The 55,543-nt window shown below is 32.8% G+C and overlaps 1 long non-coding RNA gene across 3 annotated transcripts; it reads left to right on the forward strand.

Annotated features, from left to right (window-relative positions):
* The first annotated feature begins 25,678 nt into the window (after positions 1–25,678).
* LOC110096073 lies at positions 25,679–33,285 on the forward strand. Of its 3 annotated transcripts, none has more exons than XR_003700779.1 (4): positions 25,679–25,786; positions 30,739–30,821; positions 31,184–31,281; positions 33,082–33,285. It is a non-coding gene; the product is annotated as an uncharacterized LOC110096073 (long non-coding RNA). The 3 variants fall into 3 exon arrangements; XR_003700780.1 differs by lacking the exon at positions 33,082–33,285 and adding an exon at positions 30,441–30,546 and having other exon boundaries at positions 25,682–25,786; positions 31,184–32,230; XR_002303051.2 differs by lacking the exon at positions 33,082–33,285 and having other exon boundaries at positions 31,184–32,230.
* Positions 33,286–55,543: the final 22,258 nt, after the last annotated feature.

Here is a 55,543-nt window from a genome sequence, read left to right on the forward strand (position 1 = left end):
TCCTATTCTCTAATATTTGGAGGATATACTCACAACTAAGGGTCTTTTTAAGGGTTTTGTTAAAGGGAATGTAGCTTGAAAGAATTAAGCAGAAAATTGAAAAGATGTAGATTTGAAATATATTTCTATACAAAAGTGTATCAAAAATCAAGATGCTCAAAGAGCCAATTCAAATATAAAAGAGACATAAAATAAGCCCACTAAATTCAAGCTACTATCTCTTCTCTAAACTCTTAAAACTTAGAGAACTCATTGATTATTTGATGATTTCAAAGGCTTGATTTCAAATTCCTTGATTGAGACAAATTACTTTGTTTTATTATTTATGAGATTTTTTCTTTGTAAACAAGTTTTGATTGGATCTTCTTTTTGCTCAATTAGGTTTATTCTGAGTTAAGCATTTTTGTTTTTCAAAAGAAAATTTGTACCATAAAGAACGTCTGATCTAGGGTTAACAGAATCGGATATTTTACCTTTATCTGATTAGGATTGGCTAAACTCCTTGATCTTGTGGAACTCTAAAGTTTAATTATTTGAGAACTTCTCATACGATGCCTTGATAAAAAAAAATAGAAAAATTAAAATTCAAAAATATTTGTTTTTTTTCGTTATTTTTAGCTTTCTATTACTGGGTTTTTGTCTGCTTTTATTTTATTTTATTTTTGAGGGCCTGATCATCACCATATTTTCCTTGGGTTCAAATTCCTTGTCACATCGTCCTGGCTGATACCTGTATCGTCCTGGATGATTAGACAAAATCTCTTCAAATTCCATCTGCTGATCTTTTATGTGCTTGCTGTAACTCATTGTCCTGGACGATACGATATCGTCCTGGACGATCTGATCGAACTCTGTTGCAATAATGATGATAGTCCTGGCCGATATAATATTTTGTCTAGCCGATGCATTTTATGTGCATCGTCCTGGCCGATACATTGGATCATACTGGACAATCCACGTGTCAGCACGTTTAAATCCTTAAAATGGCCCCGGACGATCCATTATTGGACAATCGGCCTGGCCGATCCACTGTTCATCCTGGAAGATACACGTGGGAGAGATTTAAAATGTTTTAACTTCGGCCGGTACGATCAATTATTGTGCATCATCTTTGATGATACACCTAATCAGCCCGGACGATCTGCTTTTTCAACGGTTGTCCGGATTGCCTTCTCGGGACGATCGCCTGTGTCTAATCGTCCTGGCTGATATCTGATCGGCCCGGACGATCGGACCGCCTTTTTGACCAATCGGCCTGTACGCAATTATTGTGCCATATCATCCTGGACGATTCTGTGATCGGCCTGGCCGATATGGCCGTTTCTTTAAATTTTGGCCGTTCAAGCCATGATTTTCACTTCATCCCTTCTCCTCTTGTATTTTCTTGCTAACTCCTTTCTATGGCTGGTGGGAAACATGTTCGACAAACTTCTGGGAGTTCTTCAGAGGGCTAGGATTGACCCTCGTTTCAGGGAGGTAGAAGATGAAGCTGCTTACCATCGATACAAAGAATGTGGGAAACTGTCTCCATAATCATCAATCCTACCCACATTTCGTATCTGGTAATGGATCTTTTCGCTCACACCTCCCTTTGTTTCATTCTGTCTCTTGCTTTCCCCTTTAATACCGAGCTTCTTCAAGAATTCTTCGCAAACCTTCGCATAAATCCTACTTTCACAGCCCTGACCTCCTATGTGAATCGACGCCCCATCAAAATCACATATCAGGACCGTGTTGAACTTTTACAGCTATCCACCAACATCGCTTGGTTCAATGCTCAGTTTACTACGCTTGCCAGCTACATTCAGCAGCCACCACCACCACCACCATCTGATGATCAGGGTCCCTCGTTTTTTCTAGTCTGTGTTTTTTGTTGTATGTTTTCTATTTCTGTAGTTTGTCTTGTAGTTTGTTTTAGTTTCCGTTGGGTTGTTCTCTTTTTCCTTTGTGTGTCTAGGACCCTCTTTTGTGATGACAAAAGGGGGAGTAGGTTGTGGTAGGAAAAGTTGATTTGCTTGTAATTTTGAAATTTTAATGAACTGCTATTTTTTTTTCTAAGTTTTTCCTACTCGTGTTTGCCATCATCAAAAAGGGGGAGATTGTTGTAAATTTATTTTCATGACTTATGTTTTGATGATTGACAAACACTATTGATTCTCTTGGACTGCCTGTTACTTCTAACTTTTCAGGAATCGAAGATCGGACGAACAAACGAAGCCAGTTCAAGATTGCATAGGTTTAGGGTTGAGACAGTCTGTACTTGGTTTTTCTCTTCTTGAGTCTATTTGTAATATTCAAAGAGACTGATGCTAAGTAACCCTACGCACACACACTTGAGAGACTTAGAATTTCTATTTTTACTCATATCGGATATTTACATCGTCCTGGATGATCGGGCTTAAAATAGAAATCTAAACAAGGATTCTAAATTAAGGCAGCCGTCGTTAACAGATCATCCTGGATGATACGTGTATGGGCCAGGACGATAAGCTCAAAGCGAAAATAAGTTGCCGCCATAGACAACTAAGTATTCTATATTTTTTAATTATCGGCGAGGACGATCATTGATCGGCCTAGACGATATTCTCTAATTATGCCTTAATTGATCAGGAAATCAAGGGAGTAATTAAGGATGATTGATACGATCATATCATCTTGGATGATCGCAGGATCGGACAGGATGATCTATTCAAAAACCTTAGTTACTTCTGGACGATAAATATTGGCCAGCTCAAATTCAGGGCGATGATCTGGACGATTTTTCTCTGATTTGAACTGATCGGCCGGGACGATCATGAGATCGGCCCGGATGATCAAGCCAATTTTTAATCGTCCAATTTGCATTCAGGGCGATACTCTGGCCGATCTTCTGAGATTTGTACTGATCGGCCAGGATGATGTCTATATCGGCCTGGACGATATTATCGGCAACTTGCAATTAAAGAGCTCCTTTAAAGCTCTTCTATTTAAGAGCTCTTGTTCAACATTTTGAACAATCTTTTTTGCTGCTGCCTTGACTTGAGAAGGCCTTGAGGAGAGAAAGAGAGAGAGGGAGAGAGAGAGGATCTTGTGAGGGGGAGTTTTTGAGGGGATTCACAAGGGTGCTTCAAGGATCGCTCTGCTTCTTCTTCGTCTAGAGTTTCTTGTCCGTGGAAGGGTCGGTAGAGGTTAGGTTTTCAACACTGGATTGTGGTTCTCTGCCAGCTTCAGAAGGAAGCAAAAGGAGATAGGTTCTCTGCCGTACCGGGGTGGCAAAAAGGACTTTTTTGTGATGGCTTCTCCGCCTAGCCGTGGGGGCTAAAGGAGACATGTTTTGTAGTGCAATACTTGGAGGGTGCCTCCAAGGAGTGGACGTAGGTCAAGTTGATCGAACCACTATAAATTTCTGTGTTATTGTATTTTTGATTCCGGACTTTAAATTCCACATTATTTTTGTCTTGTGGTGTGATTTGGTTTAGGTTTGTGATCTTATTGCTTTTGTTGAAAAGAATTTTTTAAATTACCAATTCACCCCCCCCCCTCTTGGTTAGCTTGGGCCAGTTCTATAGGGCTTAACATCCCTAACAAACTTTGACTTAGTTACTACTAAAAAAAAAAAAAAAAAAAAAACATCCCATTCTTTCACAAAGTATTCAAATATAAGGAGGCTTCTCTCTTATTTGCCCCCCTATAGTTCCAAAAAGCTAAGGAACTTATCTATCCCCAAGAGGGGGGAGGACCCCTGCTTCTCTTCTTATTCAACCACTTCTTCAGTCTAAAAGATGCATTCATAGGTCCTAAAGACTTTATCTCCTTAAGTAATTTTAGTTTATTACTATCAGTAGCCTGATCAGATCCTCCTTGATCTTTCAATATAACATTTTCATCAGCTAGCTTCTTCCCAATATGCTCTGGACATATTGTCATACCTTCAGTCTCCACAACCTGAACTTCAATCAGCTCCCCTTCCTCAACTTCTAACTCAGTATCTGCTCCACCAAGTTTGATAACCATATTATTCTCTTCATCTTCCAGAGATGCCAGGATATTAAAACTATTATCAATCTTCATAGCAGTATCACTGGATTTAACAGAGTTATTATTCTCAACTGAAATAATATGAACAGAATTAACCTCCACCAACATTTGATCCTGTACAACTTGATCAAACTTTCTGTTAGTTTTGGCTACAGGATCCTTAAACAATGCTTCATTAACTTCCTCCTAAGGTGGAATCACCACTACATGTTCTTTTTTCCTGAAAACCTATTTTGAATTTGGAACAAACCCATGCATTTGAGACTTCACCACCTTCTAAGCACCCCTGTTAAAAAAATTTGCGCTTCTTCTATTAACCAACATCCAGTGACCATAATTTACCTCTTTTGAGTTAGAGTTTAACTGAACCTCCACCTGCACATTTGTAGAAGAATTATTCCTCTCCTTCATATTGATATTTCCCACTACCTTCTTAAGATCACAAGCTTTGTTAAGATGGCCCAACTTTCCACATTCAAAATAAAGAGAAGAGACTTTCTCATACTCCACTTTTTGAAAGAAATTACCATATAATCCTTCGACCCATACTCCCAATGGTAATTGCTTACCAAGTTCAATTCTCACACACACCCTTTCAAACTCCCTTCTCCCCCATTGAAACATGTCACCATCAATGAGTAAGGGAACTCCAATCAATGAAGAAATCCTTTCCATGTTTATTTCATCCCAACAGTAAAGTGGTAGATTGGGTAATCTCACCCAAATGGGAGAAGACAAACCATTCATAGAATCAGCTGAGAATTTAGGGCTCCATTTGTCAATACCCACAATGTGTCCCTTCACGAACCAAGGCCCTCCTGAAAGCACATTCTCAACTGCTTCATTGGACTATAAAGAACACAGAAACCAATCAGATCCCAGTACTGTAAGATGAAATTTACCAAACTTATCCCATTGCCGATGTAATTCATCAACCACCACTTGAATTGAATTGAATTTGCCAAAAACCTTGACCATCACCGATAATTGAACCTTTTTTGAATTGATATCTACATTTGGTTCAAATAATTTTACCGCCATACCATCTTCAGAAAAGAATTATTCTTCTTTTGACAAATCGACCTTAATATAAGGTCGCTTGCTCCATGGATTCTTTTGGACTATATCTCCCCTTCTCGGATCTTTAATTGCAATGTTTGCCAGAGCATTCCCACCATTCACATTATTTGGAGCATTAATACAAACATCTGAGTGACTCACCTCCTTAGATTGGACTGAAGTAGCTCCCTCCAAATTGACATCAGGTTTAGAAATGTTGCCAAATCTTTTGACCAGTAATTTCATATTCGATGATGAAGATCCAATTTCATTTGACTTCAGCACCTCGCTCTTCATTGGAGAAACATTCTGAATTAGTTTCTCCTTACCCAAACCCAGAATAGGAGAGGGGGGTTTAAAAGCAAATTCATTTGGTTCCCTTATGACATAAGGAATGTTAACACAGCTGAGCCTTGGAAAGTCCTCATCCCACGATGAAGCAGACAAGTTAGAACAGATACAGGATGACTTAGGTTGAGCTGTCGAATCTTTTCAGCCATCAGATCTAGCCGGCGGCCTGCCATCCATCCCGTGCAGAAATCCCGTCAATGGGTTGAATACATAAAATTTTGAAAATTAGTTGTTACCAAACGGGAGTCTCTCTCTCTAGATTTCTCTTTTTATTTAAATAATTATGATGTTATATTTGTAAGGGAGTTCAATCACATGTATAAAATTTAATACTTTTAGAGTACTTCTCAAGCTTCCACTTAGAGTAAATTTTAAGGGAGGCTATGAAGTATAAGATACAATCATTTGGAGTGTTTAGCTTATGTCTCTTGAAGAACCTCTATAAGTTAATGGAAAGAGTGTAGAGGAGATACATTGATCCTTCATGGTGATATCACTCTTGTATATTTTCACTTTTTCATGAAAATGAGTTTGCTTGTGATTTGTTCTATGTCTGACTAATTCTCTTATTTTTGGTTGATGATGTAAAGTGCATGTTAAGTACCTATGAAGACTCTTATTCTATAACTCTTAAAATATATTTTAAATATTATCCTGCACTTTATTTAATGCACATAGTGGTCATATGTGTAATTAAAATATAGTGTTATGTATAACCTTGATGGAAAGATGAAAGAATAACTATGAATATTTAGATATGATATTTGCATGCTTATATATATGATGAAAAATATTCTAGATTTTTTAGAATATATTATAATTATAGGAGGTCAACAAATATTTTTTTTATCCTCCACAAGCTACATAGAGGTCAACAAATATTCTTTTATCCCCCACAAGCTAGTTTGTTGTAGGTAAGTATCTTTCATCGTGGGTTCGACACTTTACTATATCACTTTATTAATTGATTTAGCATGTAAACTTGTATATATTAAGTGTGGTTTTATTATTTTTATATCAAAGTAAACATAAGCATTTTTAGGGGTTATAGAACCTTAGATTTTAAAATAATGAAAAGTTCATTCCATATTCCTCATCAATCTCAAAATTATATCATTAATATAAAATTGACTTATGAGTATGTCATCTCTAGATTTCATACCAAATAAGGTGGTGCTGCTTTACCCATAACAAATGATTTTTCTAAAAGAAGTTGCTAAGTCGTTTTCACTAAAATATAGTGCTCTATCACTCCTAAATAATGCTTAGATTTTCTTTAATAAAAATAATAACAAACCCCACTTAATATATGCAAGTATATGTGTCAAGTCAAGTAATGAAGTGATAGAGTAGAGTGTCAAACCCACAAGGAAGTATACTTTACTTACAACAAATGACTATTATTTACTCTAATTATAGTATTTATCTTACTAAAATAAAACTTATACTTTTAGAGATTCTATCACTATATAAAATAGCATAAATATTTGATATAATATTTAATTAAAGTATTTTGTATTGATGATTATAATTTGTATATCTTACCAAATTAGACTATTCAAGAAAATGTGATTCAGATCATATGCATCCTTAGATCTCGGATGAGCTTACAGGGGTAAAAAATGATATCCATTGCCCTAATATTGTTATAACATCACCATAAGAACTTAAAATATTTTACATCCTATGTCTAGGCATGCAAAATATCCTATCCCATTATCCCTGGTTGTTGTTGCATTTCTCTATCGAGGCTATACATCACATTAAGTTTTCAGTACATATATAGCCATTATGTGCTTAAATAAATAGCAAGATAATATTGAAAAGAACTTTTAACAATTTATAAAATAAGAGTCTTCATTATTACTCAACATCCATTTTATATCATCAATCTAAAATAAATTAAGTAGTTAGATTTAGAATGAATAACAAGCAAACTCATTTTCATTAAACTCATAGAAGAAAAAAAATACAAGTGACATATCACCAGGAAGGGGCAAAGTATCTACTCTACACTTCTTCTCCCTTCAACATATAGAGTTACTACAAGAAACACAGGCTAAACACTGCAAATGATTATATATTGTACTTCCTATCCTCCCTTAGATTTTACTCTAAGAGGGAACTAGAGAAGTAATAAAAATGTACTAAAATTACATAAGTGACTAAACTCTATTACAAGTATAACAACAACAACAACAACAAAGAGCATTTATCCCACTACGTGGGGTCGGCAACATGAATCTTTTTTCTCCATTGTGTCCTATTAAAAGTCAAATTTTTGTCTAAATCTAAAAAAGAAAGATCATTCATAATATTTTTTAACCAAGTCATTTTAGTTTTGCCTCTACCATTCTTAACATAAGTCAAATCTAATACCTCTACTTTCCTAACTAAGTCATCAGAAGGTCGTCGTTCTATGTAACCAAACAATCTAAGGCGACTCTCTCTAATCTTAACTACTACTAGAGCAACTCCAACTATTTCATGTATATGCTCATTTTGTATCCTATCTCTAAGGGTAAATCCATTCATACACCTGAGCATCCTCATCTCTACCACACTTAACTTATTATTATGGTTCTCTTTTAATGGCAAACATTCAGCACCATAAAGCATTCCAGGCCTTACCACCATCTTATAGAATGTTCCCTTAAGTTTGAGGGGTACTTTTATATCACACAACAAGACCTATGTTTTCCTCCACTTCAGCCATCCAACTTTAATTATGTTGATAATATCCCCATCTATTTCACCATCACTCTAAACAATAGATCCAAGGTATCTAAAATGTGTACTCTTATTACTGACTTGATCATCCAAAGTCACAATCCCATCACTAGGTCTATTACTACTAAAATTACACTTCATATATTTAATTTTAGATCTACTAAAGTGAAAACCTTTAGGCTCTAATCCTCCATAATTCAAGTTTACCTTCAAATCCCTCTCTAGTCTTGTGAACAAGAAGAATATCATCAATAAAAAGCATACACCAAGGTGCATCCTCTTACAAACATAACATAATATGTATATATATATATATATATATATATATATATTCGATTGTTTGACGATTGAAATAATGTTGCCTGAGAGCTCCTAAAGTGAAATAATGCCTCGATGCTGACACTTTTGCACTGCCACCATGCTTGCTAATATGGATCGATTACATAGTGAAAATTCATATCTTTTCCCTGATAGAACATGTCTTAATTTATAACTGCAACGTTGTGGCACTGTAAGTACTGGAGAACAACTGCACCTAAAGTGGAAAATTGGCACCATATTGTAAGAAATTATGGTTCTATGACATTTAAAACTAGAATCCAGTTCTACTAAGTAGACTTTCTGACTTCACGGTGATTCTAATGCCAGAGAATTGTTTGTGTCACCATCACAATGCTTATAAACATAGAACTTTTCATCACCATGTATGAAGTTGAGCACCCTGATGAAATTGATGGTAGCACTATGCCATTGTATTGTTAAATGCAGTGTGCTCAGAGCTCCATAGAATTACTGGAGAACAACTGCACCTAAAGTGGAAAATTGGCACCATATTGTAAGAAATTATGGTTCTATGACATTTAAAACTAGAATCCAGTTCTACTAAGTAGACTTTCTGACTTCACGGTGATTCTAATGCCGGGGAATTGTTTGTGTCACCATCACAATGCTTATAAACATAGAACTTTTCATCACCATGTAAGAAGTTGAGCACCCTGATGAAATTGATGGTAGCACTATGCCATTGTATTGTTAAATGCCAGTGTGCTCAGAGCTCCATAGAATTTTTACTAATTTTTTTAGTTTTACTTACACATAAATAACTAAAATAACATATTTTTTACTTTAAACCCTTTAAGTAATATGTATTTTACACTAATTTTGTAATAAACCTTTGGTGCTTGTTTTAACCCATACAATGCTTTCTTATGTTTATAAATATGAAGTGAAAATAAAGAATTTTCAAAGCATGTGGTTGTTGACCTCATTATTCGAGGTTAATTTCCCCGGATTCAATTCTAGCACCTAGGTATTTGTAACCTAATATAGATGTCGCCTTTAGGATTCCCTTAGGTGGACACCTAATGACATAGCACGGACTCGACCTTTTATTCAACCTAAATCAAAATCAATTCAATATAAATTTTATTAAACTCAAAACTGAACTCAAACCAAACTCCTCCTCCCATGACCTCATACGCATGAAGCCCTCACTTACGAAATCCTCAAGGAAGAAACGAACCCCCCAACCGCCCCTCTCAGTTTATACGCACAGAGAGAATCGTCTCTCTCCCAGTTCAGAAACTGCACGGCAATTCTCCTCCCTCTGCCGCAAGAAGTCCAGGTCTCCACGGCTCCAGCCCGCCGTTTTCCTCTGTTTCACATGATCCCAAGCCTAGCCACTGTCCGATCAAACCCAGGGAAACCAAAACAGAAGTCTTCGCCTCTCACTTGCTGAATTGATCTAACCACCGATTTACTATAGGTATATCTCCTCTATGTCTACTTTATCTTTATTTTCATCTTCTTCTTCCTTACTTTCGTTTAGGTAAAATTTTCATTAGAATGGCTATTTGGAGATTTTATTTGAACTCAAAATAAGTTTTTTTTTTTTTTTGAATTTGAGAAATTTCTTAATAGATGCATCTTACATTTTAAATCTAAAAATGATTAGAAATCTTCATTCATCTTATTGAGATAAAGTAAAATCACTAACAGTTTTGATTTTCTTTCTTGGAGGAACCAAAATGGGTATTATTTGTCTCTTGCTAATATTTTGAGATAATGAGTTAATGAGTAAGAATTCATTGTTTTCTTTCACTAAATTGAGATGCAGAAACTCCCCATTTGAATTTCTTTGTCAAGCTTAATAGTGAGATAAGCAAGGTATTTCAAAATACCTTATTGGTTGAATTTCAGTATCTTTCAAATTATTTTTGATGAAACTTGGAATTTGAAAGTATATATACATGGGCATTTAATGGGGCATGATGGGTAAGGATTTATATATATATATATATTGTGCTTTGTTTTAATTCATATGTATTTTCCTTCTTATGGTTTGGAAAGGTGAAAGGTTTATATTTTGAAGGGTGATTTGTGAATGTAAGTGTTAAGAGTAAAAATGTGAGATCTTTGAATGGTGAGGAATGTATGTTGAATAGTGAAATATATTAACTTTGAATAATGAAAAATATGATTTTGAAAAGTCTGTGTTGGAAAATATATGTGTCGAATAGTGGATTATATATATATGTTGAAGGGTTTTAGATGGCAAAGATAAAGAGTGGATTATGGTGTTTTGAAAGGAAAAGAGTGGTTTTGAAGAAATTGTAGAAATTTTAGGAAATGAGTGTTCATGCGAATATTAAAATGTTTGGGTGTGGAAGGAAAAGTGACTTGTGTGTTTTAGAAGGGATAATATAATGACTTACGTGTATAGAAGGAAAAATAAATTGTATGTTTGGAGGTGAGATATTTTGAAAATGTGTACTATAAAATATATAGATTTTAAAATATTGAGATTTGTAAAAGTTGAAAGGTAGAATTTATATGTTTGAAAGAGGGGATTGTATGAATTTTAGAAAATGAAAAAGTATTTTTTTTTAAAGGTGAAATGTATATGTTTTGAAGGGTGGTACTTGTGAAAGATGAAGTGAAAATTGTATAATTTGAGAAGTGAAATTTGTATGTTGAAATGTGAATTAAATATTGAAGTGTTTAAAAGTATTTTTGATAATGAAAAGTGTTGAATAGTTCTAAAAGTGCAATCAATCAACTGGTGTTCAAGCCCGAAGAAAGGTACGTCTTTTATTTTCAGTAAATTTCAATTATTTTATTATTATTTGTTAAAAGTGCTTCTAATCCCTATTTTCCCTATTTTCCTTGTTTTCTTTTCTTTATTTGCATGAACTGCGAGGAATGGTACGGGTCGAGGGAACAAAAGTACAAGGAGCTAAAGGCATCAGTCGTCTCTATCCAACCGGGTAGAGGTGCTACGGGCGGAACCACCGGGTTGTAGCCCCCGGTGATTGTGAGTATTCTAAACTTAGAAAACCTTTAAGGGCCCCTTGATGTGGTTTGTGCGAACCATTATCCTTTAGGTCCCTGTAGTAACTTCAATTTAATTAGGATTACTTTTTATTTTATTTTAGATCCTTAAACCCTTTTATATTATTTTATTAAATTCATAGAATTTAGTCTAATTATTTTAAGATTTATTTTTTTTAATATTTTTAATATTTCAAATAATTTAAATCACATTAAAATTTGACTATTTAATTAATTTATAATAGAGATTTAGCTTAAATAATTCTTCAAAAATCCAAAACCCTATTTTGAATTTTCTTTAAATTATTAAAGTATTTCAAAATCTTTTGGAAATTATTTTAAAACTATTTTTTAGATTTCCTTAAAAATTATTTTTGAATTATTCTAAATTTTCTAGAAGTTTTTAAAAATCAAGCTATTTTCAAATATAAAATTATTTTTAAAATTATATGTATATTTGTTTTGTGTGCTTTGAGTGAGCTTGGAACTTTAAACATTGTTTGAGCCTATATGAATAGAAATTATTGGGAAGGATTAGTGGATAGTTGTGTTCCAACTATTCATGAATCAAACTATTATTTATGTTAATTTTCTTTATTCATTGAATGTATGGGATGCACAAATGCACTTAGCTCTAGGCTCTCCTAGTTATAAGGACTTGGGTGTGATATTTGTGCATTTATATGTGTTTTGCATAAGGGTTTGTCAAACTTTGATTTAAGCCCAATCAACCTAGTGACATATATAAGGACAAAAACTAGAAAATAGGCTTAAAAGTATTTAAAAAATTTTAGGGACAAGGTCAAGTGCTCAATAGGTGTAGAAACTATAACAATCAAACATAGTGACATTACCCCTTTAGATTAGGAGTTTGCTAGTCTTGAAATCAATTAGGACCTAAATGTAAATAACCTAATAAGTGAACCCTTTTAATAAGCTTAGAACTTCATAATTTCATAATAAATTCAAATAAAATCCAAAAGTTATAAATGAATATTAAAATGCTCAAAATTAAACCATCAATCCAGAAATAACAAAAGATCTATGATTAGATCCCTAATTCAATATTAATTTAATTTTTAAGGAAAATAGACAATTGATTTAATTAATTAATAAAAAATATTCAAAAATCTCAAAAATTTCCTAAATTCTCGGAAACATCCCATTAGGCCTTTTCTCACCTGTGGAGATAATTCCAAGAGGTTTGGGGCAGATGAGATAATTCCAAGATGTTTGGGGCAGATTTCGATCAAAATATGAAATATCCCCTTTATTAAGGCAATTTTAAAAATTCTAAAAAATATTCAAACTTCAAAAAATCATAATTAATTTAAAAGAAATCCAACTCAATCAAACTCAAAGCCATTAAACTCTAATTAAAATCTAATATTTTCTAAAAATTTTAAACCTCCAAAATTAAGTCAAAGTCAAAAAGTCAACTTTGAAGTTAACCATAGTTCAAACTTGGCCAAAACTTCAAGAAATCATAACATTTTAAACAAAACTCAAAAGTAATCAAACTAACATTCAAACTACTCATCATAAGGTCTAATATGTATTAAAAATCTAAAACCTTCAAAATTTACTTTATTTTAAAAAGTCAACTTTTGAACCCTTAGTTTATTTAAATAAAATAATTCTAATAATGCTAATAATTAATTAAATTATTTAAATTCTAAAAAATTATAATTTTGTTAATAAAACCCTTAACCAAAATTATAATACATAACAAACACTCAAAAGATGAAGTTTTTAGGATAAACTACTATGGGTTGCAGGACTACGTATCCTGAGGAGGCCTGATTTCTCGAGCAGGGTGGCACAACACCAAGAACCAGTTGATAAAAAATATAAATTAACTTAAATTTGAAAATCAACCAGTAATCAGGTTAATTAAAATTTATTACCCCTTTAATCTTTAGTTGTTTGAGCTTACTCAATCAATCAATCCTTAAAATTTATCGTAAGCTAAACTCTAACATATTAATACTCACCTTTAGACATAAATCTTTTCATTAACCTTAAATAAATCCAAGTGTTAGAAAACTTTAACAAACTATCCAATTTAGGGCTTATCTTAATCACACGGCCTTTTACACACACTTTAGATGATTTGCTAGGACAAACAACTCTAGTCTAGGCTAGGCTGGTGTTTATTTTACTATTATTTATTGGGTTTTTCAAGATTTCATTATAAATTGTGATTGAAATTGCTTGATGTATTTGTTTACTTTTATTGCACTATGTTGATTGATGTGATGGGCGATGGTTTACTCTTATGTTAGGATTATTTTGTTTGCTCATTGAGTTTTTTGCAGTTGGTCGTACTCATATAGGGTAATGAAAGGAGACAAAAAATAATTATTATTATAAATATTATAGGTGCTTTAGCTTGCTAAGCCCCCATATAAATAAGAGCATGGCCAAGTGTGGTTGGATTGAGTACTTTAATTTCATTATATGTAATTGCTTAGGAAAGATTTATTATTTAAATGCTAAGGATAATCTTGTAGGAGAGTATAAAATTTTTATTTGTATATCAATATAATTCATTCAAAGTTAAGAGTTGTAAAAATTATTTGACTTTGGGATACTTAGACCCAAAATTGAATTCCAAAGAAGAAATGATAGTCTTTTTTTCCATTCGGAAGCTCAGTGTTAGATCTTTCTACTATCCAAAGTGGGAAGAATAACCTCTCCTTCAGGGGTAGAGTTTCTTTCCATTTTGGGTATCCAGATATGACAGATCCAAGGAGCTAAAGAGGAGAAGACCTAGGAGTTAAAGACAAATGAGTATCACACTCAAAGTCTACTTTCATCTGTCTTAGAATTAGAATTTGGGTTTGTGGTAAGTGATACTCTTCCACTTCTAATTTATATAATTCTGGGTTGTAATAAATGGGCCATTTGCCTATGGACATTAATATGAGGATTTAATTATATTTATTGATGCTTGATTTACTTAACTTACGTATAGAATCTTGCTTGCTTTTCCTAATTTTGGGGATTGTGTGCAATTTTTATTTTAGCTTGGACTCATTTGGAGGCTCATGAGGGTACGATAAAAATTGTTCAACCCAAAACTTAAATAAAATATTTAGCTAAAATAGAAAATCTAATGATATAAGAAGTAAGTACTGGACTGCCGGGAGTTCGCATAAGTATTTTTTATGCATTCTTCTTTCTTTTTGTTAGGCACCTCCCCGCCTGTGAGTTTTGGAAGACCACCTGTCCCATGAGGGTGCAAATCTATCAAGAAGAATCTATGCAATCTCTTGGATAAAACCTATTTTAAAGCCTTCTTAAAATTACTTCATTCCAATTTCAAGTATTTATCGAGTCGATCAGTATGCATTGCATTAGAAACCAATTTAAAATTGAGTTTAAAATTTTGACTGCATCTCTCTTTAGCATTTTCACACCACATAAGTCAAGGGACCAATTAAGATCAACTCTAGATGTCGGTCACAACTCTAAAAAATTTTAATAAAAATATCCCTACCATTCTTTCATAAAATGACCAGACTTATGGATTTTAAATCAACTAGCTGGTTAGCTGTCTCCTCAATCCAGGCCGGGATAAGTCAAGATTTTGCACTACATTAGTTAGGTTTGGGTCACCATTGTTCGATGCCCAATTTTGATTTAGGATCCGGGATAGATTCTGAATTATAAGACTCCAACCTTCGAGAATAAAATCCCAAATTTCTGATAAGTTATCCAACTCAAAGTAAAGATTTTCTCGATCCAAAATTTAAAACCTAACAATTAGATTAAGTTGGGATACTTTTGAATTATTTCAGAATCTATAAGTGTCTTCTATCTTTCCTCTATTGACTCTAGGAATAAGTGTTATAATTTAATCCAATCCCAATTGGAATTCAAGTCTTATTTCATTGACATCACTCCTCAAAAATTTCATAAATAAAATTTCTACAGTTAATTTAATCTAGAGTTTTCATAAAAAATTTAACCTCTTTACGATATAATTAACTACGAGGGCTTACGCTCGTAGAAACTTTAGAACCTACGTCAATTTTTTAAAACTCAATTAAAATTTCTTTTGAGAAATCAAAGTTATAATGATTATTATCGTCATATTCGAATGATTGCTAACAAATGATATTTTTTTTTGGAGAGATATATCATGTGTTAACATAAATTAGAATATGAAATTAATAGTCACTTCCCTTAATTATTGTGATCAGATATTTTGTTGAACCTTATTTTGACCCTCCGGGGTCATATATAGTTTGGCCTTATATCAGGCTAAGACATTGAAGAGTAAACCATCAATTTCAGGTTGATCCCGTTAGGAGATTTTATTTCCACTTTTCAAGGTGATACATTATTCCTAATGGCCTGTTTGACTTCAGAATTAAAATTTAAATTTAATTCCCAATTTTTCAAAGAAATTTAATTTAGATTTGTTTTGCACCTTGTAAGACAAATCCACTTTTCAACACAACAGGTAGATGGGTTAAGATGTGACTTGCTGAGTTAAAATGTGCATATGTTTTCTTTGTTAAAAAATTAATGAAAGACCACTAAAAATATGCAAATATATGTGCTGAATCAAGTAATAAAGTGGTAGAGTAGTGTCCATCCATTGAAAAAGTATTTTTCTTAATTATAATTAAATTATTACAATTTAATTAAATACACAATTTATCCTAGTAAAAGAAAAAAAATGATATTTTAGAGTTCATATCACTAAAAGGAAAACTTGCAAGTTGATTTTGATACTTATGAAAATAAGTATTTTAGATTAATGAATAAAAATAACATTGTTTTTCTAATGAGTCTCTTTAATTTTTAGATGTAGATCAGAGCATATGCATCCCTCAATCTCTATCAAACTTGTAGGGGTAAGAAGGTTTATGTCCTTCCTACAATTTTACTATCTCTATAGCACCTAGATTATTCAAATATGCTATGTCTAGGCATGCCAACATTTCATTTTAATTCTACTAATTTTTCTAGCATTCCTCTATTGAGTCAATACATCATATTAGATAATAACTATACACATAGCCATTATATGATTAAATGAAGAATGAAAGATATTAAAATCATCAACTTATCATTCAAAGTATAAGAGTCTACCTTAGTACTTGCTATGCATTTTTACATTATTAGTCCAAAATTATTAGTAGAATTCAGGTTGGATGGTAGAAGTGGAGGAATGCATCAGGCTTGTTGTGCAGTACAAAAGTCCCCCTCAAACTTAAGGGAAAATTCTATAAGATGGTGGTGAGACCTACAATGCTTTATGTAGCCGAATGTTAGTCTTTAAAAGAGAAGCATAATACTAAGTTAATTGTTGCAGAGATGAGGACGCTTAGGTGGATGAGTGGCTTTACCCTTAGAGATAAGAAACGAAATAAGCATATATGAGATAAGGTTGGAGTAGCTCCAATGGAAAATAAGATTAGAGAGAGTCACCTTAGATGGTTTTGTCACATGAAACGGAAGCCTTCCGATAACCTGGTTAGGAAAGTTGAGGTATTAGATTTGACTTAAGTTAAGAAAGATAGAGGTAGACCTAAAAAAACTTGGTTAGAAAATATTAGAAATGATCTTTCTTTATTAGATTTAAATGAGAATTTGAATTTTAACATGACACAATGGTGAAAAATGATTCATGTAGCCGACCCCACGTAGTAGAACAAAGGCTTGATGTTGTTGTTGTGGCCCAAAATTAGAGAATTAGTCAGACATGAAAGATTTAACAAACAAACTCATTTTTATTTCATTCATTAAAAGAAGGGAAACAAGAGAAGTATTAAGAAAATTGTCACTCAAAAGAATCAATTGATCTTCTATACACTCCTTTCTCTAACAATAGAATTCCTTACACAAATAGGTTAAGATATCCACAATGAAGAATATTGTACTTCCCTAGCCTCCCATGGATTTTAATCTAAGGGAGTACTAAATAAATAAATTTAAAATTATAGAATTTTACTTAAATGAAAGAACTTCGTAAATAATAGATTTGAAAAATAATTTATGGTAAGTATAGGGACGGGTTCAAGCACCGCAGGGCTCAACAAGGTGGTAGCGCGGTGGTATAAAATGAACTAGCACATTGGTGATTTAATGTTGGCTCTGTTGCGAGGCTGACTAACCTAGCAAATGATGGAAATAGTGCATATTTAGGCTGAGTCATGTGGCTCATCGTGTTCGCAACTACTCCGTCGTGGCGTTCCAAAATTTGAGAGCTACAATGTTGGAATGTGATTCTTGGTGCTAAGTCTTGCAAGGCTAGGCACTCTGACACTCATTTTCTTGAGGCTCCAGCACTACGATTCTGAATTTGGGATCAACGATGTTGTATTATGCTACAATGTTAACCTTGGTGTCATTGTGGTTCTATAAATAGAGAATTCAACACTTTCATATCTTTATTTGGTGCCAATGTGCTATGAAATAGTACGCTACAACGCTTCTGAAGTTTGCATTACAACATTGTCCAACACTTATAGATTTTTGTCTTCTCATGAATATTTTCTTAATGAAAACTACTAAAATAATATATTTTCACTAAATTTAAACATTATAAATAATATACAATTTACAATTAACATAGGGAAATGTGAAGTTTGTCAACAAATTAAATATTAAATAGAAAGTGTCACCCAATCATTGACTTCATCCTTTTATAGTCAGTCAAGAGGCATCACATGTCTTCGATTAGCATTTAGCAATATACATGTATTTTTTGTGTAAAACATATTTCTATTTTTATCTGTGTAACTTTTTCTGTAGCTCTCAAAATTCTATAAATAAGATATGACAATGAATAGTTTGAGAGGATTTTTGGGATCCATTGACCTTTTAAACATTGAGTTTATTCTTGAGTGAGATATTGAAGATCTTGCTAGACTATTTTTCTTTATTCTTTGGTTTCTATTCTCCATGCTCGCTAAGAAGTTCTCAATTCATAAATCAAGATTCTACACTATTCTTACCACTGAGGGAAGTTTGAGAAAAGATTATTATGAAGTATCTTTCACATACTCTTAATATGCCTGATAAAAATATCAATAAAAAGGCTAAAATAAATTATATTGGAAATACAAAATGATTCGAGCTACTCAGGATGAATGAAGTTGTCTAAGATACAGATAGGTTACTCATTTTGCAATATATCACATGGTATTGTTTCTTCTACTCTATAAACAAAATTATTTATCAAACAATTTTTAAAAATAAATATGGTTACAAGTTTTTTACATAAAACAAAAATCATTAAAAAATATATTTTAAAGTAATGGCAATCATTTGCTCAGGCAATGCACAGCTTACCATCCAGAGATCAATCAAGTGTATCCACGTTATCCAGTATCGAGCAATACTGAGCTCAGTACCTAGCTCGATACCGAGTAGTACTGAGTCGCGGTACCGGGTAGTGGTGCTGCGGTGCATTTTCATTGGCTTTGGACGACGTTCAGTGTCCACACATAATAATTTCACCTGACATAATGCGCTTACATGGTGAGGAACCTTATCGCTGCTACATGGTAGCAATGTGGAAGAATTAATGTAGAAATTTTAAATTAATACTTTTTTGGGAGAATTTTTAACTTAATATTACTGCATCATTATAGTTCAACTACTTATTTTAAATTAATATAACTTTTTTTTCCATATATTAATTTCAAATTAAGGTAATTATCTATATATTAATTTAACAGATAACATTATTACTAAATTAATTTAAATTTAATTATTTACTTAAGTTTGTCCCTGACTAAGTTATGGGTAAATTTAATTTAATTTAATTATCCATAACTTGATTTTTATTTGATATAATTATCTATAAACTTAGGTAACAAATATAATAAATTTAATTTAAGAATTTTAAAGAAACGACTTGCCTAATCGTTCGAGTGAGAAACGACTAGCCTAGTAGTTTAATGCAAAAATGATTGAGTGGCACCCCATAGCACCATGCGCCACATCCTCACCTCCTTAGCCCGGGCTACGACAACAGGAACTAATAAAAATTTTCCCACACCGGGGCCGCCCCCCCCCCCCCCCCCCCCCCCCTCGGGTCGTGAAAATAGGGCCGCACTACGTGCCTAGATTTCTATACGCTTCCCTGACATCACCCGCTTGACTCACCCGACTGGCCTGTGGTGCGCTGGCTGACACTCCCAACCAGTCATTCGAATTGTGAATGATTGGCCTGGTTATTCAAACCATGAACGACTAACGACTACATGTCACGTGAAAATTCATTCGTCCACGTTGCCTCCACATAGCCGCGCAAATGTTCCTCTCCATGTAGCAGTTCCATGTCAGAGACATTTTTTATCTTCTTTTTAATTGCTTTTTAAAAATAAAATTTTAGTATGAAATTTTTTTGTATTAAAAAAATATTTTAAGAAACTGTAAAAAAATAGTCCCATGTGAAGCCTAAATCAGATTCAATGGATTATTTGTTTTTTTTTTTTTTTTTTTTGTATGTATAAAGTTGATTTTTTTTATACCTTCCAATCCAACAATTTAGTGATGTGGCTATTGTAAGGGTTATGGCTACTTGTTTGTAAGAGGTTATTTTGATCGCAAAATATTTTAAAGATCTTATTGTCACTAGTTGGTGGGTTAAAGTAATTTTGTCCCGCCTTGGAGTTTAAGAGGGAGAATATGGTCCCTCTATTACTCATTAAGAAGAGAGATTTCATCACCTTCCTATCATTAAAGAGAGAGTAATGGAACTCTTGAGTGAAGGATTTGAGGCATGGACCTAGATTTTGATGCCCAATAATGATATATTGGTTTTTGACTCTTTTACTCTTTTCATCTTTCACACCATGATATGATAAGACTATTATGATATCAATCGCACATATGTTATTTTAATTTTACTTGCTCTTATCACTTCATGATATGATAAGACTATTATGATATCAATCTCGCATGTGTTAGAAGATTGGTTGAATGATGGATTTATTTTTTCTTGATTTTATAAGTAGATAATGTAATAATTAGTTGAGAAAAGTAAAGAAAATAATCAATTATTTGTACTTGTCCCTCATATCATATTTGATTTTTCAATTTCTTGTTGCTTTTCTAAAAAAAAAAAATCTACTTGATACTTCTATTTAAATTAAATTAAAAAATATTTTTAAGTTTCTATTTTATTATTTTGTTTTTAAATCACACACCTATTCACATATTTCTTTGTTATGTCGTATATTTCTATTGATATCAGAGTGAGATTCTTATTGATAGGTTTTATCATCTAAAATGGATCTACATAGTACATTCACTCAATAGAAGCACAATGTAAAGGTATTTAAGTATCTATTCACCATTGCTTGAAAATATTCCCTTTGCTTTTTAAAAAGTTCGCATGGCAAAATTCATATAACCTATTAATTTTTGCATATGGAAATTAGTTCAAATAGGATATGCACTTCATGAATTTGAAAATTAATAAGCAGATAAATATATCTTTTAAGGAATGAGAACAATTGGAGAGAGAGCTGGCACATCTGAATTCTAATTGTCTAAACATTTTTTTTTTCTTGTACTTTAAAATCTATTATCTAAATATATGTCTCTATATGTATTTACAGAAAAGAAATATGAGATAAATTATGCATTACATAACATGCTATCCCATATTAATATTCTTATGTATGATTGTGAACTATTTTATATGCATTCTAATGAAGTAATTATTGATATGTGTACTAGATTTATATAAATTGTTACATTATTATACGTTCTTGGTAATAAATATTTTAATACAAAAAGGTAAATAAAATTTTTGGGTGTCTATTAGTCTTGGGATGCAAAGATCATAACTATCTCTCAATCTAATTGTCTATATATTCTATTAACCTTTTTAATTGGCTCTCTTATAGCTCATGAACAAAAATTTAGCCTAAGAGCAATTGACACATTGAAAGTAATAAGAAAAAGTAGATTGCCTTGAATGTGAATGAATTTAGCAATAGCATGATGGATAGTTTTGGTAATGATGATGTGATTTTATTGATAAGAAAATTCAATTATTTCCTTAAAAATATAAAGAATAATAAATCAATGATAGAAAGAATGGTTATGAGGAGTATAAATCAAGCTCAAAGTTTAACACTATAACATTTTTTGGAAAAATGAAAATCAAGGCATACTAAGTGAGGGTATTTGAACTTAAAAAGCTCGGCTCAGAAGGAGAAATCAAATGAAAAATGCTATTTTAAAAATTCCAAAAGTAAGACCAAGCTATCTAGATCAATTCTAAGGTATTGTTTGGGATGACTTTTTTACTGCTTCTTAAAGAAGCTTTTTAGTACAAAAATTAAATATTTTGTACTGGAAAGTTATTTTAGGAACCAGTAAGAAAGCTGTCCCAGACGAAGCTTAAGATATAATCATTTACTTGTATACCTAAGGAGGAAGTTAATACCTTTTGTTTGGTGGCTCAAGATGGATTAGGAGATTCTGAATTAGAATAGCTATATAATCTTCCTTTTGATGAATTACTTTCACTACCTACAAAATTGCATACAAGTTTACGATTTCCTAGAAGAATCATTCTTCTTTGAAAAAGAACTTTACATGTTTTGAAAAAAAAAAAACATAGCATATTTCTAGATGAGTTAGAATAGGCTAAAAATGACTTAGACGATAAGAGATCATTGTGCATAGAATTTGTAAATGAAAATAATTTGATATAAAAAATTATAATTTCATGTTAGGATAAGGTCACACACTACTACTAATCAAGATCATAGAGATGAATTAGAAATATTAATACCTTCCAGTAGTATTACACCTCACATACATACATCATATAGATATGCATCACATATTGCATTTACTTATGGTTAGAAGAAGTTTAGAACATTCATGAATTCCTTTCCAACCAGCATATGTTATTCATATTGTTCACATAAACATATATATTATATGTGCACTTATATAAGACATATGAGCACTTATAGGACTATATATTATAGCATCATTGCATCTTTATTAACTACCATGTAGAGTTTAGAGTATTGGTTATCCATATATTATGAGTAAAGTTCTTTATGTATATAAGTAATTCCTTCTAGAAGTCTAGAAATTTTGTAATTTGATTTAAAAAAATTTGGATATTTGAACTCTATAATTAATATTGATCATGGAGGGCAGTTTAAGAATTTTTATAAAGAGTTAGGGATTACACTTTTTTTTTTTGCACCTAGAACACCATAACAAAATTGCATAATATATAAAAAATAATAATTTTTCTAATCCCCAAATGTGCAAAGATTATGAGAATCAATGTTAGAAAATTGGAAGGACTTTTCTTGAGAGAAACCTTGGAGATTTGATTTTTAAACCCTAAGAGAGAGTTTTTTTTTTAATGAATGTACATTTTTTTTTTACTCTTTTACTTTTTTGCAACATTATTTTTATTTTATTTGATATTGAATTTTTGCAATATGCTGAAGAATGTTTTTATATCAATCTCATATGTTTTAGAAGAGGGTTTGAATGGTAGATTTATTTTTTCATGATTGTTGAAGCAAATTTATGATAACAAATTGAGATAAGAAAACGAAAATCAATCATTGGAACTCATTTTAGATCAATTTTGACTGTATATATATTGTATTTTAATTTACCTATGCTAAGTAGTAAATAACCTCATCCACAATTCTTTCCTTTCTCAATCATCATAAAAAATATCAAGCTCAAGATCTAAGTTTTAGAGACTTCGTAGATTTTCCTTATTTTAAAATAGACTACATAGATTCTAATTTACCTCTATTAAATAGTACATATCCTAAAAAGTTTATTCCGTGAAAATCCTAAATTTCAGGAACGAGAGTCATGGGCGTTTAAAAAAAAAAATGAGCGTCATATAAAATAGTTGGGTCGGGTCGTCGGGTCATGCATTCTTAAAATAATTCACATGGCTACAAAAAAATACATGTCAATAAAGGATTGGAGTCTAGACGAAGTTACTTCTGGACTTTGCATGTAATAACTTCTTATAGTGTCATGCTTTTTGATGTTTGTGATTTCCTCAACTGATTGGAAGAAATGAATTTCTAAGATTATATAGACTTGGACACCGGCTCATCCCATCCTAGTCAAACTTGAGAAGATTTCCATCACTACAAGGTCTCGAATATCTAACAAAGCCAGAAGTATATGTCCAACCTTTTTGACTACCATATTCTTCTAGTCTGTAACTAGTCATCCAGTTTCACAGCTTTACTCTCCCAGTTCAACATCAAACACCTAGAAATTTATCTGGTCATCCATCTCTACACTCCCCATTCTGATAATCTTATGTGCTAAGAGAACTAAGTTTGTTTTAATATAAATATGAAGTATATGGCATTTTTTTTAATATATGTTAAAAATTTTAGAATACTGTGCAGAATTTGTATTGATTATGACGAACGCGTTGAGGTAGTATATACAGTTCCTAATGTATCTAGCTACCATTTGTCAGTTATTGATGAGCTCGTGGTTTTAGTTTGAAGTTGTAAAACTTAATCCCTTGAATGGCCAGAAAGATTAGGCTTTCTCATTGTTGTAAATTTTATAATATATTCAATATTTTTTAAACTCAACATTAGATATTATAGTAGTTAAACTTATCCAATTAATATGTAACAATTTATTATGGATTTCAAATAATTTTTATTATGAATTTCCTTACATTGAAATTGTAATTTAGAGATATAGAATTTTTTTCATGATAAGTAATTGCATACCTTTTTAAATTCAATCTAAAATTTTTTACCAAAATATATTATTATTTTTCCAGAAATATAATTTTTTATAAAGTAATTTAAAAGATTTTTTTTTTTTCAGATTAATTTTAATTATGATAGTATATTCTTAAAAAAATTATTAGTATTATGATATTTAAAAGTAAAATAATATTTGTTGAAATTAATTAAAAGTTTAATTTAATATTATTAGTTTATTATATACATTTTAAAAAGTTTTGGTAGTTAAATAATTTTCAGACATCTCAATATAAAAGTATTAAGGTACTTTAGTTAGAATAGGAGATTGAAAGTTATACTATCAAAGTAAAATATTATGATTTTTGTGTAACGATTTTAAAAAGTAACTTTTTATGAACTGAGAGTTGTAGCCATCTCAAATACGCCTTGAGTTGATTTCAGCAATACATTTCAAATTGCGATTAAAGAAAGCATGTTTTGTTTCTTCTGTGATGTCATTTGATCGAAAAATTATTCGGTGTGGACTCCACGCGTAGCTCTACGTCCAGACTCTAATAAAATGTAATCACTTATGGCTCGACAATCCCGCGTGGCTCCATGATTGACCTAGACCAAACGCGAAAAGTTACTTTTTATTAAGGCGTTTCAATTTTTCAAAATCGATCGAGACGTTTTAGTTTTTCAAAATCGACGGGGGCATTTTAGTATCTCTTGTTAAAGGCACTTTTCATCTTCGTCCGAAGCTCCTTCAGTTTGCTCTAGATTTTTGTTGCAGAAACACTAGTCATGACTAAGCTCAATTTTTTATTACGAGGACAAGAAGTTCCTTTTCACGAGATATGTTAGTTTTTTTTTCTACGAGATATGTTAGTTTTATTCATTCTGCAAATGTCAAGTTAGGGTTTTTCTATACTCTGTACCAGTGTGTACCGGTGTGCACCTATGGGTACTAGTGTGTACCTGTGTGTACAGGTGGGTACCGGTGTGTATCAATTATGTGTACCTTTTGATGAAGGTTATCATTTTGGTGAGAGTGTGCCCAAAGAACTTTGCCGAGCTAGTATGCCAAAAATTTTATTTAATAAAAAAATATTGGTTAATTGATGAAATAAAATAAAATTTCATTTAAAACTTTTTCAAATAAAAATAAAACAAGTTTAAAATGCATTTTTATAAAATATACTATTATATGTAAAAAATTGAAATAATTTTAAAAATGAAAATACATAATTCATCTATTTTATACTTAAATTAAATATATACAAATATTTCTTTTTAATTTTGAATTAACTTTGAATAAAAATTTAAATTACGTTATGCATAACGGTAACTTAGTTTTTGGACGCTATTGTGTCTTCATTCATCCGGATTTTAATTCGAATCTTTTCTAATTTATTTTTCAGTCCGTTAACCCTTCCGCACTCTCTATAAATAAAGCCCTAATCTAATTTTCTAGTTTATTTCCTTTTCCTTCCTCTGGACTCCCTTCTCTACTTTCTATTAACTCAACTTGCTCAAGAGATCGTCTCGTGGCCTCGGAAGACTCTTCCCGTTCAGGCGAACGGCTCCCGATGCTGAAGAAGGTAAATCTCTCTCTCTCTCTCTCTCTCTCTCTCTCTCTCTCTCTCTCTCTCTCTCTCTCTCTTTCTCAATCTCATGATTCTCATTTACATTATTCATCTTATAGTAACCGGAAGGGTTAGAGAGCTTTAGGGGTTGTTTGGATGCTGGATTTATGCCGATTTTGAGTAGGATTTATGCCAAATCCTGCCAAACGGGATTTGATCGCCTGCTAAATCTCCTCACGGCGGAATAACTCCTACGGCTCCTTCTCTGGACCGTAAATCCAGGATTTATTGAATCCTGAAATTTTAGCGGATTTACGGGATTTGGCCGAAGAAGTGCGCGAAAGGACGAAAGATAGTTACCTTCACAGCGAGCGATCACCCGTAGTTGCTTCCGATTAAAATGTCGTGACTTCCGATCCGACAGAAAGGGAACGTGGTCGAAGGAGCAAAGTCAACAACGAAGGAGCCGAAGAAGCGACTCGCAAAACTCTACCTCTCGCGAAGCAAAGAAGTCGACCAGCAACGACGAAATTTAGAAGATGAAAAGCAAAGAAATCGAACAACAACGATAAAATGGCCATACCCCACTCCGTCCCTCTCTGATCGGAAATCCCAGTTCGTCTCTCTCGTTTGCATGACCTAGGAAGACCGGTTGAACACTCAAGGGAATGGAAGTCGTGCCTCGCTTCTTCACTCGAATCCTAAGAATTCTTCCCCTACATCCAATAATGCCTTTACCCTAGCCGCCAGTTTTGCTGTAGGTAGTTTGTCTTCGTTCTTTCTCTTATTCCCTTCCATTAATTTCCTTCTTCTTTCCTTTGTGAACAAACAAGTTAGGGATTTATCTCCCTCAATGTTCAAATCTAATGGCTGTTTTAAATTTTAACTCAAATTGCCTGTCTCTTGCATGTTGATAGAGAGGATAATGAGATTTGTTAAAGGAATGTTGATGAGATTTTCATTCTTACTTTGAGAATCAAGAGCTGTTTATTTTCTCTTTTCTTTAAAAAAAAATCTTAAAACAACTTGCTTATTTTGTTGAGATGTGTATAGTTAGAGGATTTTAAGTGTCAGTTGTGAATCTTCCGATATATCATTCTGATTATTCATTCTAAAACTTTAAAAGAATATCCGTCGTTAATTGTATCTTCAACCAAATGTCACAATTCTTGTTTATCTTCTTCTTTGTATCAACACATATCTGCATGAAATGCAAATACCCGCCACAAAAAATTATCATAATGTGGATTAGACTTGTCTCACTTATGGAGGAAAATAAGTTATGCACATTTTTCGGAAAGATTTTGATGGCTGTCATGAGGAATCGCTGAGAACTTCATATAGAACAATGTTGGCGCGAGCCGAAACCAAAATCAAGGACTGGAATTGTAGGAAGCAGCTTCTCTCCTACACAGACATTTTGCTCCTCTGAATGCCTTAACATCCATGAGGAGAAACTTTGATTAGAATATATTGATCTTAGTCTCCATGTACTAATTAGATAAACAAAATTTCAGTAGATTAGATAGTGATAGATTCTTGAAAGAGTACAAATTTCTATTTTTAATACTTACACCGACAACTTGATGGTTCAAGTCATTATTCTCAGATTCTGTATTCATTGTAATTGGCTAAACCGACAATAGCTGAGCTCTTCAAACCTTTGAATTAAGTTTAATTAAGGAAATATTCAGTACAAAGGGCCTTCCAACCTACAATAAATCAAATACAGTAGGATGTTATCAAAGAAAAGCTCTTCTAGGTCATTGATGCTTATAATTTCGAGCTTTGAGTAGCTGTAAGTTTTCATTTGATATTTTTTTTTTTTTTTTTTCATTTGGATTATTCAATGCTTGTAAATGAATTTAGTTCTCTTTTAAAAAGTTTGATATTCTATTGCTTGGAATGCAAGAATTGGCTCTATTCAATGCAAGAATTTTACAAAGTTCAACACTTTGATAATTGAGATATTATTTTCTTTCTATGCATTTTTTTTATTTCACTGTGCTTTTTTTTTATTATTTATTCATAATTCTTGTTTGCACTTTGGGTACCTAATATCCTATGGTGCAACTTCCCCTATGCATTGACTCCAACGCACGATTTGGTTCTGCACTTCTTCTCATTGATCCCTGCTATTTTTCGAAATTCCTCTTGCCCTACATATCATTCAAGGTAAATTAATTATTATAAACAATTTATCATTTGTTAAATCATATAATTGGTTAACATTGATTTATAAACACCATTTGCACGAATTCTTGGTTAATTTGTATTACTTACATTCTAAGGTATCTCACATTCTTATTTATAGTGATTGTGTAAATTTATTAAACTTTAAGAGCATGAGTTAAATTGTTTTACTAATTTTATCATTCACATTGCATGCTATCAGGCATTTTTAATTTAAATTGATTAACTATTGATTTATGAACACCATTAATTTTTAATACTTGCTTATTTTATGTTACCTATTTCTTTTATTTTTTTATATTACTTGCACCCATCTCATATAAGATTTTTTGTGATGCTTTTTTTATTTAGTCCAAACCATTCTATATTAAACTATGACTGTCCTCCCTTAGAATTAGTCAAGATTATTCTTCATATAAGCAAGTGTCATGTAAGATGAATTCAATTGTGGGATTAACACAATTATTTGTTGCTTTGTTTAAGTGTATGTGTGTTAGCTTTATGGTTTTCTTTATCCTTTTAGTTATTTGAGTCTTCAATGCTCTGTGAAGTTCCTTCGTGAGAGTCTTATTTATGTTTTATTATGGTTCTCTGTTGAGGTTTCAAGAACCATTAGTTTTCTTCTCTTTATACTCATCCATCCCTTTTGCTCTTAGCCATCTCTATTTGCCAAGTTTTTGATTAACCACTACATCATAACTCAACCTCAATTAACATCCTCAAAACACCACATAACAACACTACTATTAAATATATACAAATATTAAAATTTAGATTGTGAATCTTCCGATATATCATCCTGAGTGTTCGTTAAAAAACTTTAACAAAATATCCATTATTATTCATAAAATTAATAAGATCAATGTTTTGCTCGCCGGATACATCCAACATCTCAATGTGCAGTTTAGTTTTTTGGCTTGATAAGCATTTATTTTCTTATTGGAAGTTTTTTTAGTTCGATTTATTTTAATTCAATTAAGCATCTACACATACATTATAATTCTCAAATGTGTGATTACTTTATTATAACTCAGCTTCCAATCAATAGATTAAGGGTTCGTTTGGGATACCTTTCTTTGACATAATTTTTTATTAAGGTAATATTTCTTATAGGTAATATAGAAATTTATCAGAGAAGTTAGGTTTTTAATTTGGAGAACAATCTTTATTAATGTTAACACCCACATGGCCATAAATATTCAATATCAAATATTTTTTTAATCAAGAGATCATATTATTAGAGGCTTAATTTTTTTATGGGTAGGACCATTTTGATTTTTAACTAGAGACGATGGAGACGAAGGATTCATGTAGCCGACCCCACATAGTGGGAGAAAAGGCTTGATGTTGTTGTTAGACATTTAGGGGCATAACACAATTTCATTATCTAAAAAGGATAACTACAATAGTAGAACCTATGAAACCGGAAAATTTTTTTTATACAACATTACATGCTGAGAAATGTAGTGGAGAAAATCTAAACAATTTAAACATATTCCAAAGTAACAAACATAACTTAGAAAGTACAAAAGAAAACCCATAACCAGGTGTAGTATATGAAATAGTTGATCATCATTGCACTGCAATAATTCTACAAATCAATTTCCAAACCATTATAAAAAAATTTGAAAATGATATGAGAAAATTCAAGGAAAAAAAATGCAAGTACAAAATTTTATGCATCTTCTTCACGACCGACCCTTGCCATCATTTTTTTTTACCGACCCTTGTCATCATGCAGGTATAAAGTTATTTTTTTGGTTTGCTATACATTAATTTTTTTTTTGTATTTCTTATAACTCTTGTTGAATTGCTACCAAACTGTTCAATATTTACATATATATTGGTATCTAATTCTGTATGTTAGTTTCTTCAATTTCGTTTAGATACCAAAAAAACATGTATATTTTGGTTTAATTGCTTTATTGATTTAGGATATTATTTATTGGCATTTTGTGCATTGCGGAGCCAACCAACTGAAATAGAGAGAGTAGCAGTGATAACTTTTTTTTTTTAAATGCAACTAATGTTATCCTTCCTAGCATGTCATCTTTTAGCAACAAATCACTTTCAACTTATTAATACCATATGATAATCTAAGTCCACCTTGGGTTGGGATATGCATGGTGTTGATGAACTATTAGTAAGCCAAACTTTAATGTTTTTAACCATCATCCCATATATTCCAGTTTGCAATCCAACTACTATTATACCACCTCTCCTGCTATGACTAACTTTAAGGTTTTTCATAATCCCAACTAGGCATTGTTTAACTTTTTTATTTTCTTTTAAGCATTATTTTCTTACGAGTCATTTTCAAGTGCTTCTAAGTGGCAACTTGATTTGTATGCTGCACCACTTATATCATCATACTTCTTCTCTAATCACTGTGAGATGTTTGATCAAAACATACTTTTGCTTACAAATGAATATTAAATAAGATCATCCGAGATATTGATATTTTGTAAATCATCAGGTTTTGAAAGGTTTCTAAAGAATTCAAGCTAAAATGATGGCATCATATAAATCATCAGGTTTTGATGCCCTTCTTAGAGAGCAGGTTGTGAAAGGTTTCTTCAAGGGTTGGGCACCGACTCTACTTGGTTATAGTCGTAAACGTGCATTTAAGTGTTCTTTTTATGAGTTCTTTAAGAAATACTACTCTAACATTGTTGGACCTAAGTATGTTGTGAAGTATAACACTTTGATTTATCTTGATTGATTTTGCTTAATTTATTGCTGATATTGCTATTTGTTTGATGGATGCTACGAAGGTTTTGCATTCAAACTCAGCAAGGCTTTGCAAGAGGGTTAAGTGATGGGTTATCTAAGATTGTCAAATCCAAAGGAATCTCAGGTACATCTTCAAAGATATGAAATTCAAGCTAAAATGTGATCCAGTGCATTGATGAAACTTAAATACTTTTTTAATTTATATTGCTTTAACTAGATCTTATTCAGAAGGTCTTTCAAATGCTACTATATTACTTACTATATAATGATTATTTTGTTGCATGATCCTTAGAAGTTAATTTTTCTTAAATAATTGATCCAGTGCATGATTATTTTGAAGCACTATAATAAGCTTATTTCAACTCACATGTTGTGATGTATAAATCATTGAATCTATTGAGAATATCTTATATGAATTAATTTTTATTCGTAAAATCTCATGCACAATTATTCAGTATTTAATCTTTGTATAGGACTTCTGCCCAGGTTCTAATTCAAGTTATTCCCAGCACTCATTTCGAAAAGACAAGGCTCTTTCTTTCTTGTTATAATTTTGATCCAAAATCCTTCAGATTTATTTCTAGGTAAGGTCTTTTCACTTTTAATTTTGTAATATTCAGATTCATTTCTAGGAATGCTATTCAAAATAATTTTAAAGCTGTAACTGTCCATGTGTCAATTGGTCTTTAAGCATTGAATTTCCAAATTAGTAAAAATTGAAGCTCTTTCTTCAATGTTCTTGTTACTATAAGAGTTATACAGTAGGATTAAAATTTTCCTCTCTGTTTCATCGCAGTAAATTGTTTGGACATTATTTTAAATTATCTGATTAATTTATACTTCACACTTCATTTTGCTATTTGAAGATAACTTTATTTTCTACAAACAGCTCCTTATAATATACTTCGTTGTATGTTTTATGTTGTAATAACATTTTAATGCACTTCTAATGTTAAATTAAATTTCTACAAACTGTTTGTGCTTACAATTTAGAGATGGCACCCTTTTTAAATTTGATTATTATGATTTTGTTGCAAACTCATTATTGGGTTTACAATAAATAATAGATTCTAGATTGTCGACAGTTTAGAAATTGAGTACGGGATAGAAAGAGACAGTAAACTTAACTGAAGAGAGGCTTGCAACATTTCATTTCCTCATATTTAATTCCTTAAAAAATATACTATTTATAGAAACAAGACTTAAGGACTCATATACTATCTATTAACTCTTAACACTCATGATTTGGCTATAAATTACAATTACTTTCGGAGATATGTTAATATAATCCCAATTTCATTTAAGTTATTGAACCTAATGGATTTATTTTGCAAAAAATTATGCAACAATCAAATTTCTTTAAACTGACTGGTTGACGGGTTAATGGAACATAGTAGTTAATGGAACATAGTCATGCTCTTTGAGATTTGGGTTGTCGTATAAATGAAGGTTATTAACAGATAGTTTTATTAATATATAAATTTTGGGTGTTAATTCAGTAACTGTACATGTGAACGAGATCCAACTTTTCTAACTGGGCTTTGTTGATTTTGCTTGATGTATTGGAGCAGTGGTTTAAGTTTTAACTGAAATAAGAGAACTTTCTAGCTTTATGAAATACATTTCTAAATATTAAAATTACCTTGTTAGATTGGTTTGGACCTTGTGAAATTTGAATTTGATATGCTGAAATTTATTTAATCATTTCTTTTATTTTGATAGTAAAAGAAAGCTAGTTAGTTAATAGGTTAAACTAAGATGCTCACGTCACCTACAAAAATCTGAGATTTCTAAGTGTTCTTGTGTTTAGCTGATTGTAAAATTAATGTCAATATAAAAATTTCTTTTCATTAGTATACTTTAAATATATACTTTGCATGGATATAATGTGTAGAAGTATTTTATAAATAAATCTATGGCATGACAGTGAATAATTATATGTTTTTTTTTTCTTATTTTATTTCTAGTTTACTTATGTAATATATTAGAGTTGTTTTGTTTTTATTTTTCTCTCATATATAACATAAGTAGCATTATGTTTCTTGTCATAAATTTTTTATTTGCCCTAGGCATGTAAAAAAATTGACCCGATCCGTCAATATGATGTGAAAAATATGAATTCGGGTTAATTTTGGATTTCATGATCATTGAGGATTGTGCTTTTATTCATCATAGAAGGGTTCTATCATAACTTGGAAAATATTTCAATCAATAACTGAACATAATGAATTTGATCAATAGCTTCATGTGTTTTTTCATGTTGCTTACTTTTTTGGTAATGATCTGAATTAGAATAAGGTAGCTAGGATAGATTAAAACTTTCTTTGATTAAGATTACTTAGTTACGTTCCTATTTTAATACTATACATGTTATTCATGTGCAGAGATGAGGGTTTTATGATGCTAGCTTTTACATATCATATTATCTCGTGTTCTTTATAATGTTGTCAATAATTTTTTATTTCATGTAGAAAATGTATGGTGGAAAGAATATTGGTGGTTTTTTAGAGCTCTTTCTTTCTGTATAAATGACTTATTCTTGGAGAACATAATTAAATTTTGTGATTAAATATACCACCCTGATTGAAATTTTGAGGCTATTGTTTCTTGATTTTTTTGGAGGCATTTTAAACAGTTTACACATTTCTTATAGAGCATTTCTGTGTCTTTGATCACAAAAGTTTTTTTTCTTTTCCCGAATTAATTGACTGAAAATGTTGGCTGTTGATGTTTTATCATGAAATAAAGCTTGTAAATCATGCACTATAAATTATTTGACTATTTTTTCTTTTTCTTTTTTATTTTTTATTTTTAATTTTTTATAGATATCCGATGAAGATCCAAATCCTTAATATCTGATCCAGTTGAATTCTGATCTAAGTTTTTAATTCTCAAAATTGCCAAATATTTTCATAAAAAATCGGTATGATATTTGCTATTGGGAATCATTTTGCATGCGATTAAGATTTTTGGTCTCTTTTGTCTCTTGCTTAACTCTCAGTGTTTAGAACTTTTATAAATGCATAATATGAAAAAAAAAATCCGAATATTGAGACGCAAATCATTTCACACGTATTTTAGAGCCAATAATATTTTAATGCTTATACTTACAAATACTTTAAAAAGAGATAATTTTGTGAATGCAGGGGAATATTAACGTGCCAGGCTTTGCTAGGCCTTTTAACTGTAGCTATGATGGCTGTTCCATTGTCTTCTCGGTTGGAATTTCAAGATTTTTCATGAAGCTGCTTCTTTCTGAGTCTAACTTTGGCATTCAGTATTTTTTCTTAATCAATTTTTTATAAAATAGACAAATATATATAAATAGAGTTAGGGGTGTAAGCGAGTGAAAACAACTCATGAACCACCTAGGACTTGCAATTAGAACTTAGCATTAATGTACTATTACTCTCAATCATAAGCTTATTGTAAATATAATGCTTGGATTTAACATTATTTAAATTGTTTAGGAGTGAGAATTTATTCAACAATTTAATACGATAAACTTTGTAATTTGAAAACATATATAAGTATAAGGATTAATCAATAAAATAATATTGAAAATTTTTTCTCTCCAACATTTAATAATTTTCTCTGGTAGTCAAAACATTTGATCACTAAAATTAACGATGATATTAATTAAATTATAAAACTACATAGAGGATTTGTTTTGGTTTCTCTATTATAAATGCTAACTTTCTAGGAAATGATTATAATTGATTTATGATGAAAAAATGGTTACAAAAATTGACGAAAATATTCCAATGCTTGAACCAGCTCACACATTCATTGAAAATTTGACGACATTACCAGTAGATCGATCCTCCGATAATGATTTAATTTACAAGCATAATTCATGTTTATCATGCATTTTTTGTACAAATAATATATTATTTTAATTTATCTTAATTCAAGTATAATAAAAGAATAAATAATCTATATTTATACAAAATTTATATTTGTTCTAGTAAGCTTCATATCCATGTACGACAAAAGTTAAGCTTTCATTTGATAATCTGATAAGGACTTAAGAATTATGCTTGCTTGAATAGATTAGGAATGAGAAGGTTGATGACATTCTAGAGTTATTGAATGAATGGAGTATCATAGAAATATTTTAAAATTTGTCATTTAATTTATGTTCTCTAAGATTTCTTTCTTTCTTGTATTGAACTAATCTCCTTCTCACGTTGCTATTTCGTCCTTGTAGAGAATTCACAGCCTAGCTGTAGCTGCATATGCGCTTGTTTGAGATAAGTTTACTTAATAGAGTTCGAGATAAATAACCCTTCTACTTTATCAAATTTCCTGATGGCTATATTTAAGTAACACTTATGCTTCTTTATCCTCTTCTCCAGCTGCTATATTTGATTTAAATATATCATAGACATATTTAATAATTTGTCATTTAATTTATGCTTTCTCTATGATTCTTGTCTTTTTTGTATTGAACTAATTTTTTTTTTATAATTTGATTTAATGCACTGAATAAATATTTTTGTAATTTGAAAATTCCTCATTTAATTTCTACTATGAAGGAAAAAAATATTAAAGTACTGAATAAAAGTTGAAAAGAGAGATTGGATGTAAATTATATATACTATATTTTATTAGATATAAATGTTCATTAAATATATTCACTAATAAGGTTTATTGGATTTGATGTTATGTTGGCAACTAAGAAGTTTAAATATTGTGACATTGTTCTTGAAGTAGGGATAAATTGAACAGACTATTCTTTGTTATGGACATCAAGTCAAGACAATCTTCCAATGAATTATGAAGAATATGGATAAACCTTTAAACATAGGAAAGCTAATAGATTAGCTACAGTTTTAACAGTCGGTAAATATTAACTAGCAAATTTAACAGCCTAAAAATCCTCACAGCTTCAATCACATTGAATTCTCACCATCACGACAAGCTCTATTTGATGAATCTATGCTGATATTATCTTAGAAGATTTACTAATTTGAACTTCTACTCTTTCAGTTGCTTTGAATTTTTCCTTAGCTTCAGTATTTGGAAGAAAATTTTCCTCAAGGATTCTCATAAATTTTATCTTTCAATATTCTTACATAGCTCACTGTTTCACAGTGCGCAAATGTCATGTCCTTCTATCATGAGCAAGAATATATTATTATATTAATCAGAAGTACATTTAATAGAAGTTGTGTATTATTTCTTGATTTCTAGTATCTTGATTACATATGTTTTCGTGTTTTGTAATTGTATCATTTATATTGAACTTTGAATTAGTATTAGTATCATTAGAGATTTAAGAACATACAATAGATCTAAGGGCTCATTTGGTTGGCAATATAGATTTTAATTACATTAAACAAAGTGATGATTTTTAACATGGTTTAAGCGCTTAAAACCTTCCAAATAAGATTTGAGTGCTTGCTAAATCACACGGTGGAATAAATCCTTGGTCTCCTCCTTTGGATCATAAAGGGCTGTTTTGTATCACATTTACAACTGGATTTAAGCGGGATTTATGCTAAATCCTGCCAAACGATTTTTATGCGCACGTTAAATCTTAACGAACGGTAAATTCTGGATTTAAGGATTTATGACATTAATATGGGATTTACTAAATCCACCGGTTCAACGGATTTAACATTATTTATAGTTCGTAGAAGTGTTACCCGCGACGCCTGTGTCATGAAGCTTTGCGTTCACTCTTATTTGCCAAAACGAAAGGAGGCATCAATCCAGGCTGCTGCCTCATCCTTTCTAAGTCATCTTCCTCTCTGGTGTGCTGGTACGTCTTTGTTCGCACTCGCGAGCTGGTTGCTCTCGACGTACAAGTAACTTTTTTTTCCTGGTTTGGATAGCCTGCATACGCATCATATGCCTGTTTTCGTCCTTTTTTTCTTGTGATGAATCCCATATGGTGTAGATAGAAGATTGATTTTTGTGCGAATTTTTTCACCTTTTTGTTATCTTAATTTTTGATTTTTTAATTATACATTTCATTCTTAAATAATGTGACTATCATAATACTGCTCGGTTAATGTGTTTAGAGAAATTGACCAGTAGAGTTGCTCTGTCAAGCAAATAATCATGTTTATGTCTTCGTAGGTCTTATATTGGTAAGTTAATTATTTTCATAATAACTCATGTCTTATTGTCCAATTTAATTTGTAAATATCATCATGCTACTCTAGTTGAACTACAAAATTGTTATTGTAATTGTGAGGGATTTACTTTGCAGAATGTAATGACTGTGGTGTCCTTTGATCGATAGTTTGTATATGTAACCTATGGATGGGAGGGAGCTGGGGACATGCGTGTACTTAGATAGGCGGTGGGAGAGTGACAGTTTGAAGTATCTCGCAGTAGATATTTCTTGGGTGATTCAGGTTATACCAATACTGATAAATTATTTCGAGGATATCGATATCACCTTAGGCGATTATCGTGGATGTACATCTAGGCGATACATTATTGAGCGAGAGTTATTCAATCATTGACACACACAACTATTAAGGATCATACATTATCCCTTCCTAAAATGGGATTGGCACGAGGAGGTAGATTAAGAAGTCCTACTCAAAAAGGGAGAAAGGTCCCAAAGGGCTGAATCAGACATGCATAGCTCATTTCAGCATTCGGAGACTCTAGGGTACTAAATAGAAACTGGAGAAATTCAAAGTCATGCATCCGATCACATGCGTGAGAGAAGGATGGAGGTGGCGTCATCCTGTGACACAGATAAGTAAAGTTTAGGGTCCCTGAAAAGAAGGGATCTACCTACTATTTTAGGCGTACTACGAGACCGAGTGTAGTAGCCTCGAACCCTAAATCTAGATTGGGCTTAGTGTTCTATAAACAACACTAAGGTCCGTGTCCTAGCTAATGCAATGCAAAGATCTAGACTTACCCCGACCTGGATGGGGGAGCCAGCTAACCACCTAGTCGCTTTAAAATCATGCTGTCAGGTCATTTTATGAAAGATGGGTGGGTGGTACAGTTATTGGAAATATGACCGACATCTAGAGAGTTTTCTAATTGGTCCTGGACTTATGTGGGGTAGATGCTCCTAGCTAATCAATTAAATTTTATTTAGTTAGTTACTAATGCAATGCATGCTAGTTGAAATATCAGCTCATGAATGCTATAGAGTTTTAAAAACAGGCTTATAGAATTTTTTTTTGAAAAGACTGGGTCTCCTTAGGTTCGGCACTTCATCCTCATAGGCCAGATTATCCGGACTCTACCCGCAGGCAGGGAGATGTCTTATAGCAAGGAAAGAGAAATGCTGTAATATGCATGCGACCCCGGACGATTATGGCAGTTCCCTAAGTTCGTTAGATTTTTATGTTATTTAAAATCCTAAAATTTTAAGCATTAATTAAGAGTATAAGAATTTTTGTAGTCCTTAAAGAGCCTAACGAAATCCATGCTATAAAAAAGCAGGCAATTTCATAGGCCAACTGCCCTTTTATTACAAACCAGGGTCTGCAGAAAAGTAAAGTGGCCGGGCACCACTGCCAACAACCCAGATTTCTAAGCCTATGACAGACGCAAATAACTTTGAGTAGGATATTGTGTCTTCAAATCTTCAACTCTTCAGTCTTCTAGGCATCTTCTCTTTGGACTCCTTAGAACTCCCTCTCCTTGGACTCCTTGGATCTAGCTTCCTTGGACTCTTTAGATCCGTCGTGGCTTGAATATCCAAACGAAGAGACAATTCTCCTGCTTAGGAAGGTGAGGAAGGGTTAGGGGAACTCACACCAAAGTTTTCTCGACCAGAGAACGACTAGGGTGAGAGAAATTCTAAGTCCCCAAATATGACTTAATTTTTGCTATTTAAACCTCATAACCTTATGATTGACGGTCTAGATCTATCCTGAGGTAAAATAGGAGGGAAATCAGCTACATGAGCCGTGGTTTTGAATTTTGAAACGAAGGGAATTGATTAGAGCCATTAAAACCCATTAATTAGGTCTTAAATTCACTTAAATAGGTCAATTTGACCTATTAAGAGCCATGGTTGACTAAGTCCACATTTGACTTGGTCAAACCAGTCATTGAGACCCAAGGGAAGAGTGAATGGAGCCAAGGATGGGTTGGATTTGATTTGAAATCAATTGGGCTCTTAATGGGCCTAATGGGTCAAAATGACCCATTAAGGCTTGGATTGACCATGTCAAAGTTTGACTTGGTTAATCTAGCCTATTTAGACCCATGGAGTGAGGTTCGAGCCCAAGAAGCCATGAAATGGATTAGAATTGAAGCTAGGACCTACAAAGACCTAATAGGTCAACCTAGGTTAACTTGGTCAACCCGGTTGACCATGGGCCCGGGTTTGGGCTCAACAGACTCAAATCGACCCACTGAATAAGATAGGAGAGACCTTGGGTCCTGGCTTGGTCAAATTGACCAAGTCAACCCTTTGGTCCAAAGGTTTTGGTCAAAATCGAGGTCAACAGCGATAATCGGAGAAAGAATTCAGGGTGAATCTATAAGGCATAATATCACCATTGATTTATGGAATGCTCGGGTAAGAGTTTGGTTTGCATTGTATACTTCTAACTACATTATATTTTATAATAATTTCTTTATTTCAGATTGCAATTTAAAGAAATTGATCGCAATGACAAAATTTATCTCTACATGTAACAACATATATGAAGTCAATTGGAAAATTTAAGCTTGCTCTTATTTAATAGCTCAGACGCCTTTTGGTCCATATTAGTTTGTCATTTGCTCTTTATTGAATTTTCGGTAATATTATTTGAACTCAAGTTGATTTTATTATGTTTCATGCAATGATCTTGAATTTATAATAATCTCCTTCAAATTTAAATCCCTAACTGTCATAAATCTTGAAATATGTTACCAAATAGTTTATCAGGATTTATCATTTGGTATACCAAACAATATGCAATATTTAACACCCTCGGGATTTACTAAATACGAATTAAAGAATTTACTTAGTTATACTAAAGTTAGATCCCACTTGTTGTGAAACAATCCCTAAATCCCAGATTAGTAAATTTTGAAATTTAGTGGATTTATGGGATTTGGTTAAAGAAGTGCATGAAAGAGAGAAAGATGGTTACCTTCACAGAGAGCGAGCTCCCATCGTTACTTCTGATCAAAATTTCAGGAAGGGAACTGTGTTGAAGGATTGAAGTCGAACAACAATGAAAAAGCTGAAGAAGCGGCTCGTGCAAAACAATACCTCATGCGAAGCAACAAAATTGAACATTAATGACGAAATGCAGAAGATGAAAAGCAAACCCTAGATGCCTAACAATTTTCATGATTTAACATGTCAGAATTTACTAAATTTAAATTTACATGATTTAGTAAATTATTCTAAAATTAAATCCTACTTGTTGCTAAACATGCCCCAAGTGTATTTCGTAAATATCCAAGTCATATTGTCAGAAATACTTTGACCAACAAATATAGCAGTAGATTGCTAGAACTACTTTTGAATGACTTGCATTGATTATGGAATTGTATGAGAGTGATTTAAAATCCACGTAGTAACAATGATCTTAACTAAGTCCTTTAAAATTTTTATAAAATCTAGATTAAATACTATTTATCTTTTATGAATTTCATTAATTAGTAGCACAACTTTTTGTTCTTTTAATTTTATAAAATTCAAAAGAAAAATGCCGAATTTCTTTATATTGTAAGAGTATGTGTGCATGTGTATAATTTACATAAGTGTATGAACTTTATGTGAATCTAGGATAAAAATGATTTTAGTTAGTAATATAAAATTAACTTCATCTTGTATGAGTGACTGTGCTTGTGTGCATATGTATATAAATCATTTGCATTTGCTTGGGTGTGAATTATATTATATAATATTTTATTTATCGTAAAAACTATACTCAAAGGTACCTTAGAAAAATAATTGTATTTATTTTCTATGCTTCATAGATAAAAAAACCAATTAAAATTATTTATGCTCGATGTTTAAGTAAATCATTTTCTTAGCTGATGTGCATGTATATGTTTTGCATGAGTTTGTGAACTATATGTGCATTTAGGATAAGAATTATTATAAGAGATTATTATGTAATTAACTCTATCTTATTTTATTTAGTACAAATAAACTATTTGATAAAAGATCATTATGGAAAAGCCTTTTAGAATATTTGTAAAATCTTGAATAATTACTATTAATCTTTTATGAATTCAATTATTTAGTAAGTCAATTTTTTTTTAAATTCTCATAGCATTAAGAATGAAATATAAAATTAATTATATTTTATATTAGTGTTTTTTTTGTGTGTATGTATTTGCTTTGTATGAATATGTGAATTTTATGTGCATTTATGATAATAATAATTGTAGGAAGTAGTATAAAATTTAGGCAAAAAAATATTATCGTAATTAAGCCTTCAGAATATTTGTAAAATCTTGAATAAATATTTTTACTTTTTTATGAAATTCATTACTTAGTAACACAATTTTTTTATTATTTAAATTTTTATAAAATTTAAGAGTGAAGTATAAAATTATTTTATTTTGTATGCTTGTGAATAATTCGTTAATATGTTTTATATGCTTTGCATGAGTGTGTAAATTTTATGTGCATTTATAGTAAAAGTAATTGTAGAATAGTAGTATAAAATCAATGTGATAAAATATTATAAAAAAACTTAAACAAAAACTATTATTAATTTTTGATGAAATCCATTATTTAGATGAATTGTATTTTTCAAAATTATCATAAAATTTAAGAGCAAAATATAAAATTTTTCTATTTTTGCTTGTTTGTGTGGTTGTATGCATGTGTATGTTTTACATGAATGTTTGAACTTTATGTGCATTTAGGATAAAAATATTTCTAGAAGGGTATTATAAATTAACTCCATTTTGCATGAGTTTATGTGCTTTTGTGTGTGTACATTTATATGTAAATTGTATGTAATTGCTTGAGTTAAATAACATTATATATATTTTTATTTATCAAAAAAATTATCATTCAAGGATATCATTAACAAATAATTGAAGTTATTTTCTTAGCTTCATAAATTTGAACCCATCAAAATTATTTATGTTTGGTGTTTAAATAATTAATTTTCTTAGGTTATGTGCATTTGTATGCTTTACACGAGTTTGTGAACTTTATGTGCATTTAGAAAAAGTGATTGTACATATTATAAAATCCACGTGATAAAGATTACCTTGACATAACCCTTTGTCCTATTCATAAAACTAGAATAAATAGTATTAATATTTTATGAAATATATTACTTCGTAAGATATATTTTTATTTTTAATTTGTCTATAATTTAAGAAAAAAATATTAAATTTCTCTATTTTTCATGAGTGTTTGCGCTTGTTTGTATTTGTATATTTTGCATGATTGTGTGAACTTTATATGTACTTAGGATAAGAATAATTAAATGATAGTAGTATAAATTAATTTTAGTTTGAATAAAAATTATTGTGTATATATATGTGAATTGTATGTACTGTTTGGTTTGTTAATTGTATTTTGTAAATTTTTATTAATCCCTTAAGATACACTCATTAAATATCTGAATATTGATACCGACACTATTATGAACACTGTACTGATATTGTAACTATCACTAATACTGTTAACTATCATTAACATTATTTAACATTATTGATCATGATACTAATGTTGTTGCTAGCATTAATATTGTTAATTATTATTGATATTGTGGATGATAATATAATAAATATTTTAGTATTTACAATGTGTATGTATGTACGTGTGATCTTTATATGCAGGTAAATATGTGTGAACTATTCATGATTGTTTAAGTGTGTTGTATGTCTGTCTGTTTGAGCACTTGTATGTGCTATCTCTATGAACTCTATCTTGGCGTGCAGGTTTTTGTATGGCTGCTAGCAAGTGTGAGTGCGTGCCTATGGGTGTTTGTGAGTGGTGTGCGCATGTGTAAACTGTTTCCATGAGGGTAACTCTCTTAAATGCTTATTTTGTATGTTTATGTATATCATAAGTAAATGTTTTATATGTATTAATTGTGTATTTGTGTGTGAACGATGTGTGCTCATGCTTGTGATGTCTTAATCCAAAAATAATAAGTATAAATTGACATTATTATTTAAATATGATTTACTAAATGATTGAGCTTGATTAGTGGATGAATTTGATGTATGAATGTATGGTGTGTCTATATGGAATTTGCATGTGTTTTTGAATTGTATGTGCTTATTAAAGGTGTGGGAATTGCTTGAACTTTTTATGTATGTGCGGCATATTGACGTGTGTGTTTTGAGTGATCAAGGTCAGCGTGTGTATTGGTTCCATATGTTTTTAAATACTTATATATTCTTTTTATGTGAACTCTGACTTTATGCTTGCAGGTTTGTGCTTGGTTAGTGTGACACCCCAAAATTTAAAGTGAAAGAATTTCTTTTTTTTTTTTCAGATTCATTAGCAACCAATGTTCATTTATTTACAATCTTTGTAATAACATGTGTGAGTTGTTAAACTTTCTGTGTAGGGTGTACTCATGTGCATGTTTGTGTGATTTATGCCATTGTGCAAATTTTGTTTGAATTTGGGTGTTTAATTAGTTATATGTATGAACTATGTGAATTTTATTTATGCATGTGTGTTAATGTTCGGTTGGTAAGCATAAGGGTAATCACATTGGTGCTTAAGTTTTGTGGGTGTGTGAATGTCATATATATTAGTTTGTGTTTGAATTGCATGCTTGTGCATATGGTGTGTTTAGATGTAGATATGTGAGTCCATCGCCACGCCCCTCTCTTCACCACCCAAGCATGCTACCCTAGGGTAAAAATGGTAGAATTTATAACGTACAATAAAAGTATTATATATGATTAGAGATATTTTAGTGTTTACAATGTGCATGTATGTATGTGTGATCTTTAAATGCATGTGAATATATGTGAAATATGCACTGTTATTTAAGTGTGTTGTATGTATGTTTGTTTGAACACTTGTATGTGTGATTTATATGGCGGCTAGTAAGTCTGAGTGCATGCCTATGGTGTTTGTGAGTGGTGTGCGCATGTATGAACTATTTGCATGAGGGTAACTCTCTTGAATGCTTATTTTGTGTTTTTATACATATTTTAAGTAAATATTTTATATGTATTAATAGTTTATTTGTGTGTGAACGATGTGTGCTCATGCTTGTGATATCTTATTCCAAAAATAATAAATATAAATTGACATTGTTATTTAAGTATGATTTACTAAATGATAGAGCTTGATTAATGGATGAATTCAATTTGTTAGGTGTAATTGACATATGAATGTATGGTGTGTCTATGTGGAATGTGCATTTGTTTTTGAATTATGTGTGCTTATTAAAGGTGTGGGAATTGCTTGAACTATTAATGTATGTGCAGTATATGTACGTGTGTATTTTGAGTGATCAAGGTCAGCATGTGTATTGGTTGCATATGTTTTTAAATACCTATATATTCTTATTATGCGAGCTCTCGCTTTATGTATGTGGGTTTGTGCTTGGTTAGTGTGACACCCCAAAATCTAAAGTGAAAGAATTTCATTTTTTTTCCATTCATTAGCAACCATTATTCATTCACTTACAATTTTTGTAATTACATGTGTGAGTTGTCTGAACTTTCTGTGTGTATGGTGTACTCATGTGCATGTTTGTGTGATTTATACCTTTGTGCATATTTTGTATGAATTTGAGTGTTTAATTAGTTATATGTGTGAACTTTTCGGTTAATGTTTAGTTGGTAAGCATAAGGGTAATCACGTTGGTGCTTGCGTTTGGTGGGTGTGTGAATGTCGCATATGTTTAGATATGTATATGTGGTCCCACACCAACCCCTCTTCTTTGCCAAAGCGTGCTACCCTAGGGTAAAAGTGAGAGAATTTATAATGTACAATATTAGTATTATACATGATTAGAGATATTTTAGTGTTTATAATGTGAATGTATGTACGTGTGATCTTTAAATGCATTTGAATATGTGTGAACTATGCATGTTTATTTAAGTGTGTTGTATACATGTCTGTTTGAACATTTGTATGTGCGATCTATATAAACTCTATCTTAGCATGCAGGTTTTGGTATGGCTGCTAGCAAGTGTGAGTGCATGCCTATGGGTGTATGTGTGAACTGTTTGCATGAGGGTAACTCTCATGAATGCTTATTTTATAAGTTTATGCATATCATAAGTAAATGGTTTATATGTATTAATTGTGTATTTGTATGTGAACGATGTGTGCTCATGCTTGTGATGTGTTAATCCAAAAATAATAATTATAAATTGACATTGTTATTTAAGTATGATTTGCTAAATGATTGAGCTTGATTAATGGATGAATTCAATTTGTTAGGTGTACCTGACATATGAATGTATGGTGTGTCTATGTGGAATGTGCATGTGTTTTTGAATTGTGTGTGCTTACTAAAGGAGTGGGAATTGCTTGAACTATTTATGTATGTGCGGTATTTGTACGTGTGTATTTTGAGTGATCCAGGTCAGCGTGTGTATTGGTTACATATATTTTTAAATACTTATATATTCTTATTATGTGAACTCTGGCTTTATGCATGCAGGTTTATGCTTGGTTAGTATGACACCCAAACATCTAAAGTGAAAGAATTTCATTTTTTTTTCAATTCATTAGCAACCAATATTCATTCATTTACAATCTTTGTGTTAGCATGTGTGAATTGTTTAAACTTTCTATGTGTATGGTCTACTCATGTGCATGTTTGTATGATTTATGCCATTATGCATATTTTATATGAATTTCGGTTTTTAAATAGTTACATGTGTGAACTATGTTAACTCTATTTATGCTTGTGGGTTAATGTTCAGTTGGTAAGCATAAGGGTAATGACATAGGTGCTTGCGTTTGGTGGGTGTGTGAATGTTATACATGTTTGTTTGTGTTTGAATTGCATGCTTGTGCATATGCTATGTGTTTAGATATATATGTGAGTCGAACGCCACGCCAACCCCTCTTTATTGCCAAAGCATTCTACCCTAGGAAAAAAATAGGAGAATTTATAATGTTCAAAGTTAGTATTAGGCATGATTAGAGATATTTTAGTGTTTGCAATGTGTATGTATGTGCGTGTGACCTATAAATGCATATGAATATGTGTGAATTATGCTTGGTTATTTAAGTGTGTTGTCTGTATGTCTATTTGAACACTTGTATGTGTGATCTATATGAACTTTATCTTGGCGTGCATGTTTTTGTATGGCTGCTAGCAAGTGCAAGTGCATGCTTTTGGGTGTTTGTGAGTGGTGTGCGCATGTATGAATTGTTATCGTGAGGGTAACTCTCTTGAATGCTTATTTTGTATGTTTATGCATATCATAAGTAAATGTTTTATATGTATTAATTGTGTATTTTTGTGTGAACGATGTGTGCTCATGCTTGTGATGTCTTAATCCAAAAATAATAAGTATAAATTGACATTGTTATTTATGTTTGATTTACTAAATGATTAAGTTTGATTAATGGATGAATTCAATTTGTTAGGTGTAATTGACGCATTAATATATGGTGTGTATATGTGGAATGTGCATGTGTTTTTGAATTGTGTGTGCTTATTAAAGGTGTGGGAATTGCTTGAACTATTTATGTATGTGCGGTATATGTATGTGCGTATTTTGAGTGATCAAGGTAAGCATGTGTATTGGTTGCATATGTTTTTAAATACTTATAAATTTTTATTATGTGAACTCTCGTTATGCATGTGGGTTTGTGCTAATTTAGTGTGATACCCCAAAATCTAAAGTGAAAGAATTTCATTTTTTTTCAATTCCTTAGCAACAATATATTTATTCATTTACAATCTTTATAATAGCTTGTATTTTTACGTAGATATTAAATTTTTAGGAATCATTGTAAGTTTAAATAACATACATTCTTTGCCATAACATAGATATCAATTATACTATTTTTTTCATAATTTTTATGCATTAGTTCAAATTCTTAAAAAGTTGATACCGTCGGTACAAGTGGGGTTTTAGGACCGTCATGTGTCTATTTTATAATCGATTTTGCCAAAATTTTTTTAAAAATGGTATTATATTTTATGCATGTTTCTTGTAATTTTTAGATATCTAGATTTTAAGATATAATATTATTTATAGGATCTTTTTATTTAAAACTAAATAATTTATATAATATTATATTATTATTTTAATCTAAATACTTAATTCCATTACCTACCCATTAAAAGCCTTTAATTCCCTACTTCTATTCTTAATAGAGTACAAGAAATGAAAAATAGCGAGAACAAGAAACGCCTAGGTTTTTGAGACATCAATTTGTTAGTTCGTTCAATTGACAAATGCACTCATTTCGTTGTAAGAAATAATTACGCTTCTCTGATTTCAATAATTTTATATATTGTATTTTATGCATTTTAATTTGATCAAAACTTGGTATCAGAGTAATGGATAATGGAAGGATTTTATTGTGACCAGATTATTGATTGCATTAATTATTGATTTAATGCTTAAATAGATTTATTTTATTATTAAGAATTCATTTCGTATCAATTTATTTTTGTTTGAAGGATTTATTTTGTGATTAGGATTTAGTTATTGATGAAAAAATGGGTTTAAAAGGGAAGAAATCTGAACCTGCTAGTGAAATATTTTCAATAACATCTTGAACATGGAAAAAATTGTTGACATGATCGATCATAGGGGTGTCAATTTTGGGACACGGGTTAGGTTCGGGTTGAACCCGAAACTGACCCGAACCCGACCCGTTTTTGCAAACAACTCAGATTTCTGAACTCGAACCCGACCCGCTTCTAGTCCGGATCAGCCTGACACGATTTGAATGACCTAGTTCCAACAAGTTTTTTTGGTCCAAAAATGGGTCAATCTCGCTTTTCCAGTAAAAGACGGGTCAATCTCAGGTTTTCGGGTCAAAAAATGGGTTTACGGTAAAAAACGGGTCAATTTCGGGTCAAAGGGTCAACTCGAACCCGACCTGTTTTGGAATCGATTTTACCCTAACTCAAAATTTCAGGATTGGGTTTGAGTCAGGTTTTTCGGACCTTCAGAGGAGGATGTTTGGAAGGTGATTGACAAATATGACTTTCTCTATTAGTTTCTATTTTAGATCGACTATATTTTCATTGAGATTTGTTAGTTGACAAAGATATATATGAAAGTCTTCTTACTCAATCTGCTCGTATGCCTCTTTTTGATTCATATGTTTCAGTTAAACATGACCCTGCAGATTAGATTGTCACCCTTAGACTGCATCGTTGTGATGGTGCTTTTCTAGAGCGAATTGCTGAGCATTGGGATAACATTACTAACACTTGTTGGATCAGACTCAATGGGATGACTATCACACTTTGGGATTTACAGATTATTTCTGGCTTGCTAATCCTCGGCATTCCTTACGAGGAGTGTATTTCTTTATATTATGATTTGTTTAGTTGTCAACCCACTGGTTAGCATTGAAGGGGGAGTTTGTGTATTTAGCGAGTCTTCATTAGAGTTTGGCATATTATTATCATCTTTATCAACAGAAGAGGAGAGTTCGTAGTCGTCAGGGACTTTTTTTCTTAGACACTTGGATTAAGAGTTTGTTAAGCCAGATAGTACATGTTGTTGAGTTTGCTTAGATTTATGGCAACATTCAGAGGGGCTGTTTGAGCCTTGATAGCAGAGAGAGTATAATCTATTTATGTTAGGGAGTTTTTCAAGGATATTCTTTTGGTATCATTTATGGCTACCTGGTTGAGCTATTTTATTTTTTCTAGTCCGTCCTAATACTCTTTTCATGGTAAGCTTGATTATGAGATGGAGGAGTGGTTTGATAGCTCCAACAGTTCATGCACATATATATCATAGTTTTGAGGTAGATTTATACTTTATATGTCCGTGATCAGCATTATATAGAGATTCCTTAGCATTTCATTCGCGTTTTGGTTCACATTCATGTCGTCGGCTCTTTTCACCGTCTTGAGCTACTTGGTTACTTTGTAGATCATCATTTTCTTTCTATGTTTTAGTTGGCCAAAGTGACCTCATTTATAGATCAAGCTCATATTAGACTATTATGTTTGCCCCTCTTTATCGAGATTATGTAAGAGAATATTCTTTTTCTACCTTTTTGCAGGCTCCAAAAAAGAAATTTTCCAATATTATTGGCAATTGTTTGATTTGTTCAATTACTTATTTTTTCTTTGATTTTGATGCTTATGCTAGACGTGGGCCAGCCGTTTACTTTACGTGTGTAGAGTTTGGGTTTTCAAATCAAAGAAAAAAAGTCTAAGTCTCAATCGTTGTCTTGAACACCTTTTCTACCTGCAAAAGGCTGTTTAAGCCGATCGCAGCTATTAGGAAATCTGTGCCTCTTGCCCATCCCAAGATGTATGAGAAAGGGATCCCATGGTGTGATGGTAGTATAGGAGCCATCCACCAGACTCCCTTTGTACGCACGAGGCACGTACCAAAGAGAAGGCTCTAATTTCACTGGCGTAAGTGAATGTGCTAGCAGGGTTGCTTTAAAAAATGCAAAGGTTTAAATGCTCATGAGGGCCATGCCATAGACAATTGTACATCCTCCTAATGAAGATGTTGATCGGGCCAAAACCAAGCCCACCCAGACGCAGACGTGCATAGTTACACCCGATTTAAAAAAAAACTCCTGAGTTGCCCCGGGATAGGATTGGGGGACATCCCTACGCGCAGACAACAACAATACTGAATCTACGAAGTCTGAATCGAATCTTTCTATTTCTAGTGAATAATAATTATTCGGCGAAGCGAGCCTTCTAGCTGTTTTGCTTGCTTTTGGAGTCTTGCGGCAGCTATAATTCTTCTCTCTTCACCTGCTTTTGATCATCCTTTAACTAAGTGTTCCGCGAAAGCGTGATATGCCTTCTGAGGGTGGGGATGGAAGAGCTGGTGTGATGCATCAAAGGCCTTCACGCAATGCTACTAAAAGGAAGGGTGGCTAGTGGGAGAAGAATTCCTACCCATGGGCGTGGATATGGTCTATAGCCAAAAGAAGAAGTCGAATCAGAAGCAATCGGGCAAGCAAATGTCGCTGCACAAAGGGCCATATTGTAGTTTGAGCTAGAGCTTTTGAGTTTCCAACTACAAACTGGAGAGATGGCAAACTCTCATCCCAAGTTTGTGGATGCTTTAAATTATAGCTCTAAAGAAGATGCACCATCATCATCGTCTAGAATATTTGAGGCAACAAGAAATTTGTATAAACATGTTGAAAAAATAACTTGGCTGCTTCCTCACCTGTGATTGTTTTCAATTTCAACTAGGCACACCATCTTGCTGAAACAGTCAACCACCACAAACAAGTATTCATGTCCATGTTTTGACTGCTGTAATCCCCTAGGAAGTCCATCCAAAGTCTCCGGCTACTGGCATTGGTAGCGATGTTTAGAAACCCAGTTCAGCTTTCGGGTTGAGGGCGTTAAGCTTCAAGTTGGTTCAATTTTTCTTATTTTGTAAAGAAATAGGTATAAGGTCTTCATAGAGTCATGTCCATGCTTTGACTGCTATAATCCCCTAGTAAGTCCATCCAAGGTCTCTGGCTGTTGGACATCGATAGCTGTGTTTAGAAACCCAATTCAGCTTCCGGGTTGAGGGCGCTAAGCTTCAAGTTGGTTCAGTTTTTCTTATTTTGTAAAGAAATAGGTATAAAGTCTTCGTAGAGATTAGATAAGCGGCTATTCTCTTTATCCCTTTTTTGCAGGCTCTAGAAAAGAAAGTTTTCAATATTATTCGCAATTGTTTGCTTCATTCAGTTACATATTTTTTCTTTGATTCTAACGCTTACGCCATATGTGGACCATCCTCAGCCCTTTAGTTTAGGCGTGGAGCGTTTGGGTTTTCAAAGAAAAGAAAAAGGTTCGAATCTCAACCGTTGTCTTTCTTTCCATCTTCTAGTGCCTTTCCCCTATTTTGATATTTCAGTTCTTCTTATTGTTAGTTTTTATTGGATTCAACAAATGTATTCTTTTGTTGACTCTCTCTTGAGGGATCAAGGCGTCATTCCAGGATTTGTTGTATAACTAAACTCGCTACCTCATGTGCCAAAGTCTAACGATTATTCTTCCTTTCTTGCTCCCTCTTTTTTCTTTTTTTACATATGCGGTTAGGCAATAGTTCTATATGACTTGCTTGTAGAAGTCTTTTCACAATCTTTTTAGTGATATTAGTATATGCTATGCTATGCCCTTCCCATGTGACACTTATAAAGATGCCCGATGTGAGAGACTTTTGTAAGTCGATCTCCACCTTGCATAGGACCGCTTTTTTAGCTTAACTTTATGCTCATCCAATTGGATCAGACTCCCCCACCTGACTAGCCTAAGAATAAAGAATATCTGGTTTCCTTTATTCGACTAGGTGTCTAGGAAGCGGAGTTGTCGTAGAAGGATAGCTTCCCCCAACTTACTCTACTACTAGAAAATATTTGCGACCATGAAAAAAGGCCTTTTTAAGGGCCTTCTAGTTTCAGGGTTGCTCGTCTCTTACTCTTCAAAAGAAAGGGGGGATTCAAAAGAAAGGCACCATGTTTCGAAGAAAAATAAAGGTGAAATGGGTTGGTTTGGCAACAAGTAGAAGACTACCTAACTGAATTAGGGAATCAAAAGAAGGAAAAATTCAACAAAGCCGCTCGAGAATGCGCATTGTACTTATACAGTGAAAGCACAAGGAATGCCCTAATTGAAAGCTGGGAGGGAGGCTACAAGAAAGAAAGGGACAAACATTACACCTTAAAGGTTCTGTTATATATTATAAAACAAAACCTAAAGGATGAAACATAACTTATACATTTTGATTTGATTGTACCCTGAAGATCCATCCATGAAGGAGAACATGTCGTAGTTGGACGTATTGTCGACCAGGAGTTCGGATACAGGGAGTGGAAAATCATCTTTTGGGCACGCCTTGTTGAGGTCCCTAAAGCCAATGCAGACATGAATCTGTCCATTCTTCTTCTTTACAGGGACGATGTTAGTAATCCAATTAGCATACTTTCTTCTCGGATAAAGCTTGCATCTATTAGCTTCTTCGTTTCTGCGATCACCTATTCTTCGATCTCCAATCTCATTCTTCTTGGAGCTTGCTTGACGGGTGCTACATCAGGTTTGATTGCTAATCTGTGAACAGCTACGTTAGGGGATAAGCCAGGCAACTCAGTATATGTCCAGGCAAAGTAGTCCCTGAATTCACAGAGAAGTTCTTTTATTTCTTCTATTTGTTCTTCGGGTAGGAGAGAACTAATGAAGGTTGGGCGAGGGTCATCCTCAGTTCCCAAGTTGACTTCTTTTAGTTCATCCATAGTGGCTGCCTGTCCACCATCTTCAAGCTCTTCTGGTGCAGGTTCGGCTTCTACGGGCTGTTCATCATAATCATCAGCTTCGTATGTCTCTTCAGCAACATCATCATCGGATTCAATTTTTATGCATGTGATTACCCGACAAGTCTCTTTCCAAAGAAATTTTTGTTTGATGAATCTGATACCCTTATATGTATCCGTATCCTTCTGTCGTAACGGACGCGGACTCCTCCCATACCAGAGGCCTAGACTTGTTTGAAGTTGTCGCTTGGTGGTAGGAATATTGACTTATTTTCGTAGCATTCTCTTAATATTTTTGGTATTGAACCTAGGTAGCCTCGTAGGAAATAATTCATCGGAGTCGAGGAGAATGCAATCCCAGTCATGATTCTCCTCTTCGCGAACTCCCGTGGAATATAGCACATTCCTTGGCACAGTCACATTTTTACGGGGAGGCAGATAGAGGATAGCAAGTTCTTCAACTTTATAAACCTCGTGCAAAATGAGTTCTTTGAAATGTTGCAAGGGAACACGCGTGACTATAAGTGCACTATCTGAAATTGATAGGCTGTTTATTCTTTTAGAGAACACATTCTGCACCGTGTTCATATAAATAGAGTCACTGTCGTAATCATCATTTGAAAATTCAATCTGCCTACTCCATTCATCCATGGACTGGCATACTCTCTGGGATTTGGCAGGAGTAACATCATCTTCATCCGTGTCACTCCCAAGATGAGGTACATATCTCTTTTCTTTTGGAATGGTCGGTGCTTTAGGAAGAGTTGGCACTGCCTTCTTTTTCCCCACCTGCTTTTTCTTACCCTCCAGTTCAGGTCGCTTTGTAGTCTTCGAATTTGATGCTTTAGCTTCGAGGGAGCTTGAAGACTTTTGCTTCTTTGGTATGAAGTTCCGTGCATCTTCATAAACTGTTGCTTCATGAACTATAAAAGGCTGAATGTCACCAGAGATCCTGAATTCTTCTCCATCTTTGAGATACTTCATACACTGGTGTAGTGTTGATGGGACAATGCCATATTCACGCAACCAGGGATGACCTAGTAGCGAATTGAATGAAATATCCGCATCAATCACATGGAATTTAGCTTCTGTATGGAGCTCTCCAAATACAAGAGGGAGCATGAATGATCCAAGTGTTTTCTTCCCTTTTTCGTTGAAACCATGCACCATGAACTTATCTGGCATGAGGTGTTCCACATCAAGGCAGAGGGATCTCAGTGCTTTCAAGCTTATCAGATTCACAGAGGATCCAGTATCGATTAGGATTCGACTGATGATCAGCTTATCGCTCTCTGCAGTAACATACAGAGGACAGTTATGGTCTGCAGTTCCAAGCATCATATTCTCTTCGGAGAAAGTAATGAATGGCTCATTACAAGCTTATAAAACTTCAGTCAAACTACGTTCAGCAAAATATGCCTCGTATCTTTCGGGATCTTTGAGAGCCTGAATCAGAGTCTTCCGAAGGCCTTTAGACATCACCAAAGCATCGTATATGCTGAGCTGTGCTGGGATTTTTCTCAAATGGGATAAGATATTATAATCTATCCCCTTGGATGAAGTGTTCTTTTCCTTAGGATCTTTATAGATAATATCATCGTTGATAACTGTCTCTTTTTTCTTGTCTTTGTTGGAGACCCCTTTCTTCGGTGGAGGCGGTAGTATCTTGCCGCTTCTTAACTGCACTTGAGTAATCTCCTCTGGTTCAGAGTCATTTAACGGAGCATTTTCTTCAAAATCAGCCATTGTTGCATCTAGGGACTCATCTGTTAATTCATAATCACCACCTAGGTTTACAAGTCCTATCCGAGATGCTATGCTAGGGTCTGATTCGTCTCCCTCTGTAAAATACAAATCCTCCTCCGAACTATAATCCATTGGCAACACCATCAAACAGGATTCAGAGGGTACTTCTTTAGTGTATTCTTCTTTTACTGAGGTACTCGGCGCCACTGAGATGACCCGACATACTTCTTTTGGAAGAGAATTCTCATCATCTTCTCCGGCTTCGTTTATCTTAAGCTCTGACATGAAGTCAGCGAGCTTGATAGGTCGCCTCACAGTCTGGTAGTATTCATCCAAACTGTCGATAACCCTCTGAGTTATGGTCATCTTCTCCTTGGGCTTATTTAACTTGGTCTTATTCTTGGATGATTTCTTATTTCCAGTCTTTGAAGAACCAACTTGATTGTAAAACTATTTTGAAGTAGAAGGTCGTACCACCGGCAATGCCTTCAAATCTATCATTGGCTCAATAGGAGACTTCCACTTTACACCTGAAACTCCTTCAAGCTGCTTCAACATTTTCACAGTCTTCTTAAAGACCGCAGTCTCCCACTGTTCTTCTTGAATTGGCTTCTTTTCATTTCTTCTTTCTTAGACTAGGGGTACAGAAGAGGATGTGACCACCCGAGTTGATTCCTTTCTAGGGTGAGACAACACATTGTCGGACAAAGTGAGTTCCCCTTTTTGATATTTTCTTTCAAGCCAATCCTTAAAGATGTAGCAATCTTCAATAGGATGGCTGAGTACCCGATGATATGGGCAATAATTTGGGTCACCAGTGTGCTTCGACTCTTCGGGTCTCTTGCATTCAGGCAGTTCTAAACCCGATTTCAATACTTGTCGAAATAATTTGGCGACACTCTCCCTCTTGAATGAATATTCTTTATTCATTTTATCTTTGAGGGATTGGAACGTTTTATCACCAGTTCCCATTATCTGTCTCTGGCGTTCTCCTCCATCTTAATAAGTTCGTGGCATATCATTGCCCCCGAATATCAACTTTGGTTTGGGGTTAGGGTTGTAGGCCTATTTGGGCTTTTCTTGATATTGCATCGGCTGCTTGCCCTTGTCTATATTGTAAATTACCTGCTTTTTTCTATCAGATCTAGAGAAGAACGTAGAGTCGGCCTCACCCCTTCTAGCACCTGAGGCTTTAGCCTTCTTGGGTTTATCAGAATGATTTTCTGATCTGGACAAATTCAGTTTCTTAAATTTCGCCACTCTGTCGAGCAAGTCTTGAAATGTGTTAATTATAGCCATGCACAGGAAGGGTTGCATCATGTCATCAATGTTGCCCATTAACAACTGTACGGCATGTTCTTCTTCGAGTTGCTGCTCACATTTCATGCTGAGGTTGCGCCAGCGAGTGATATAATTGGTCACTGACTCTTCTCTTTTTCTCTTATCCAGAGCGAGGTCAGCGATCGTGATCTTCTCAGTTGCACTAGCAAACCTCTTCACGAACATATTTTCTAATTGTGCGAAGGTCTTCACAGAATCATTCGGTAGTTCAGCATACCATTCGAAAGCAGTTGCTGCCAAACTGCTGACGAATTATCGGAAAAGTAGGGCATCATTGCCTCCTGTGTTCCCGCAGGTGGCTTTAAACTATGCCAGGTGCTGCCTGGGGTTGTTATTACCGTTGAAAGTGTTGAACTTTGGTACAGAATACCCTTTTGGGTATGGTACTTGGTCGTATTCAGCAGGATACGGACGACCCTTGCCCACCAATTTTTCTGCTTGATCAA

Source organism: Dendrobium catenatum, unplaced genomic scaffold (genome assembly GCF_001605985.2).
Source record: "Dendrobium catenatum unplaced genomic scaffold, ASM160598v2 fragScaff_scaffold_621, whole genome shotgun sequence".
NCBI lineage: Eukaryota > Viridiplantae > Streptophyta > Magnoliopsida > Asparagales > Orchidaceae > Dendrobium > Dendrobium catenatum.